The sequence below is a fragment of the Lytechinus variegatus genome, chromosome 8 (assembly GCF_018143015.1).
Source record: "Lytechinus variegatus isolate NC3 chromosome 8, Lvar_3.0, whole genome shotgun sequence".
Lineage (NCBI taxonomy): Eukaryota > Metazoa > Echinodermata > Echinoidea > Temnopleuroida > Toxopneustidae > Lytechinus > Lytechinus variegatus.
In genome coordinates this window covers 36446792-36500582 of record NC_054747.1, presented here as the reverse complement: position 1 = coordinate 36500582, position 53791 = coordinate 36446792, and the positions used below count along the sequence as shown (strand labels likewise).

At 36.3% G+C, this 53791-nt stretch overlaps 2 protein-coding genes across 3 annotated transcripts; one reads left to right on the top strand and one right to left on the bottom strand.

The window, feature by feature from the left end:
* Positions 1 to 7803: 7803 nt before the first annotated feature.
* On the top strand, positions 7804 to 32692 carry LOC121420444 (immunoglobulin superfamily member 10-like). The gene is made up of 12 exons (XM_041615080.1): positions 7804 to 7992; positions 21246 to 21587; positions 23281 to 23616; positions 24007 to 24300; positions 24725 to 25006; positions 25231 to 25536; positions 25927 to 26214; positions 27719 to 27739; positions 28172 to 28426; positions 28908 to 29039; positions 30722 to 30828; positions 31394 to 32692. The coding sequence occupies exons 1-12, from the start codon at positions 7926 to 7928 to the stop codon at positions 31877 to 31879; spliced, it is 2916 nt and encodes a 971-aa protein (XP_041471014.1). The 5' UTR covers positions 7804 to 7925; the 3' UTR covers positions 31880 to 32692.
* A 3995-nt stretch (positions 32693 to 36687) lies between these two features.
* Positions 36688 to 46936, bottom strand: LOC121420443 (UDP-glucuronosyltransferase 2C1-like). 2 transcript variants are annotated; one of them, XM_041615078.1, is made up of 6 exons: positions 46428 to 46921; positions 41178 to 41498; positions 40264 to 40515; positions 39322 to 39544; positions 38935 to 39154; positions 36688 to 38317 (listed from the first exon to the last, which is right to left on the bottom strand). In XM_041615078.1, the coding sequence occupies exons 1-6, from the start codon at positions 46749 to 46751 to the stop codon at positions 38032 to 38034; spliced, it is 1626 nt and encodes a 541-aa protein (XP_041471012.1). In that variant the 5' UTR covers positions 46752 to 46921; the 3' UTR covers positions 36688 to 38031. The 2 variants fall into 2 exon arrangements, with proteins under 2 accessions (XP_041471012.1, XP_041471013.1); XM_041615079.1 differs by lacking the exon at positions 41178 to 41498 and having other exon boundaries at positions 46428 to 46936.
* Positions 46937 to 53791: the final 6855 nt, after the last annotated feature.

Here is a 53791-nt window from a genome sequence, read left to right as displayed (position 1 = left end):
TTTTTGTTTATATATAATTTACGAGAAATAGCTGGAGCACTCATTGGATGGAAATGTAAAATTAATTGTTCATTGATCACAGACCCCTTATCAAAATTGGACATTGTCCCTTTTCCTTCAAAATAAGAAAAAAAAAACTATTTTAAAATTATAAACCTATCAAATTTGTGACTTTTAATTTTAATGATTTTTGGTCAAAATATCCAAGCTGCATCTCATATCATCATACACATTTTAGTACAACTGTTCATAACTCGCTGTTTTAATTATGTTTTTGCATAGAGATATGAATAATAAATCGATGTGGCTTTTAATTGCAGGCATCTTGCAATTAAAATTTATGGGATCATACTACTTTTTAAGTGTGCCTCTAAGAAAGAAAAATACATCCTACATTCAAATTCAATTCAAGTTCATGGTATGTTAACAAAAAACGTATGTCTTGCAGACAAAAAACAACAACAACTAAATTTGCACATATTTTCCATCATCTCAATTATAATATACATTATTGGCGGCACATTGCGAAAAGCGGTGTTTTTCATTTTCAAAATCTACTTATATCAATATCAACGTATTTATTTCATCATTGACCTCGTACTGCAAATACGGTTATAAGTAGTCCTGCTCACTGAGCAAACGATTGATGGAAATGAAAGGAGTGGGCTCACATCAAATGGTGGCGCTATTCAAACCACTGTAAAGGGCACCTTTAATTCCCTATTCTTTTCAATCCAGCATTCAAAGTATCAATTTGTAGGTGCCCCCCACCCTCAAAAAAAAAAAAAAATCATTGATAACGACTTCTAAAAGCCGAAAATAGGGTCGGTATCAATATCGCAAAATAAAAGAGCAACATTCAAGGCCTTGCCGAGAATTGAGCCCCGAAAATTCCTCGCGTAGTCCGACCGTAGACCACTCGGCAACGGCACCTACCACATAAATATCACAAAACCATGAATTCATTAAATCAAACAGATAAACTGAACTGATTTGTAAAAAGAACAGTTTGCGATGGAAAATTCATTTCCGATCGGATAATTGAAAACAAAAATCATTAACAGAATACATGTGGGACTTTCCTGACCATGCAAAAATAATCTTTAGCACCATTGTCTTGGTTCAGTTGGTAGAACGTCCATATTACAACCAGGAGGGCGGGGGTTCAAACTCCGGCCGCGTCAGACCCGAAAAATGGGAGTTGATGATACCCTATTTGGTGTTCAACGATTAACAAAGGGATAGAGCCTCGTCGATCTGGCGCTGCACAGCGGCTGCCGGGCCCACGATCTATTAGACAAAGCAAATTTTCGAAGCATTTCATTTCATGTATATTTCGAAGAATAAAATATGGATTGCCATCATTTTTTTTAAGTTTTCATCTTAATATGGTATAACAAATTATGTAGTGGATTTTTATTGAATCTTGGTTCTGTGCAGGACATGTCATACATCAATTTTGACAGAAGAGGTCGCTAGTCATACACTCTGAAAAAGGCTGGTGTCATTTCGCATTTTCTAATGCAACAATGAGACCTCTCTCTGTCTATGTAGCTTCCTGCATCCTTAAAAGTGCAAAAAGCCTCGCAGTGTGCAAACTTGAACCCAGTAAAATGAGATATCATTGTTGCATTTGAAAATAGAAATGACACCAGCCCTTTTCAGTGTGTATGTCTAGCGATCTCTTGTGTCAAAATTAATGTATGACATATCCTGCACATAATCGAGATTCAATAAATATCCGATACATAACAAACAATACCAGATGTGTATTATTTGCATGGTCAGGTGTTCCATGCCAACTGCTCCAGCGACAATTGCTCCAAAGGAAAATATGCACGTTATGTCAAACGTATAACCTATGCTCCATACATAATCATGACTATTAAACCCCAATCTTTATCTTTATACTATTCTAAATCAAAAACTCTATCACAACCCTAACTCTAACTCTATGTCTTCTGAGCAGGAGCATACGTCGTGTCACCCATTTGATTCTTTTTCATGTCAGATGACATAGTCACATGGGCAAACACGACACCACACCGAGCAAAGCCTTTAAGTTATCATGGTCGGATGGTTATTGTGCGTAAATATGTACGGTTTGTAAGAAAGGTGTCGATTTTCAATTTTTTTCACTGGAAAACATGTTCCCTGAATGGTGCAAACTTCCATGTTTTAGAATGCGAACAGGAGTTACGGGGAGCAACAGGATCAATGATTTTGCATTTTCCATAGCGTGCCCACACTCTTGAAATGTTGGCAACATACTGTCCACACAACAATTGGTTTCAAACTCTGGAAAGTTTTCAACCAATACTGTGTAGTTTTCACCCAAAGCACAAATTATTGGTTTAAAAATACCCAGGATTGGATAAAGTTTTAACCAATTGTTGTGTGGACAGTTAGTTGCCAAACATTTTAAGAGTGCAGTGTACTTTTTGTCCAATCGTGAACGTTTTTTCTCGGTGTATAGCGCCAGCTTAAGGCGAAGGATGCACGCGAATGTAAAAAAATAATGATAATTAAGAAATCAAATAATAGATGTCAACATGATTAAACTCAGACACTTGGGACAGGTATTATTAAGCAAAATTATTTCTCTTCATTCTGAATATGTGCATGTTTTATCATTATATTCTAAGACTCCTCTGACCGCTGCCCTCATAACTGCAATGTACTGATTATTGAGAAAATGTAATTGTTTCTGACTAGGTGGATTATCTTTTTTATGGGGATTGATATGGAGTACTACTCATACAAAATATGAGGGTTCTCTTCCCGAACCCGCATATTTTACCAATCCTTTTCCTTTCACTAATTGAATGTATTTGGCCCTACACAGGTAGTGATAGTTTCAAGTAGGGAAAATAGTGTATTTTGGAGATCATTATTCCTCCATCTGAACAAAATATCCTGTTGAACTGATAGTATCATAGAACATTGTCCGGTCAGACTACGCTGTTTTACCTTAAGTTGTATAAAGATGCATGGTTGTCTGTTACGCACATCCCAAAATGCTTTGTAAAAATGACTTCGTAAATCTGCATGGAAATTTACCTATTAGTCCCTTAAGACATGATTTTTTTAATACAAAGCGCAAATTTGTAAACGTATATGTCAATACTTTTCTTTTCAAGTGTGATTCATTTGGAAATATAAAATAAGTTCATTTCCTCATTTGATTTTGAATATATTCCGATATCTTTTTTTTATAAACATGATACAGAAATTGAATTTATGAAATATCATTTTGATTCACTTGAATCAGAGTAAAGATGATTTTGTTGGAGTTAGAGCGTATCATCAATGTAATGGTGTAATAATCGTGTGTCACTCAGGCCGATTCACCACATGAGTGTAATCTTCATTGTCATCTCAAACGGGCATTCCCACTACAATAATGTTCAGCGTGCGCTACACCTATGATAACACCACGACAATGGGCTCCTTCAAAAATTTGCCTAAATCCACAACATTTCTCTCCATTTATAACTGATAGTTGGTCTCGAATGACCCCAGGTGCCCTTCCAAACAAAGTCGAGTTTTCCTGCCGACTTCCCGAACTTTCAAAAAACCGCTTGTGCATTTAGTGATGTGTAATGGCTCATGTACCTCCAAAGACCATTAAAGACCTTATCATTACTACATCATGGTGCTACCGGTAATTTTTTTCTTCAATAAACTCTTTTATGCCCTATATAATTTAGAACTTTCGCGGTTAACGTAATTAGGTAACAATATTATTATAATAGGCCTATGTGTAACAAATAATATATAACAATACAATTTGGTCTCGCATTAAACCATGTTAATGTCAAAGGCCTACATTTCATCATTGTGCATATAACCATTAAAAAACGTTACACTTAAATCATCATAGCTTAACCCACTTGGTGAACCATGAATGGGGCTGTATCAGCCAACCTTTGGCCATGCAAGTATCATTTGGTTTGTAGTCCATACGGTCTAAAGGTCTGGTCACAACGCCCGAGCGTAGTTGGAGCGGTCGTGGAGCGGAGAGAAAAAAATTATCACCGCTCGCTACCGTTCACCATTTTCGATTTCGATTGTTGGTTTTTTTGTTTTCGATTTTGTTTCCGATTTTTTCCCCCAATTTTGTGAGCGAAATTCTACCTTCTTTCCCTACCGCTTCACGACCGCTCCAACAACGCTCGGGCGGTGTGACCAGGCCTTTAACTTCCAGTCATCTACTTATTTTGGCGCGTTTGGATCATTCGTCATTATCACAGAGACCTAAAAGACCGAGAGGCTAGTAGACGATATGGTTTCAGAACTAGGTTTAGGACATTCCAGGCATCTGGGATGTTTTAATCAAGCAGAAAGTAAATAAAAGTTTCAGCAGATCAAGTGGTTGTTCGAGTAACACCAGGTGCGAAATTCAACCCCCATCTGCATATTTTTCCCCCATTTCGCCGCTCATTTTCTATTTTCTCAACTACAGACATAATCATTCAATATTTTACCAGTGCATGCACATTTAAGTTTTACTGGTATGATGGCCTCGTCCGTGTAGAAAGTGCAGACGCGGGCCAATGATCAGTTTATGTACTTGACATAAACATGATAAATGCAGATAACATAACACTTTTTTTTGCATGTTTGGTGTTATGGTGGGAATGCGTCAATTTTTATGAGTCAAGACGTTATCCATCTTCTCGCATACTTTGATAGAAACTATGGCTAGTAAAGAACTTAAAACCAATTTCTTTTTTCAATATTTTTTGTCAAAATACAATTTTGGAAATCCTGGATCAGTATCCTGTTCAGTTAACGCAACCTCTAAGAAATTAAAATACAGTTACTATACTCTAAACTTACAGTTTTTGTATGTCACGTTTGCCAGTCTATCGTAGTCTTGAACTTTTCAATGGATACCTTCTTTCGATTTTTTTTTTTTAATTTGTCTTGCATATGCAAATGATTAGATAGAGTGAGGTTATATTTGGAAGTTATAGTTTAGTCATATCCTGCCACAACTATCAATTAAATTTCATTTGAATTGACGATCAATTTACAGAGTCTGTAACCCTTACGTTGCTGATATTCAGAACGATAACACTATTAGCAATCAATATGATATTTTAATGATCAATGTATACAGTGTGTGCAACTTTGGCAATAGCACAGCAAATATGTTCATGAAAGTGACGCAAAGGTGTATTTTGGCTCGGGCTTTGTAATGAATTAAAGAAGCACGCTGTGAAAAAATTATACAATGCTATTTCATTAGTTTATTAAATGGTTTCAACAGTTTCAATATTTCTTTAACAATAATGTTCAGTTTATAATATTCGATTCTCAATTAATTAAACATGGTTGTTTAAAATCTTAACAACCACTGTAAAGTACATAACAGTATTGTATCAAATTTTAAACATTGTATGCCCAGCAGTATGCCTTAATAGTTGAGTTGTTAAGCTTATGTTTTAGTATTTTGGAGAAAGTAAATGAAAGTAAATGGGAATATCAATGGCGTTATGAGCAAAACAATATTAGACCAGAAAAGGCACAAATCTGCATTTCCATTGGCTGGAATCTTCGGGAGAGGGGTTGTAAATATTGGATATCTAATATAATAATAATGCTCAATATTATAAATGTGGTCTACAAACTATAGAGTTTTGCCTTGACCTACTAGGTTTGTTTGATTTTATTTTAACTATCAAGGCATATGTGATTGAGGCTGGCCCGGGTCGATGGTGTTGGTCAGACGACAAGCCTTATTATCGGCAGTTCGTGGTTTCACACCCCAGAGGATGTCCAGGTGTCCGGCGATGGTTACCAACGATCTCTCACCCCGGTGAATATCTATTAATTGGTTAATTGATTAATTTACATGCTTATTTATTTGATTTCTAGTGAAGGTAATACAAACAAATAGAAGCCTGAAATACCACCGAGTGGCCACTATCACGGGTTGCGAAATTTGGAAAGTAAGAAGAGGCTGTTTTAGAACCATAACGTTATTTGTTTATTCAATATAAGTTAGTTGAAACACAAGCCTAAACACCAACATTTTGTTTTGTTTCGAAAACTAAACGTGCCTAAATGCTCCTAAAACCGTAACCTACACTGTAAAAACTGCGGTGTTAAAACTGGCACAATTGGCGTTAATAGAGGACCACACCCTGAGGAGTTAAAATTACACCCTAGAGATTAAACGTAACACCAAAGAGTTGAAATGTAACAACAAAAGGTGTTGTAATAACACCTATAGGTGTAAAACTAACACCACCAATTTAACACCGGTGTAAAATAACTGGTGTGGTCCTCTATGTACACCGGTTAACACCACAGTTTTTGCTGTGTACCATTACAATAAAAGAAGAATAAAGAAATCAGTATACCCCAACCTCCAATATAAAAAAACACAGGGAAAAGGAAAGCGAAAAGTTGTCAGAAAGCCAGCAAAAACACAATCGAGAAACGGAAAGGAAAGTTTGACAGTCTCGGGTAACTCTATCAAGGATACAATGGCTCCTTTCCCTTTTGGAAAACCAGTCTGTAAGTATTTATACTTGACAGGATATGTCAGGAAAAAAAATGTGGCTTAAGGGATTCGAATTTCGCATCGAGCTACCCTGGCCTTGCCAACTTCGTCAATAGGGAAGATTGTAACTATTTTTGAAGAACACGAATGATCGTCGAAAGTTTGAGGCTTTTAATAAACATTTGATGAAGGGGGGGAGGGGGGGGGGGAGAAGGAGAAAGCATTAACTGGCTCTGCGTGTGTGTGTGTATTTTGTTTCGAACAGGCATTTGATTCTCTTTGGCAATTTTACAGCTGCTCATTTGATGTTTATTTGTATGTATAATAGTATAATCTTTTCCCTTTTTTCGCTTGCCACGTGATTAAATTGTTGGCCGGATATAACCATGATCATAGTGGTAGGCCTATATGGTAGATATATCCATACCTTTGGAATGTGAAAATTGAAATAATTTTGGCAACTGACTATAGTATCGTTTCAACTTTCAAAACATGTCCTTTTCTCGTTTTATGACAAGACACTCAAACCTGGGTGGGTCTAATTTTAGCCTGTCTAATTACTCTGTCCACAATTGCTCTGCAGTACATTTGAGATGACCAACATCAACCCTGGATTGAACATATGCCCTGCCTAAACCTTAACCTAAACCCTTACACTACATCTTCGGACGGAGCCATTGTAGCAAGAGATATTGTCGTGTCAGCACTTTGGTTGCCCACCTGTACTTAATATAGTTTGCATTTATTTCATTTACTATCATAAAACTATAATACAAAACATAGTTCGTATACAAAAGAAAAGAAACTTGAAAATAATTAGCGAAAACTCCGCCTTTTTACCAAGCCTTCATTTTTTTTTAATTTCATTTGTCCCAAATGTCCCCAAACAGAACGTAATATCATCTTTGTAAGAAGATTGTTGTCTCATCTCCGAGTGGTTTCATCATTATGTCGACTATGATGTTCTGCCTTTTGGACGTAAGGTCAGGTGAGGGCGGTGTACCATGTCAACATAAATCTCACCGTCAACATAGTTCAGAGTGGAGTTGAATCCGAACAGTTGGCTACTCAGCTCGTACTCATTTACGATCCGATCTTAAAGTATCCCACGAAATCGCCTGAACAAAAACTCTAATTTTCGACTGATTCAGAACTGGAAAAGAGGAGGAAGAGGCTTTATTCATACGAAAGACTATTCATCTTAATTCTGAGGGAGGAAACCACACTTTTCATCAAATCTACTCAAGCGCGCAGACGGACAGAACTGTGGAGTTTCCGACTTCAATACCCTTAACAAAAACCAAACAAATCTCTCACTCTGCTGTTATTATCCCATACAAACTTGTATAGTAAAGGATCGAGCGGGTCGGACGGGGTCACATATTTTAGTATCTGGAGCAGCCGAACAGCAATGGAGGGGCACTGGAGTGTTATGGTGCTTGTATTTACCGCATGCCTGGGACCGCCCATGTGTTCAAGTGAGTAGAACCTTTAATCATGACTGTATAATATGAATGTCCAAGTTATTTTCCCACGGTCTTGACGTTCGAAGGAAGATGCAATTTACCAGTATATTCGACATCAATATATGAAAAGCAACATAGGGTCTATGTAATTTTCCATTGCTCTAGACTTTACAAATAATTATTATGTTTATTTAAATAATTCTCAATCATTTCAATATGTTCATTTTCAAAAGTAGGTACAAAACACAATGCAACTGCAACTTCCACATAACAGCGACATAAATTCCCTTGTTCGAGGATATAAATCAAAGGGAAAGCGCTTTATTTTTTTTTCTTAAGCTGCATCAAGTTGTTATTAATATCATCATGATTATTATTGCTATAATTAATTAATTATTTTTATTAGGTCTACTGCTATCATTATAATCATTCTCACCATGATAATACTATCATCTTCATTATAATGATAATCACCACCATCATAATTACTTTGATTATTGCTATTGTTGCCACTTGTTACACCTGTGTACTTTTGATCGACCACTTCATAATCCCTTACAAAACCTCTTTAAAAAATGCGGGGTTTAATATCCCACTAAACTGTATAACTATAGAGCTATTATAGCTCCATGGTATAACCTATGCTGGTAGAAACATCCGCTGTATATGACAGATGACTAGCCAGGAGTAAGAGTCCCCGAATCATAATATACCAGTAAGTCATGGGCGATTTCATGCTTCACATTTTTCAACCTGCTGTCCAAACGGACGAAGAACTTCAATTTGCTTTGTGGCAATATTAATTTGCTACTGGGTAGACATGCAAAAAACTGACAACCAACAAAAATATGTTGTCCATAGGTGAATTAGAGCTTAAGATGTTGCGTGTCGTAAGGGACATTTCTGCCTCCCGTACGACACACATTTTACCTCTAATTTACCCATAATCAAATTTTATGTGTTGGTTAATAGTTCTTTTTACATGGCTACCCACTATAGTTTTATCAATGACAAAAAAAAAATGATATTTTATTGCTCAAGCATTCGGCTAGGAAACGAGAAATTGTCAAAATGTCCCGTGCGATAAGTATGGAATCGCCCTCATGTATCAAAAATCTAGTTTGGCTGGTGGCTCAATGTAGTGAGAACATGGGTAAAACCAGCAGTAATTTTGTTTTTAAAGAGGGTTTCTTCACCCCTCAAAAACTATTTTCAAAATATAACCAGACTCAAAATCCTCAGTATCAGCGTGAAAAAATGATATGTTATAAATCAAGAGGCAACTGCATATTTTGGGGTATCACAAAGAGTATGAAAGATCTCATGAACTAAACATTTTTGGGGGCCCAACAAACGCGGGCCGAAATGTTTCTCTTAACCCCGATATCAGGTGAAATATTGGGCAAATGACTCGAGTCTTTGTAGGTTCATGAAATGTAGATATGATTAAGCAATTTAAGCACATGCTAATATACCAGTTTAAAATCATTATAGAATTGTGAAGAAGTATGAACGAATCGTTATACCGACGTAGCGATCGCCGGTTTCATTTATTGTATTTTATTCCAATACCTTTTTGACCTCAATGTTATTTTTCTGTTTCTAGGAAATCACCAAAGTAATAGCGAAATAGATTAATCTTATTGTTATTAAACATACGTTATCATCGTTGATTTTGAAGATAGTCGAAGAATGTTTTAATATTTGATCATGTCAGTTTGTCAATATTTACCTCACTCCATGAACATGTAGTAGCATGTATTGGATAAGGATATAGATATTTAATTCATATGAAATAATCACAATGTTATCGTCTTGTCGCAGACAACAAATAAGGCAAGACATCAATTAGGTGGCGCTGTTTTCCAGTTCCATAGATGAGTTTTTGTTTTAGGGATGGGGCAAACCCAAAGTGAATAACAAAACAGAACATAATTCAAATGCATATGCTGGAGACATTGACAAATAATTTATTTGTGTCTGATGAGGGCCCTCTCTTTTGTTGCTTCAACCGGCGTACAGATGGGGTGAGGCTTGGAGCGCCCCCCCCAAAAAAAAGAAAAAAAATCACGACCGAAAAAAGAGAACATGAAAAAAGAAAGAGAACGGTGAAAATGATATCATTTTTTGAAAATTATGTAAAGATTTTTCACAAAATTTGATGTTTGTATTAAGAATGTCGGAATTGTTGCACGCTCGCTCGCAACTTTTTTTTTTCAACTTTACGCAATGGGCCATATCTAGCCCCTCTAAATTTGTGTCTCATTACTCCACTGGTGGCACCATGTTACCCACAAGACGGAACATAATGTCCTCATTTTATATTTCTAATCGTGCTTACGGCAAAGTTTTTGTGGGCCAGTAATGAACTCGAACTTTAGACGCACCATGTCAATATTTATGTCGCAGAAACTATTGAAAACGAACCAATTTCGAACGGGGTGTAAATGATATCATACGATCTTTTGAAATTTGACTTTTAGAAAAAAATAGAAGTGGATAGTCTTTAGATATAAAGTGTATGAATTGAGTTCAGAAATGTGATTCAGTGGAGGTGTCCTTACATAGAAGATCTCCATTATATATGTTTAAAAGAAGTCAAGGGTCTTGGGAATCGTGTTAAAGTTAATGTGATTTCATGCATTACCTGCCAAGTACAAGTATTTATACTTCCCGATAGGTGTGCCTAACATCATATAGAAAAAAAGTACATTTTGAAATCATGACAAGAGACGTGGATTCAATCATTCGCATTCAGGGTGAAAACGAATTTCGGAATCCTTGAACAGACACTGAACCATATAAGCGATTTCCTCAGTAGGAAGATACGACTTACGTGTTAAAAGAACTTCCGAAACATTTATAGTTTATAGTTCCAGTTTCTCAGAGGGCATGGTGAAAATGTATTTGTACCAGACCTCCCTGATTACTAAAGGTCAAGTTCACCTCAGAAAAATGTTGATTTGAATCGATAGGGAAAAATCAGACAAGCACAATGCTGAAAATGTCATCAAAATCGGATGTACAAATAAGAAAGTTATGACATTTCAAAGTTTCGCTTATATGAACGAGCCGGTTACATGCAAATGAGAGAGTCGATGTCACTCACTGTTTTTTTTGCTTGAATTATACAATATTTCAATTTTTACGAATTTGATGATGAGGACCACCTTGCCTGAAGCACAAAATATTAAAATAATGGAATTCCACGTGTTCAGGGAGGAATGAAACTTCACTTCACATGACAATGATGAGAAAATAAAAATATTTCATGTTTCATATAATAAAATACAAAAGAAATAGTGAGTGATGTCATCAGTTCCTTCATTTGCATACCGACCTAGATGTGAATATAACTGTTTTGTGAAACGAAGCGAAACTTTGAAATGTCATAACTTTCTTATTTTACATCAGATTTTGATGAAATTTTCAGTGATATGCTTGTTGATTTTTGTCTCTCTTTATTCAAATCAAGTTTTTGTTGGGATGGACTTGTCCTTTAACAACTTATCTTGATAATATGAATTGAATTGAATTACGATTCATTAAGAATCAAGAAACAAGATGGGATGACCATCGTATAATTAGCTCCCAAAAAAAATTTTAAGGTGGCAATTATGGGGTTGTATGTCGTCCCATACATAGTTGTGGTTACCTGGTCAATATCAAGATCATTCATTAGCTAGGAATACTTGTTGCATTTCTTTATGATGTAAACAAACCAACAAACTCCAACATGGTCAGTATTGTGTTGACCAGTGCTCAGACATGGGCTGAATAGCGCGCGTTGGTACTTCAGATTTTGGCGCGGGTTGTTCATTCAGGTGGGGTTGTCTCTTGTCCACCGTTTGTTTACTTAGCCTCCGCGCAAGGACTTCTTTGTATTTTCTCCTGCGAGGTAAATATCGTACCAGGCACTCGTGTGATTCTGGTTCTTCTACGGAAGCTTGACAGTCAGCACCCCCTCCGTCCCGTGGGATATTGAAAGAGTATAAACATAATTCGCCCCTATATCCCAATTTATCATGGTTACGACGATAGCAAGTACAACAACTGTCGTATCGACAGGTTTTTGTAGCCAAATTCCACCACCATGCTAGCCCGATTTCCCCATAGGCAGACATGTGATCCCGGACCCTATAAGTTAAGAGGCATTCTCTCCTTCGTGTTCTTTATCTTGTTCTTAAATTATGATTACTGGATGTGAATTAAGCCCTTATTGAGGCTTTCCAACGATATTTGAGAACACACATGAAGGAGTCAAACAGTTGGATGCTGCTTTGTAAAAAGCCCCGTTTTCTGGTTTCAGACAAAATGATCATTCCGCATTTAGGATCATTTCTTCTTTCTTATCTAACAGCACTACCTTCGGGGTAAATTCCATCTACAAAACGCATTTGTGTGTGAACCCATGAACCACTTGTTAACGGTGAGAAAATTCACAATCATATTGTGTTCTTGTCTCCTACTAGGCAATTTTGTGGGAAGGGAGATTCTACCATGTTATACCATGGTCTTACAATTGCTTCCTTTACATAATTCGGATCATTACCGAAGATTACAATAAAAATTTGTTTATCCAAAATTGGATATATTCGTTGTAAGTCCATGATCCACCTACTGTAGCTTATAAAAGACGACAAGTGATAAATGTAGTCCTTGGGCCCGTTTCAAAAAAGTCTACAACTGTTGTAAATTTGCCATTATGGCAACTTACCATGGTAACAGGGCTCAGCAGCCAATCAGAATCAAGGTTTCCATGGTAGTTGCCATAATGGAAAAGTTACAACAGTTGCAAGTCCTTTATGAAACGGGCCCCATGCCATTCAAACACAAACAACCAGTCTTGAAATTAACAAGGATTATGTTTTGGTTTGATAAATAATTAAAACAGAAATGAAGATAAGTAAGAAAAAAAAGTAAGAGAGATAAAAAGATATATTACCTACAGATAGACCAAATATGCCACCGAGAAAAATATATTTTACTTATCATTTTATTTATTTTTAATATACATTCAAAATTTGAAACGTACCCTAATGGAAAAGGACAATTTGGGGGGGTAAGAACTGGTAAATATTAGGATGGGTTGTTATCAAATTATGATGTTGACAAAAAGATGATATTTAGGTCCACCTTTTTGGGACCTATAGCTCAAAGATTTTCTCAAGGTCACTGCAAGGTCTAAGTAAATAATGATCTGATATTCTGATTATAATAATAGATCAAAAATGTATTTAGAATAAATGAATGTATAAAATTGTTTTGAACGTGGCAATATACTGTGTGTCCACCGTATGAATGAAAGCTAGACTTTCATTTAATATTGTGATTGCTTTCTGCCTATATCAAACGCTTGCCTTAGCAGTAGCACAACTTTCCAACAATACTGAATGTTCAAAAAGCTATTTGAACCAGACATATCTCCATTTACAAAACTATTAATTTTGTCTCTAGCGAAGTGGCACAGACAACTGAATTGCCACAACTATATTATACTTTTTGCATGCTAAGTAGCATTGCTTTTTGTCTTATAGGTGTAAAGAGGCGTAATTGTTGAAATGAACTCCTCCTGATATGCCTAACCTGAAAATGTGCCCCACTGGTTACGGATATTCTCTATGGGCACATATAAAAAAAATCATGCTGTCAGTACATACTAATTTATGGACGAGATATCCAAATGCCTACTGTCGACGACAAACCTTTAAGCACGTATGCATTTAAGTAATTTTCTTCGGTTCTGGCCCATCATATGATAATTTCACGGCGCCATTGGCAAGACTATTTCGTGATGATAAGCCTGGATCGTTCGATTCACTTCCACGCCTAATACCGTGTGAGAAAATCTTCTGCGGAATGCATTTCCATTCGGTATTAGTCGGGGAGTTGGTATTGGGGTGTTACACCCTTCTTTGTAGTAAACTCTTTTACATTTTTACTGTAGACGACGCGAATTTTCACAACGTCATTTCATTCTTAGATGACAGTAACAATGACCATAGCTCCATGCAATGACACATGGTTCACATTTAACTAATTTAAACTAGAGTATAGCGCTAATCACCTAGCCCCCCCCCCCCAAAAAAAAAAAAATCTATGAAAAATAATACACAAATGAAATAAACTAAATTGAAATGAAATAAATGAATAAATATATGATAAATACCAAATAAAAAAAATCCGAACAAGTAATGAACAAAATAGAGTAATAATTTATTAGATATCTTGAACTTTTAATTGATAAGACCATTACCGGCATCAGTTAATTGTTACGATGTCTTTAAATATATACAATATATATATATATATATATATATATATATGCGCAGTTGAAAATCATACATTTTAAAGGTAAATATTTTTTGTGTAAACGTGGTATTCGCTCCAAAGACTTCACGCGCCAATGAGCTTGTCCCGTTACAATCATTGCCGTCAATGGCCCGAAATTAGTATTCAATAGTCTGAAAGAAACTTTGGTATGCGGTAACGCTAGAAGCGCCACAAAAGATTTCAAGGGGCATTTCTAGGGGTGGACCTAATCTGGAAATGGGTTGTTGAGGGGTGTGTGGTATTGTCGTTGGTTGTAGTAGCCTGTACATATTTGCATAATCCTCAAACATAAACACTAGGTTGTATCGACAGAGTCTACACTGTAGTTGGATGTATATTACGAAGAAAATGCACAATGCACGCTCCCTTGTGTTTACTGTTCTTACGCCAAGTTGCAATAATAAGAAAACAAAGAACATTTGCGAATACTTCATGATTTTTTGCTTGTTTTCTGTTGAAGGGGGGGGGGGGGGGGCAGATCACAATCTATCAAAGTCCAAAGCTGTCTGTACCAAATTTGATATTCGAGGGTGGGGCACATCAAATCAATACCCACTGCCAATGCAGAAAGTACACAATAGGCCTACACTATATCAACCAACTCCCGCGCGGCGCATACATGAATTCTAATTGGTTCTGGGTGTGACTTTGACATCGATCCACATTTTATTATCAATCTGGGTTTAAGATTTTATCAATTAATACCGAAATAGACGTCATTATTCACTTCGTTCATACGAAATATGAGCCATTGTGATGTCGTATTTTAAATTTTATTCAGGGATACTATTTACAGCATGATGTAAACAAACCACCATTTGCTGATATTGCACCAAAATTTAGGCATCATAGGAACTTGAACATAGACCGGAAGGAAATTACATAGTACAGACGGAAATAAAAGTGCTGTTAAACTGATTTGGTAAAAGTAGGCTTGCGAATCAAAACTTCCGGAATCCGAAAAATAACATCAAACAGCATAGAACAGAAGCGAATATTACTCCATCTGAGATTCTGTATGAAATAGGCAATCTATGTTACTACATGTACATATAATTCATTTATTTTATAGATCCAAAATTGCTCAAAAATGTATTGATCATGTACAAAGTCAATACAAAATCTGTTTCATCTAAAGTTCTAAAAATGATTGATTATTCTCTTATTCTTATTGACAACAGCCGTTAAATTTTAGCTATTTATGACTGAAATAATGTCCCCGATGAGTTTTGTCGAAAAACAATTTAGATACAACTACATGAAAAATGATTGAATTAATTTTGGTACCAGAATTGCTTTCCTTTACAGTTGTTAGGAATGCGATCGAGAACATTTTCACCACAAATTAGCTTTCTAGGAGCTTTATTTAATGAATTACAGAAGAAAATATATGATTTCATCAATGAATTAGCGTATTGATTCATATAAAAATATATTTTGTGCAATTTAACTGTGCAACGGCGTAGATGTCATTTCTACCTTCGTGCAAATTTTTGTCACGATCGCGCGATCGGGGGGGGGGGGGGGTTAGTTAGGGCTAAGCAAATTTTGTATTTCATCACCCTTTGATGTTAGTTTCCTTGAAAATAAGGGTCATGATTGGGGAATCACTGGAGAAACAAAAGCTTTTAAAAAAAAGGGCAACGTAAAAAAAGCAAAAAAAACAGTATGGAAATAATAAATTAACTTCCACACTTAATCGACTTTGATATTTGTATTGTTTTGGGATTGTTTATTAGTGGCTCCAGATGTGGTATACGCATGTTTATATTTCGTTGTATGGAAGATTGAAGATTCTTTATGTTACCAACCAATTATGTGGAAATCTTCTTTGCAATCAGTAAACTTCAACATTTTCACAATTGAACCAATATTATGACACCACAATCCAATAACCATACACCAAAGCACTTGAATTGGCCGCACCTCCTTGGCCAACAAACTTTGGAGGTCAAGATGGACAGGGATGAACCTAATTTTGAGGGGTTTGTTTTTGATAATCAAAGCATGGCACTATTATGGAAGGCCATAATCACCATAAACCAGATTTGAAATACATAGTTTACCAAGCCAATGTCAGAGAGAGTTCGGGTTGACATTGTGTGGTGTATATTGATATATTGAACAGTTGAAGGCGTACGTAGAGGACAGATAGCAAACACACACACCCACACACCCTCACACACACACACACATATATATATATACACACATATACATGTATATATATACATTTATATACATATATATATGTGTGTGTGATCAAATTCATGTTTATCACTAATCAGAAGTCTCTTAGCGTGTTTTGATTATATAACATCAAAAAAGAAGAAAGAATACGATCAGAAAACAGGAAAATAGAATAGAAGACACAGAGATACATTACAAGGAAGATAGAAGTGAGGGTATTTAAAAATGACAAACAATATGAAGCAACAATAAGTAATAATAATTTGTTTATAATATCATCAATACATCAAGCAGTTCCAAATGTAAATGCCTTTATTATTACCACCTTTCCAGCCAAGGTTAAATCTAGTCCACTTTTTTTGGTCGTATAAATCTATGACGACGCAGGTAGACCACCGAAGTAAATATTAGTGTGGGTGCCTTTCAAATTTTAAAATTCATGGAAACCCGTCAATACATAGGATTAAAGATGCTCCAAGTGTACGCTGTTATGTAACAAGCCAGAGTAATCATTCTTCACAACTCCTTGAGAAAGCAAACAGTTGTGGTCGGTTGTTCGAAGAGGATCGACTGATGGCGTACTAATACAATCATGAAATTAAATTATATAATGAGAATTATTGGATAAAAATATATTCCAATGACAACGGCGATGGTGATAGTGCTTTTTCATTTTTATGACAGTGATGATGATTGATGACACGATGACACGATATTCTGATTTTCATAATGATGATGATGTAATACTCTTGAGTGTAATGACGATGATGTTATTGACGATAATATATTGTGTGCTAATGGAATAAGATTCTGCATCATTTCGGTATTGGAAAGATAATTGAATAAAGAAGGCGGCCTTTTACTTAATTAAGTACCCTAAAACTCCATATTCATTTCTAGATTGTATTCTCTTTCTTCCTCTGTACGCATCAGCAGTGCTAGTAAAATCCAGCTCCACAATTGTTTTTTAAACTTCATTCGCAATCTTCACACAACCCGCCAATACCTTCTCGCCAAACTCTAACCATGGACCCTAACCCTTAGGAAGCGTCTTCAGTAATTTTTACTGCTATCAGCGATCTCCAACCACAAGAAAGAGGTAGAAAGAGAGAGAGAGAAAGAGATAGGGGGTGCACATAATTTAATTTCATACACATTTGTGTCTCACACTGATTTTCTTTTTCCCAGTGTGGGCTGCATAAGAATAAAAATTGCTGAACAATAAAACGTGGTAAAATCCTAAAACTGTATTGTGGAAAATGTTATCCCTGCACATCAAAATATACTGTTTGTCCGAGTAGCGGGGAATTATCTTTTTCTTCGGAACTTCGGGTTAATTGTTTAATGTGTAAGTCTACATCAAAAAGAAACTTTATTCGTGGGCATAGGTCCTTATGAAATATAAGCCGATCGGATGTCATAGATCTTATGAACACGTCCGAAAAGGAAGCATTAATAGTTTATAAACTGTCTGAACAATTGCTTCAAACAGGGTATTCTTCATGTTCCCAATCTGAGGGAATCCCAAACGATTCATAACGTGGACCCTGTAGGCGTATGCCCAAAATAGTCCCATTTTCAATTTTTACCTATGCACGTGGTTTTTTATTGTTTATAGTCGTGAAATCTGCACTGAAAGTTGCTTTCACTTATGTCGGGGAATTCCTGAAAACCGAATACTTATTGCTACTTGACCTCGGTAAACTTTTACAGCAGTACGGTCCAATCTATGTGCACCCCCGTCCCCCAAGAAAAATTAAATAAAGAAGCTTGGGATATTTTAAAGGCATACAAACCAGTAGCCTTGATAGCCGAACCTCATGTCCTCAATATATTGCCACACAGCAAAAACTGTGGTGTTAACCGGTGTACATAAAGGACCACACCAGTTATTTTACACCGGTGTTAAATTGGTGGTGTTAGTTTTACACCTATAGGTGTTATTACAACACCTATGGTTGTTACATTTACACTCTTTGGTGTTATGTTCAATCTCTAGGGTGTTATTTTAACACCTCAGGGTGTGATCTTCTATTAACAAAAATTGATGTCAGTTTTAACACCACAGTTTACAGTGCAGGTTCATTACCCAAAATGCATCATTCTGATCAGTGTAGTCTTATGATATAGACCCGCTTGAAGGGTAACACAGCAATTCACTACTAAATACATTTTAAATATCACAATTGTGTTACCACTACCAAAACGGGTTTCTTCCCTCTCAAGCTTCTCTACACAAACAAATTTGGGATAATTTTCATATATATCAAAATAATAGTTTTCTCAAAGAATTGTTTTATAATACACAGACAAGGAGAGACAACATACGTTATTTTTCTTTTGTTTTATTGAATCATAATCATAAATCCTTATCAAGGTAAAACCACAATATTTACAAATTATCATGACAGATCAGAGTTATTATGTCATAAACAAAATTAAAATCAATTACCACTTGGTATACACTTGGATTTTGTACCCACGTAGTCTAATCCACACATGTCGAAATTCCCATTTCGTTTTTTAAATTATTTTTCATTGTATGTGTAATAAAATTGGATTTACAGAAAATTCATAATGATCTTATGACCATTATAGACTAAGTCGTGCTAAAAAAATGATACTAGACTAAATGGTTTGAGACGAATTGGGATTAGATCATTCGGGATGAAAATGAGATCAACCGAAATATATACGAAAATGTTTAGACCAGGTGGTAATTGACCGATTTAACCACTCCTTAGCCCATTTAATATTGTCTCCCGTTTCCTCGGGACTTTCAAAAAGATCTTTACTGGAAAGCGCTATTTAGGAAATCAAAACATCCGATCCCTCTGTCATTTGCAAACTTAAAAGTGTGTGAAGATTTTTCTGATCTGTTTGACAAGTTTGTCAAGGAGGACAGGGTTCATATAACTACAAACAAGACCAACAGGAACGCATCAGTCGGAGTATACTATATATCAGCGAAATTTCAAGAAATCATGCAATACGTTTCAATTCACCTTATTTTACTTGCCTTTCTTTTCGTCATGTTTTCTCACGAGTATACTCCGCGCCGCTTTAGGTATGTGTCTGTCTGTTTATCTTTTTCTCTCTATCTCTCTTTCTTTCTTTCTTTCTCTCTTTATGAGTGTATGTGCGTGTGTGTGTGGGCGAGCGCGCGTGCGCGGGAAAGGGCTGTCACACTCGTCCCTGTCTTACAGTAAAGCATAAAGCGATTGGAAGTCTTTGAAAGTGTATTTTCGCGACAGGGTGACAATGTGAGCATGATCACGCTGAAAAAAATTGCTTGTTTGAGTTTTCTTACTAAAATAGTGTTTACCCTTTTTCCTGTGTGTCTCTTTATTTTTTAGTGTATGTGTGTGTTTTGGTATGTGAGCGTGCGCGCTTAATTGATATTGAAGTCAGACCAATCACTTTCCTCGATGGAGAACAAAAACGAACTATTCTGATAATTGGCAAATATTTAGCCGAAAATGTTTATGTTTTGAATCTGCAGCACAAGTCAATTCACTAAAAAGAAACAGTAAAAAATATCACGAGTTACGATAAAATTAGTAAACAACGAATTTCCCTTGAATTTTAAGGGCAGTTTGGAAGAACGTCAATACAGAAATGTGATAATGTACGGAAGTCATGCGCTATATGTATAATTGTATTGTATCCTATGTCATTGAAAAATGCAACTAAAATATTTGTTGATGTACTTTTCACTCCCAACTCCGACCTATGTATATTAATGACAAAACAAAAATAACTACTATGTGATCATGTGCTTGGCATTAGTTACATATATTTGAAACAGGATTCTAGGAATGGACTAAACTATTTCACTTTAGTAAAGACAGTATGTGTACAATATAATATGAACGATGCCGAGTAAATAATGGATTTCATTTTTTTTTCTGTAAAACTGAAGGTGTACAAAATGCGTACCGACTTGTTTCTCATATTAAAAGCAAAAATATATATATAACCTTAAACATAAATATTGCATTCATAATCATAACTAAGAAATACGGAATAGTAGGCCTAACATGGCTATAACTTCCAGTGAATCTGTGACGAAGAAAATGGAATGGCCAGCCAAATTATATGTCGCCTATATTCTACATCCCTTCACCTTAGAATACTGTATAATGATTGGCCAGTTATAAGAAACATACATGTCTACAATTATATCCAACAGACTTTATATAAGCCACTGCCGAAAAGCGTGACGTCATATACTGGACGAACTTTGGCGAAAGACTTCTCATAATCTTTGAACATACGTGTATATATACACACATATACATATATATAAATGTATATTGTTCAGAACTTTGTTTGTATCAAGCATAAATCAGAAAACTGTGGGTATAGTGATAAGTGTAAAGGACAGTTGATATGAAACCTATTTTTATACATGTATGAAAGTTCTATGTCCGACATTTATAAGATAAGCGCGTGAGAGATTATTAAATCTGCACTTGGTTTTGGTGACTTTTTTAACCAAAGAGTACTTATATCATTTTAAGACTCGATACTTAGAAGTTCGGGTCTATGCGTGTATATTTTGCATAAACGGAAATACCCTTGGTTCTAAACTAGATTGGCTTTTCCGTTTGTGCCCACAATCGATAATTATGCATATGTATGTGTCATTTTTGTTTATTCCATCTCACGATAATGTTTAATATACCACGTTAATGTTTAACTTTGCATTTTATTACCACTTTCCCTTTTGAAATATCTAGATGCAGTTACTGTGACAACGATAGAGCGAAAGTCAACCGTAGAGGGCGCCCCCGTGCAGCTTTCTTGCACTTATCTTCCTCACACTACCCCCGAAGACTTCGGATACCTTGCATGGTCGAAGGATGGCACAACATTTCTAACCTACGCATGTGAACAGTCGTGTGGGCTGCAGGAATCGACATCGACCCCAATGGACAAGTACGACCTTAACGTTGACACGAGTTCGAGTGGGAATCTGACGATTTTTGACGTTGATCTGGATGACGAGGCCACGTACATGTGTTCAGTGCTTACCAGTGACCTGGTCGTGTATTCAAGCACAACTCAACTAACCGTTGATGGTAAGTGACCAATGAAGAACGATATAGCCAGTAGGTCACCAAGGTTATTAATTGCAGATACTCCGCAATCTTTGTTTCTGTTATGGTAACTCCCGCAGGAACTCGGCAGGAGGGCATTTTCCTGGTACTCGCAAATATGGTATATTTACAATTACAACTAAAACATTTCAGGAACTGTTAATGTTATTATTTCAGTTACATACCCACCAACTTTCTGAGCAAACACTATATTTGAATACATTTGGTATCAAACAGGCTTTTAAAAATAACACACAATTTCGTATGACTTCTGGTGGGGCAATAACTAGGCTAGACCGGTTTGAAATGTTTATCCTTAACCACATTCCCACACTTCTAGATATTTAACTCGGAAGCGGTGTACAGAATTTCAACAAAATCCTTATCTCGCCTCCCTAAAGTCAATATTTTTTGTTGGGCTCTTATATTTTCCCTTAGCGGTCTGACCTCGAAGATACAAATAATTTGCCAGAGGATAAGAATTTCAAACACGGTTGTGATTTGGTGTGTATTAAAGGGCGCATGAAGAAAAGAAACCGACAGGAATGGGATTTTTATCTGTATATAATTGTTCTCAAAGATGAAAACTTTATTCTCCTACATTTAAAAAGTTCAAATCAAACAACTTTCGACTAGTATTTGAAAGAAGAACACGCCTCATAATCCAATTTAAACTTGTAGATATTGAACATTTCAGCCAGTAAATGGAAAGTAATGGTGTCATTTGTTGAAAAAGGAACAATCATACTAAAACAAAGTCTTTCGGCTGTATATATCAATGAATGGGTGCACTTTTGAGGCGGGGCAGATATTTTGAGTTGTCGTGAATGACATTTATACACTTAACAGCCATTTAATCAGTCAGTGGTATTAAAATCTACATTCCCATTAATCTTAACCCTGAAAATATGAAATCTTTTGGAGAGTTACTAATTCAACGGGATATTCTAAAAAAAAACAAATTTAAGTGGGTCATTTCTTTTCGAACTTAATATTCGACTTGATGATAAGCTGTATGGACAGAGAACAATGTTGAATCAATCAAATATCATGACTAATGATATTAGGAAACCAAAGGTCATGTGTATCTCCGTTGCTGGGCTATCATATTATCTATGTTTATCCATGTTTATGCCGGTTACACCGTTTGCCTCTTCATCGACAGTATTTTTTTGTGTGTTTTCAAGTTCAGATTAAAATATTATCACGAACAATAATAAAGAATGTGAATTTCATTCCTTTACTGATATGAAAGACCTTTTTTAAGAGACACCACAAAGTAAAGAGAAGCAATAGCACAAGCAACCGTAAATATCATACTTTGAAAAAAACAACAACACATGATTTAAACGACCCTCCCCCCAAAAAAACAAACACAAAAAAGTGTTTAGTAAAAACATGACTACGAGGTGCACGCTCTAAAATATAATCATATTAGGGTCTTGATTTTTGCAGCATATCCTGAGATAGAAATTGTAATATAAGATATATGTGTATAAAGTGTACTTCCAAACCCCAATAGTCATTTAACTGCATAGTTTGATGAGATTCTGTTCCAATGTATGACGAAAACACGATTTGCGACAATGCGATCTTGCGGTTGATTGTATTTCTGTCGTGTTAGTTTGCCACCCCTAAAGTATACATCTGCTATCTCTTTTTGACTTTCCCATAGTTCTTATTCAGGACATTGTAGTGTCAGACTACAGGACCGCGTACACCAACAATTCGGTCGTGCAAATCCAAGTTGAACAATCCTATCAGTTTCGCTGCTCCCTCGTTCTACCAACAAAACCTCGCGTTGAGATTGTCTGGGAGGGACAGCAAATAGATTTCACAATGGATGATCAGGTCGATGAACCGAGCAGAGACGACAGCGGCCTGGTGATGTCACATCGTGTTGTCCATGTGACGGCAGGCATGCAGGATTCTGGGAAGGCTTTAAGTTGCGTAGCAACGCATCCAACGACGGGTCAGACTGTGGTTTCTAGGGTTGTCTTGGATGTCCAAGGTAAGAAAAATCTCGAGAAAATATTAGATTAGTAGTGAGCTTAGTGAAATTGATGTACTGATTTCTTATAATCTAGTAATACACATTAATATCTCCTACTCAGGAATAGCCTATTTCACCTCTCATCTCGTTATCGTTACTAGATCCTAGTTAAACTACTTAGTTACTGTATATATACTTACATATTTAAAAAGTGTGTCTCATTTTTTTTTATTAGAAGTCGCAATCTAAATCTGGACTTAAAATATGGTGACACTGAAAATGAGAAATATAATGAACTTCGCAGCATAATCTCCTCGTGTGTCAAATTATCGCGATAAATATCATTATTTAAATCCTTTTAAAATGGAAAGAGAATATTTACTCAGATATTTTTTCTTGATACCACAGCATGCCCGTCGTCTGTCATGGTCCACGAATGCCCGACATCAGTAATTTCCGGAGACTCAGCAACTCTTCGATGCCGTTCGGCAGCAACTTCGCCTCCACCTGTGCTCTACTGGCTCTACGATGGCGTCCGTGTTCAAAATTCCACATCGACCATTGCCGAAGATGGTGCGAACGTTTTATCGCATACCAAATTATTCGACAGAGTAGACTTCAACAGGGAGTTCAAATGTTGTATCGAGTCCACTGCAATGTGCAACCAGCTATGTTCCGAATCATGCAGACCAGATATTCTATGTAAGAATGGAGAGCAATTTAATAACATCCAGTTGCGTAAAAATGTTCTTGCTTAAAATAGAATAGGAATACACTGGTAATGATATAAACAGTTGTAATGATATTTACAAAGGTTAATGATTTCTAATGAGAACATTTTCATTTAATGTGGTATGGGTTCCAGGGAAAATAATGGATCTACTTGAACATTGTGCTCGGGTTTCGCCTTAAGGTGTCTTCTCTTTCCTATTTGGGTTGTTCTGTGCTTACCTGTGCGTTTTATTTACCCTGACTTTGTGATATCGGTTATAATATTAATGATTCTGATGATGATGTCATCTGATAAATCGCCAAAATTTGCCCAAGCATGACGCAACTGAAGAGCAGTCGGGTACAGTTCATGCATTTTAATAGCAAAGAGCCAATATTTTACCTCGATATGCAGATCCTGTTTCCAATGTGGCGGTTCACTCCAGCGTACCCATTGACAGCGTCATAGAAGGAACCCGGGATCTTGAAGTCAATTGCACTGCGAGCGGTAATCCAATGGGGTCGTCCTTCATCGGCTGGACGCGTATAGACGAAGATGGTAACGTCGCTGGACCGCAGCGGGAGTCACCGATGAAGTTTACCGCAGTCAGTCGGTCGGATGCCGGGAGGTACCGCTGCACTGTCGACAACGGTGTGGGTTCAAGCCGCTTTGAAACCGTGAAGATCATAGTCTACCGTAAGTCTTTGGTAGTGGGTTAAAAAATAGAGTCTAATTTCATTTTTACATACAATTGTTACTTTTGCAACTGTACTCACCCATGTAGATGTTACATCGAATTTCCATCGTACGAATAAATAACATCGTTTCAGAACGTGTTTAAATGCTACTCAATTGATATAGAATGCCATACGACATAGGTCTTTCAACTGTTGATCGTATACCTCCTTGTCATTCTATAGATCCTCCAAACATCACTAACGAAGGATACCGCGCCCATCGCAATGAAGGCGAAGCGGTATCACTGACCTGCAACGCAACGGCGAACCCTAGACCAAAGATCACATGGTACACACCCGATAACAGAACGATCAGTGGCCCGCCCTCTGCGGTGGAAACTACAACAGAACAAAGTGACTACTCTATCAACATCAGCAGTAGGCTGGATATAGTCAATATAGTTCCGGCCGTCCATTACGGGATATATCGGTGCGTAGCGGAAAATGACTACGGAAGGGCTGAGATAAGTGTCACTCTCGGTGGAAAGTGTAAGTATAAGAATCACTAAAGGGACTCCATTTATCCAGGAGAGGTTTTCATTTGATTATCAAAAAATCCTAATTAAAAAATGAGGCACTCATTAGAGGGTCCTTATAATTGATATATCAAATATTTTAACCCATCCTATCTACTTACCAGTGCATATTTGAGAAAAATGTGACATGGTAAATACTCTACTGCTGGCTCTGAATATAAGAACGAAATATCACTTCTTGGAGGCATACATTCTCTAAATCTAAATCTAAATCTTAATCTAATCTAGTACTGTTGTATGTCCACTACAAAAGAAACCCACGAGAATTTATATGACTACATAAAACCCGTCTGAAATTAGAATTAATTGCCCTTCTGATAAATTGTTTTCCTCTAACTTACAGCCAAACCCGCCCCACCAACGGCAGTAAGTTTCATCCAAAAGACAACCACCCAGACATCTCTGGACATCATCTGGCGGCCGGGGCACGATGGGGGCGCTGATCAGACATATACCGTGACGTCATGTCTAGTGGGAGCCAATGAGAAGTGTACTGTTCATCGCGGTATAACAGATACGCATTTCAACATCACCGCGTTGCAGGCGTACTCGCTATATGACGTCACCGTAACCGGAGTCAATGTTTTCGGGGAGAGCGAAGCGTCGAAACCTGCTCGAAATTCCACTGCTCGTAAGTTTCCCTATTTTTTGACTCACAAATATAGAGACTGATCGCGGCCTTTGCGTAACTTTCCCAAAAGATGAAAAACTGGGTAAAAGCGCCGTGGTGTATTGGTTCTGACTTTCGCTTAGTAGTCAGAGGGTAGTGAGTTCGAATCCAACCTAGTGTCCTTTGACAAGGCATGAATCCACACTTTGTAACTCTCACCCAGATGCTAATTTGTAACAGATATGAAACAACTGTCATTGTGGTTGGTTTAGCAAGTGTGCGCCTAACATGCTGCTAAAAAGTTATGAATCGAGTGATAATAGTTTTTTAAGCGCATTGAGCAGTCGCAGATTGATAAAGCGCTATATAAAGACAATTATTATTTGAAGAGTTTAGTTGTAAAAGGATTTAGGTCCACTTTGGACCATTCCGAGAAAAACCGTGTTTTATTTATTCTCACGTACTGCAATATTCTTATGAGAAACTAAACTGTCATGATGTACTACCCTATCATGTGAACATAACATTGGCTATGAAAGAAATATACTGTCTCCAATTTTGTTCTATGTATTCTGTTTAAAATTATCATTGTGGACCAAACCCCTTTTGCAAGCAACTTAAATGAATCCAATCTATTTTTATTAACAAAAAAGCGATTTTTCGTTGCCACTTTTATTCACGTTATCATTTGAATTTCGAATTGTCTCTGTTTTCATCAGAGCGACTAAAAAATTAGAGGTTTTGAGACAGAAAACAATAAAATTTATGAACAATGGACCTAACCCCTTTTGACAAATGAGCTCTTCAGAAGAGTTTATTTGCAAAAGGGGTTAGGTCCACTCCAAAAAAGGTTTTTTTTTTCGTATTCTCCTGCATATTGCATATTGCAATATTCTTATGCGAAACTAAATTTTCATGATACCCTACCCTGGGAACATACAATTGGGTATTAAAGAAATCTACTTTTCTACTTTTTTTTTTTTAAATATTCTTTTCCAAAAAACTCTGTGTTGACCTAACCCCTTTTGCAACTAAACCGAAATGGACCTAACCCCCTTTTGAAAGCAAAGTGATTTTTCTTTGCCATTTTAAATCAATTTTTAATGGGAGTTCAACTTTTCTTTGGTATCATCTTATTGAGCTACTAAGAATCTATACATTGGGACAAACAACAATCAAATATGATGAAAAATGGACCTAACACTTTTTGCAAGTGAGCTCTTCATTTAAAAAAAATATTGTCAGGAGTATCACCATTTATTTTGAAACCTTTATTGTTTATGTTTTTTTCACAAAATGCATCTGAATATATCAAAGCAAAATACATAGTTGCATTTAATGTGAACTAGACTCTTATAGCTGTGAAACACTCAATCATATTCTATCATGTATTGAAGTGCTGTATTTACATCTAAGAAATAATGACAATTGTTGACTATTTACAAGATCGATTAATATTCATACGTACTCAACGTTTTAGATAACTAATTATTGTATTTTTTGCCCTATTTTCATTTCCGGTTAGCTTTGTCACCTGATCAACTTGGTAAGTTTACACAAATGATTCTCCTCAATTTCAGGATATCACTTTATATTCATTTGTATCAGTGCTATGCCTTTTTATCAAATGAAGTGAAACAACTGCGGTTTGACAAATTGTTAATTTTAAAGCCGTTATAATATTTTTCGAAAGGGTTAGAAAACGGATACAAAGACATTAATAAAACACTGGTTCAACAGGGCGACAAAACGGTAATCGACGTGTTGATTCCTTCATGGCTGTTATTGACTATGTTTGTGTTTTATTTTTCTTTAATAACTTTCTACTGCATTGTCGTAGAGTTAATGATGACGGTTGATATTTGTTGAGATGGATTCAACGATTATAGTATATGTGTATTGTATTTCGATATCTCATGGACATTACCTTTATCATACCATAGTAAATAATTTCAATCCTCTTTGTATCCAAACCCAGGTGTAGTCGCTACGTTTGACATCACATCTGGCTATATTACTGTTAAGCGCAAATCAAACAACACAAGGCCGATACCTAAAGACCTCTGCTTTGACTTGGAGGTTAAGGTGATTGTTGCTCGACGCGAAGAGGCGTGTCTGAAGCTCAACAATCCAGTCAAAGTGGAGACTGTAGTCTCACAGTCACAGATCTGGTTGCTTAGCTGTGGGCGGGGCGTGTGCAGCGAGGGGGATCACGTGATGTTCCCAGCTCCGCGTAAGTTGTTTTATTTTATATGCAACGGAAATACGAGGATATTAAAACGTTTCAGATTGTTAAGAAAATTAAGCAGCTAACACAAGAAAATAAAAATATATTTATTTACTTAAAAAAATAGCATTTCACTTTTTGCCGTATGTTGATAATCTACAACTACCTGATTATTCCATGGACCTGGGAAACGGGGTGCTTCTCCAATTTGTCATGACCCAAAACCATCGTTATTTCGTTGCGAAAAGATCACGTTTATATTATTTCTGTTTGCTTGTGTGTTTTTTGTTTGTCTAATTTTATCTCCCCCAAATTATCTTTATGATTGGAGAGATAGCCCTTTTTCGCGCTTGTTTTACTTGTCGATTTTTTGTCCAATCAACCACCCCCTCTTTAAAAATTGCACTAAGAACCCTGGGTCATTCCATTTTGGGGGAGCAGAGTGAATTTGATATATTTATTGCATCCATTTCTGTTTTCTCAACAGCCTTGGAAAGTAAATCGCCAGAAACTAATGACCTCGACATCACCAGCCTTGTCGCTATCGTAGCGGGCGCTGTCGTGTGTCTAGTCGTCATCCTCATCGTATTCGCTGCATGGAAATGGAACAAAAAGAGAGGTAAGGCTATTGTTGGTTTACAATCTTCAAATATTACAACAAATGCTGCTATCAGTGCCTTTTACATATTTGGCGATGTTGCTTATGTCTCGATTTTTTTTGGTCGTGACATTTTAGGCTGCTCTTGACGCATCGGACGATATTTGTAGGTCCGATGTACAGTGGCCTGCTAGCATTGCATGTAGACCATGCTGCTTTTCCATTTCAGATTTCATGCATGCTATTTTTTGTATACATATATTTAAAAAAGAATGATATCACCAACTTCACATTAAAATTCATCCACATTTTTTGCTGAACAGGGCTTTCTTTGTTATTATCTCGTAATCTGTACCCCATATCCAGTGATGACAGAGAATCAACTATTCAAGATTCATTTTAGCCTAACTTTTATTTTACAAAGTGTTAAAGGGGAATCCAACCCAAATAAATTCTTGCTTTTAGAGGTAAACAAAAAATGAGACAAGTTGAAAGGTGAAAGTTTGAACAATATCGGATAAAAAGTAAGACAGTAATGATTTTTAAAAGTAGTAAATATTGGTAATCAATATTCCCATGAAGATTTTAAATTTGCCGCATATGTGCCCTCCAAAATATAAATGACTAAAATAATTTTTTTTTCAAAAGTTTTACTGTAAGTTATATTTTTCTTTCATAATGACATAAAACAATATACCATCTTGATTATCATGCCCGAGGGGAATTGGTACTTGGGAGAAAACCACAAATACCTGATAATTAAATACATGTCCTATAGGCAAATGATAGGAGAGCTGTCCTCGTCCCTCGTCTTAATTTACTTACCAATTTTAAAAACTATAGTCTTAGGGATCTCAATTTTAAAGCAGTCATAACTTCATTATTGCTTTTCGAACTATCTATCAGACTGTTCTTTCTGTTTCATTTATTTTCTCCTTTCCAATACAATATTTTATTGCCAAGACTGGATTTCCCTTTAATATACTGTTGACGAGTTTGCTATTTGAAAGAATTGGTCTATATTGTAGATTTTTTTTATTAAAGGGGATACACTGAAGATAAGTATATGTAAACGACTAGAGTAAAATTCTCCAAGCAAAATTCTGAAAATCTCATCAAAATATGATAACAAATAAGTAGTTATTGAATTTTAAAGAGGAATATTTTGTCATATCAGTTTTACGCACGTTGTCATGAATATTCATTAGATGGGCTGATGATGTCACATTTTCACTTTCATTTTTTTGTTTTGATACGTTATTACACGAAATAATCTGTTTTTTTCACGATAAGAAATATGTGTGTATATTTTGTCTTTCTTATAACAGAATTAGTTGCAGCATTGGATATTTGATGCATTTAATCCCTTTTTTTTTCTTGGAGGGAAAAAGTTGAATAAATATAATTTCATTAAGTTAACATAATGCAATAGAACGTGCGAGGATATGGCATCATTTAGTTTGCTGATTGAATATTCATAATGACATGCACAGATCTGCCTCGCCTAAATAATGCTGATCTTTAAAATGTCACCTTGTTATTCATTATCCGACTTTGATGAAACCTTCAGTGTTTGGTTTGTCTTATTTTTCGCTATTTGATGAAATCAGCCTGGAGTACTCCTTTGAATAGCATGAAATGTATACTAATCCGCTTAATAATGCAATTGACATGAAAATGACTCCCTTGACCTTGTATCACAGGTCCTATGCTGCACAAGCAGATGAGCTCTCGCAAACTTCCAACTTTACCGCGTGGCAATAGTTGTGGCCCGCCCTCACCGTCTTGTCAAGAGGCAATGGAGTCTCAGGTACATTTACAAAACTAACATTAAAAATGAAGAAATATCTTACAGCTCATCGATGCTATTCATGCACCCCATTACAGATAACACCAGCATTTGCTTGAAATCTTGGACGTCATATAAAACATTGATTTTATGTTAATCTAATCATTTTCGAAAATGTTACTAAATGTATGCATGAGTATGGTCAATAAAAAACTCAATTTAATTTGATAAAAGCCCGTATAAAGATTTGGTGAAGTGTCAATGAATGAATTGTCCATTTGAGCACCTACCTTTCAGACTGAATAATTGGATAGAAAGTAGCTACAAAGCTTATTTCCTTAAAGAATAACCCATTCCATGATTTAAATACACCCAATATCGATGGTCAATTACTCTATTTTTTGTAAAACACATCTTGTTTTTGTCCAATCCTTCACATCATAACAGTTTAAGAGCATACCTATTTTATAATCTAGTTCTGCGGTGGACTATTGAAATAGACTTTGGAGACTTTACAGGAATGTTTGCATATTTTATAAAACACACTTTATAAACATATAAGCATGTTTTTTCATATTCGTTCCAGGTATACGACGGTCTAGAGCTGGGATCGGTGAACCAATACATGCATCCTTATGCTCAGTCGACTATCCCTGCCAACAAACACTGCAAAGCTCCTTCTAAATGCCCTCCAGACTCCGATCTCCAATATGGCGACCTGAAAACCGATGATATACCGCCACCAAGTGGCGATAAGGTGAAACAAAATCACATCGAAGGTACCTACACGACTACACTCAGTTACTTGCCAATGGGTTCCCCTAGTGTTTTAAAGAAAACCGAGCGTAAGCCGAGCAGCCCCGTTGATAGGGTGACGAGCGAGCCAGCTTTCACTTCCGTGGGTAAAAACAATGGCGAGCCGGAAAATGACGATGTTCAAACAGCGCTGCTCGTCGACATCGGAGATGAACGAAGGTCGCCGAGCGGCAGTGATGATGGGTACTACTCGGTTCCGAAGAATAGCCGAGTGGCGTCGATTGATGAGACAACCCCGGCGCTCGGGGTCTATTGAAACTGCGCATGCGCTCTTTCCTGTGAGGAATGAACTAAAGAATAGTCTACCAGGAGTGAAAAGGCTTGTCTTGTCAGCTTCATGGTTGCTGGAGTTGATGGGAAACATTCCATCGTTGAGAAACGCAAGGGCATTAGAAATGCACAAAGTTGAAAGACCTGCAAGGTTGTTTTAATGAGTACTAGCGGAAAAGGAAGCTGTTCGACCTACATGATTGTATGATCAATTCATCTAAAATGACAGCATGCTTATACCGCCGAGTGATTTCAAGATACATGTATTTGTTTGGTATTTTTGGTTCGTTCGTATCGGAAAAAATGAGCTAAAGTCGGCATAAACATTTTAGGGGAATTATCGTAGCACTCTGAATTTCCAGAGTCTTATGTTGCAATCGTTATTAATCAATGACTACCAACACTTGCACAATCAGAATTGTAATTAATTTTCAGCATTAAAAACATTCATTGATCAAATATGGAATATTAAGATTCGGTTATTATCACCTATATATTATTCTCGAGCAACCGATATTGCCTGTTTTATGTTCGCCAGTTTACACTAAAACGGAGAGATCGTAAGTTTGTCATTTTGCATTTAAAATGAACAGGTCGAAAGTTGTTTTTTTCTTTCAGGGTTATCAATTAATGTTATCATCTGAGTTGCTATATAAAGCTGCTAGTATTTTGCCTATTATAACGCTCCGTTCATGCACTTTACGCCTTATACAATGTAAGATATGAAAATGTGTTATTTGTTAAAGAATGCTTTTCCAAATATCTAACGTTGTGCATTAGCTTATTCCATCCTTTGTACGGTTAAAGGGGAAGTTCACCCTGAAGAAAACTTTGTTGTAAAAATAGCAAAAAAAATATTGAAAAATATTGGTGAAGGTTTGAGGAAAATCCGTTAAAGAGTAAGAAAGTTATTAGAGTTCAAAGTTTTGGATTTGTGACGTCATAAACGAGCAGCTGCCCCATGTGTTATGTAATATAAAATGCATGAATTTCAAATTCTGTATGGTTCCTGATGACTTAATTTTGTTTTCTATTCATGATCGGGTGTGAAATAATTTGTCTATTGATATACAAAAGGTACAGTGAAAACCATTTTCAATTTTCTGAGAAAATGACATTTCATTGATTTTTTTACCATTCGCTATGTAGGAATGCTGCTCGCATATGACGTCACAAATCAAATAATTGAAATTCTAATTACTTTTTAATTATTTGATGAATTTTTCTCAAACCTTCGGCAATATTTTTTATTATTTTTTCTGCTATTTTTACAATAAACTTTTTGTCAGGGTGAACTTCCCCTTTAACATTCCAGCTTAAATCAATTTGTACTTTACTTTAGATATTACAAGTTATGCGATTTTTTTGGAGGGGCTTTTTAAAGTTGTAAATTTTGTAAAATGATTCGATTAAAACCATTTCGTGCTGATTATCGTAAATTATTTCATATTTTTAAATCGATCCCGTCATGTCATGGCTCATAATCAACGTTAGTGCTGCAGATACTATCACAGGCCGGGGGAGTGTCTAGTCGTGATCAATAAAGACACATGTGGTACATACTGTGTGAGTAAAAAAAAATCACTTCACCTCACAAATCCCCCAATTTAAGAAAGAACTGTGTCATGAACGCATAATTAATATAAATGTCAGGAAAGGCATCTCCCAAATAATATACCACATTTTATAGGGTATGTGTTAATGAAAATTTGATTTTTTTTTTAATTTCCATTTTCATGGTCAACTAAAGGCATATATATATGTATATATGCCACTATGTTGTTGTTTCTATGCTAATATATTTGATCTGCCGCTGGCATATGATGGGAAGTGAAGCGTAGTTTCATTATAGATGTAAATGTAACCATACTTTTGTGAATGCAGCAGGCAAAGATTAATGGATAAGAGACATAAATATACACAAAATAAAACCAAAGAAAATGATGAATACGTGTTATCATCGATTAATATAATTGTCTAACTTAGATGTTTCTACATAAAGGCCTCAAGTTAACAAAATGTTGTAAATATTGATATTATATCAAATTATACTATACATGTACATGCTTTCTTTTAAACTGTCCAATTGATTATAAATATTCAACCATTCCTTTTGCACTTATAATTTATCTTCATTAGAAATTATAAAACTAGGTTAAATATGATAACATAAGTTCAAAGCAAGCTACGAAAGATGTTGACTGTCATATAATCTAACAATATATATTTTGGCCATAATTGTTTAATTGGAAAATTTGTATATAGTGTAGATAATACCATTCCAGGACAAATATTCGTCATTTAAAATGACCCATTATATATTTGTATGTAAACTGTACATAAAGTAGAATTGGTATGTTATGTAATAATAACGTCAGCATTGTAATAAATGCGATTGAAATATGCCAAAATCTGTTTTGCCTATATTCCACTTGTGTTAGTGGGTGTGTTAGTGCGATACTCCACCCCCCCCCCTCGTCCAATCCCTTATAGAGTTTTTTCCTACGTATAAACTTAAATGGGGCATGCTCTTGCCTGTTGGTGAGTCTTGATATTTGATGAGTTGTGTTTGTGAGTCATCTTATTAGGGGGAGGGGGACAGCTCGGGCGGGGGGGGGGGGTTGATTGTATGTGTTTTTAAGGGTGCGTGGGTAGAGGTGTAGGAGAGGATAACAGAGAGGAAATGTTTAACTCTAAACTACGTCATTTTAAGGGACAGTGTCGCCCCCTTCCTCCAGGGGCATCGATCCATTTTTCGGATTGGGGGGGGGGGGGGGCAAAATCATTAACGTTCAAAAGGCGGTCGATCGTACAAAACACCCACACACATACACACATATATATATGTGTATATATATATATATATATATTGATTGATTGATTTTATTCGTCAAGAATATCACAAGAGATTACAATGAAATTGAAGAATACCTTGACAGGATAGCCCACGAAAGCCGAAAGATATATATATATATATATATATATATATATATATATATATATGACTCATGGACACAGACACGTATCTCACCAACAAATTAATGTGAGCGCGAAGCGCGAGCTGATTTTTTTTTATACTGACAGGAAAAGCGTGCGTGTTCAGGAATGTTTGTAGTAACTCATGAGAAGGATATATATCTCACTACACAGATAATATGAGTGCCGAGAGTGCATGAGCTGAAATTTCTTTATATTGTGACCGAGAGAGAGTTGATATTCTAAGCATTTTGGTACCAATGATTAAGATTGGTATCTAAAAGAAGAATAGATGCAAAGCGCGGGCTGAAAATTTTGATATTCAGATCTGAAACAATGACAGTTTAATGAACGTTTTTGATAAAGAACAAGATATATATATATATATATATATATATATATATATATAAAGATGATTGCAAATCGAAGCAGGAGTTCTTTAGTGAGGCTTAGAACTGAAAACGGGACATTTACATTCACCTATTTAATCATGAAAAGTATGGGTTTTTGCTAGAAAAATGATGCGAACGCGAAGCGCGAGCTGAAAATTTTTATATTCCAATCTGAAAAGCGAACATTTTGAGCACGATTTTAAATAAAGAACGAGTTGTATATCTTAATCTCGCTTGCTGAACATTACAATCTTGTTTTTGGGGGGCATATCCGGAATTATTGGGGGGGGGGCAAAATGATGTTTGCCCCCCAACATTTTCATTGGTGGGGCGATCGCCCCCCCCCCCCTGCCCCCCCCCCCCAGGATCGACGCCTCTGCCTCCCTCTCTCTCCCTTCTCTCTCTCGCAGTACATCTTTTTCACATGTACACTAACACATTCACCAACCCATGCACGTTTTAGGAATGCACCCCCACCCATCTATTATCTACTTTCCCCTTTTCGTCCCAAACCTCTCTTTATCCCTCTTTCCGTTACTTGTTGTCTTCTTGTGTCTTCGCCTTCTTTCCCCCTCTTTCCGGACTACCATTCGTCCTGGAGTCCTTTGCCTCTTCTTCACCTACTTATAATTCATATAATTCTCTTCCGCCCCCTCTCTCTTTCTCTATATCTTGAATTTCTTTTGTCATCTTTGGGATTTCAATATACATTTTCATAGTCTCTGTCTGAGACACAATCATACACAACAAAAATGATTAAATGAATGCCAATACAAGAGTAATATGCACTGTAGTTAGTACTGTAATAAGTTAAAATTGAATGATTACAATGATTTTGGAATAAAAAGAAGCAAATTCTGTTTGCAACGGAGCGTATAGTTATTATGTACATATGCTTGAAAGTTCATGAAATGATAAAACAAAATAAGATTTGGGATCTCTAAAAGAGGGAGTTTCTAAAACCGCATACATTCGTAATTCTGGAGGTTCTTTATTCCAAAGGTTCGTTTGTCCGAAAACGAAGTGAGGTCCGTATTTCCGAAGGTTCGTTAATCCGAAAACGAAATGAGGTTCGTAATAAAGGTTCGTTAGTCCGAAAACGAAATGATTAACGAACCTTATTTCGTTTTCGGATTAAAGAACCTTCGGAACATCGAACCTTATTTCGTTTTTAGATTATCGAACCTTCGGAATAACGCCACAAATGTTCGCTTTAACGAACCCTTTAACGTTTTCGGATTAACGAACATCGACGTATATGCAATTTACGTGTTTCGGAATTACGAACCTTCGGCATTACGAAGTGTAACCTTTAAAAGACAATTCAGTGTTTTTTTATGATGATATACAAAGCTCATTTGAATTCGGGAGACAGAGTTTAATCACAAATTCCATAATGGCTCCGGACTGCCCCCCGTTTTTTGGGGGGGGGGGCAAACAACATTGATACTGAAAAGGGATTATGGGGGCTTAGACGACAAGTCCACCCCAACATAAAGCCTGAATAAATGAGGAAAAATCAAACAAGCACAACACTGACAATAATATTTCCTGGCTTTATCGATAGTTGGCTCGCCCGAGTTCAATCTATACTTTTGTAATTGGTACAACTTAGATATTTTTTAATTATTATTTATACCCCAAGGTACATCATTAGCACGGAACTTTGCACTCTATCGTCACGTATACATTTAGTGTTACTAATGATCCAAAGATCTAATAAAGTTTCCAATGTGTTCAGCAAAGCATACAGAGATTATATGTTAAAGTTGTCGATGTTTAATTAAGAACAAATAATTGAATGATGGTTGTTTTCACTTTCTTTTACAAGAGAGAGAGAAAAACAAACTGACGCGACCCACATTTCAAAAAAAGGTCATGCATGCCACTTAATAAAGTTTAGACGAGGCTGATAAATTAAACCGTCATTTTATTGCTGCAAAAGCGCAGGATATAAAAACTTTCCGAGATTGTTTTCGCCATGTTGTATAACTATCAAAGCTGAGCTATGCTACTTTTATTTATGAACAAGGAGCACCGTTTATTATCATTATTTTTTTTAGGCAAAGAAGCGAATAGCACTTACATTTATGCATGTCACTAGATAAAGCGCCGCATTGTGCATTTGCTACGATTTCCAAACAGTTTGGTTTCCTAAAAAAATCAGATGAGACTTTAATGTTTGATCATAAATAATATATTGAGATTATATAGGAAGAATATTAATCGGCAATTAACCTAAACTTGAATCTTATTCGACTATCAAAATGGTTTCAGGCACCACGGAATATACAAAGCCATACAATGTCTAACACGTTCTAAACATGTTAAAGTCTTCCTTTCTCATGTTTCTGTAGGGTTGCAAATTAAATTCGGAAAGCAAACACTTGCTAAATATGAGTAATTCTTATTTATCAGTACATGATCATTATCCGAATAACTATATCATGAAAACCAGTTCCAGGCACTTCCTTTTAAAACGTGTCTCGTCCCAAATAAAGGAATTTTAAGATACTTTTTATTCTTACAGAATTCCTAAACCTTTCAAAATCAAGTAGTAGTAGTGTGCTTGTCAAGGCCAATGGAGATTCACACGCCAGCTGTGTTCATTCTACCAATCCACTCCTGTCACAACGATACATGCCTAGCTCAATCACCATGTCACACATAATTATAATTCTCATAGAATCACCAATATATATATACATGTCTTTGGAAATTGTCAATGTGAAGAATGAGAATAAAAAAATATTAAATTCATTTATTCTGTTCAATCATGTTTTTGTTTAGAAGAAGAGATACATTTCTGTTTACAGAAACTTAGAGTGCACCGGATGCTATAGAAAGAAACCACTAGTATTACTGAGACCAAGGCTAGGAAAAATGCCAAAACATCTAGCATATTACGCTGTATAAAGTTGAGTCCAATCAGTGGGCTTCTCATGTAGCCGCCTCCATGCTTCATCACGTGATTTACCCAGAATGCAGCGCGATCACCCGGATGCATCGACCTACTTTGCAGACGAGCGGACAGTAGCTTTGCCACCTCCGAGTAACTGCGAATACGAAATGTGAACATTCATAATTAGCACCGTGAATACAGGGAAATTATAAGTTCAAATCTTTCTGAAGGGACAGACCAAAAAATCATGTTGTTTCCAAAAACGTATTATCGGTTGCTTTGAAATCACTTCCACGACAGCATGAGTGAAACGTATCTAAATGAAAATTTTTTTTTAACCAAGGATTTATTAGATGGTTAGCAGAAATCGTGTAATCGAATACATTCTTTTTGATGATGTGAAGTAGTATTGATAGGGAGGAACAATTAACATCACTCTTTAGCAGAATGTGAAATGAACGTTGAATAAGATAATGGATGAAATTATATCGCTGTATCCATGGGCGTCAATCAAGGTGGATTGAACAAGGAGAAATGTGAAATGATAATAAATTGACAGGATTGTGTTTCATATAATTGTTTTGTTTTCTTCAAAATACATTGAATACAGTGAAATGTTCTTGAAATGTCATTTTTTAGCATAAAATTGTGCGTACCGGATCTGAATTTAACTGTACAGTCTATAAAGCCCAATTTCAACCATACTCCTTAAGGTGCTGAAATAGAAATCTAATCCCGTGCAATAACCATGAACAATAGTAGATTAAATACCTATTGTTGTTGAAGATCGTTTTTATTGCATCGTCTAGTACATCAACCGTCACATTGGTCTTGTCAAGGACTATGCCGAAACCCTGATGCGTCAGTCGAGACCCCTGATCTATGGCATCCCCTGTGAGTGGTATCAGAATAGCTGGGACACCATGGTACATGGTCTCGTAGAACCCGTTGTTGCCGCCATGGAAAATGAATAGACGTGTCTTCGGGTGACCTGAAAGTCCACACAATTTGCAAAGTTTAAATGCGTTAAGATTACCAACGACGTTTGTGAAGATTGCAAACTTCTTTTGCGAGGGCTAGTTGATGGAGATTATCTTCAGCATAATCTTCAAAGACAAACATAACTCTCAGTAACCCTAACCTCAACCATATCCTTACCTAAAATATCATTCTGTGGCAGCCATGGCATCATCTTTACATTTGGCGGTATCTTGAACTTAGGTTCACCGACGAACTGCCACAGAACCTTCTGCTGCGGATACCGACCAAAGACCTCTGCAAATGGTTCAAGGAATTCTTGTCTGATGTGGGTAACATAAGTACCGAGTGTGAATAAGATGACGCCACCATCGCCAGATGACTGCATGAGTGTCTCTAAGTCCTGGAAAATACAGGAACAAATACGTCAATTAAAAAAAATGTACAAGATTTCAAAATGTGCGGTGATGATTAACGGTTTTCTCCCTTTGATGGAGGAATAGATTTCTTTCACAAATACATCAAGGGTCCAAAACGAAATCACAGTAGGTAAACACTAAAATTGATTTATTCACCCAATGACAGATTACAAACTTGGAGCAAGTTCAATTATTACCAAAAATAATTGAGGTCAATAGAACCTTGGAGAGGAAAAGGCAGATCCAGTATTAAATCATTCGAACGTCGGTGGGAATCACATTGACTTTAATAGATAAACTATTGATGAATTCTATGAAGGAGGATTTTCGGGATAAAATTAATGAAATTCTTTCATGAAACAAAAAAAAAAGAAACAAAATATCACCGATAGAGGGTGCTAGATATCCAAGACCTAAATATTTGAAATTTTCACAGAGAAGTGGCGGTTGGAAGATCTAAACTGTCTTCACAATTCTGTAAGATATAATTCACATTACTGACCATTTATCAAAACTGAAGACAGGCTTTAAAATCACGTTGTGCTTGATTGTGAGAGTTATTTTTTTTCTGTCAGTCCCGTAATACAAAAAGTCAGCGATTAATCGTACTCTTGATTTTACAATTTTATTCAATGCAATCAAACATAAAAAAAAAGGTTACAGGATGATCGTTGAGCGTTGTGTTACGAGGTTCAGAGCTTACATCTGGTAATGGTGCTGCCGGTCTTGCAGTGATTCCTCCTATGGTGATGATATTCGGGATGAGCGGCAGCGGGTACTCCACCGCAAAATCCATATTGACCAGGAATAAATCGGTGTAGGTCCCGATGAGGTCCGAGATAGATCCTTGCAAATCTTGCCTGATCTGATGGCGTTCCCTGACTGTGTTGAAAGGCCCATGCATGTACTCTAATATCTGGAATAATACCTGATTGGCCACTACGTTGTTTACACGCTGTAGATAAAAAATATATATATTTTTTTAAAAGTGTTTCGTTCGGAATTCATCGTCACGCGATAAGGGATGAAGACGTTTGGTCAGTTGGTTCGCATAACTGTAAGTATAAAGCAGGTTGTAGTCAACAGTGATGTATGTGCATGACAAGCAAAATTAGGAGAAATGAAAATGGGAGTGAATATTTTAAGGAAATCTAAGTTTGAAAATTTGTGCAAGTTATACTTATGACCTTATTTCTTATAAAGGCATCAATTTAGGCCGTTGATGGCAATAATGAAGTTGCGATCCAGGATATACAAATCGATAATTATCACGTGTATAATATTGTAATATAAAGGAATATAAGTAAAATAGGGTTAGTATTGTTGGCTTGTCATGCAGTAGATCTTGTAAAGAATTTCTCTGCTACGTATCTAAAACTAGCGTTATATGCACATATATATACACACACACAATGTTCTTCCACATTTCAATATTATTTACTAATGCCCAAAATGTTTACTTCACATTTACATGGAGATGCTTCATCATATGGTGCACAATTGCATTTATTCTAACTTGTTGCATAATTTGATATTGAAGGATGCGACTTCCGGAAATATATACATTCTTCAATGAACTAAAACATTTTGGGAAAAATATTGATCAACCATGCTTACTTGTAGAAAGGACATTTTATTTGTATAGCCATTCATACAATCTGGAGTGTAGGCCAAATTGACTGGATTTCGTGCGTACATGGATAGCATCGTCGGCACAGCCATTGGGGAAGACAACACTGCGGTTGTGTTCAGTTTCATGGCCACCATCAGACTGCACAACCAGATCATGTCATAGACTACCACATCGAACTTGCCGTCTTCGAGTTGGTGCATGACGTCGGGGTTTCCCAGGAGGTCTTCGCAATCGTCCGCTGCACCTTGGCGATGGGTTTGCATGAGGTTGATGATGTATGTCGCGGTACTTGGTTCAAGGGCATTCTATGAATAGGTTGATGGTGAAACGACAATAGAGCTTGATTCCAACAGGAACTAAACCCACTTTTGACCAAAATTGGGAATTTTCTGTTACAAATATATGTATCTTAGACGTGGGAATCAAATGCTACATATCGCAATTGAAAAGAAAATGAAAAAAATTGGCAAAATTGTTCCAAAAGTAGCTGAATCCAAAACAGTAGTGTTCCAAAAGTAGCGTAATCCACTATGCGGTTATTTAAAATTTGTCATTTTATCTGCATTCAATTTTGAAGGTACATGTTGTGGATACAAGTACACACCATCAGTGCAAATTTTGCTGAAAAAATACATTTTCATGAATATTTTTGGATTTAATGAAATGTACTACAATAGCCATATTTATGTGTTTCGTGTTCAATTTCCGATATCAAGGATAAAGTGACATTGTACTAGGCTTTTGTTCCAAAAGGAGCTAAATCCATGAAAAATGAAATTCAAAAAAATCTTTAAAAATTGATAATGAATGCTAGATTTTTGAAATGATGATTTTATCAATCTAAGATGGTAGTACTATCATCTACACCAAAATAAAACAGCAGTGGCTTAAGTGGTGAATTAAAAAACAAATCTTGATTTACAGAAAAAAAAATCAAAAATTGATTTAGCTCCTTTTGGAACAAAACTCTTATTGCTCCTCCGACATTTGCTCCGGATTCGATATATCACAGGGCACTATTATAGTTAGACTTAGATTGTAACATAAATTTTGGTTCAGAATAATTTACAGATAACGATCAGTTTTATGAACATGTAGTTATGGAGGTTGGAATTTATGTTTGGTTTAATTTGCAGATTTTCCATCGGAGCAATTGTCGTCGGAGCAAACGTCATGGAACCAAATAAGTGAAATTTAAATACTCTTTATATGTATATACAGTGCTTTCCAGAAAAAAAAACGAAACCAGGATTAAGCTATGATTTATCATAACTTAATCACAAATACAATAGACAAATGAACTGCCATTGTAAAGCTTAGAATCTCCTCTTTCATCTGATATTACTCAGATTATTCCTCATTCACGCATGAGTGAGAAAAAACAATTTGAAGAGGGGAAACCCAAAATTTATTTGGCGGGCTGTATCTGGGTTTCAAAAGGAAAATCACATTTTTAAAAAGTTCAATATTTGCTCTTTAATTCGATACCCCAATTACAGATAATGGTCAAGAAATAACAAAGTTCTGGTTAGTTGAAAAAAGTCTTGAATTTCAATAATTTCATAAAATGAAGAGGTTTTACAGGCTAGCGTCCAAACTCACTCGACACTCCGTTTTGTTGACGATCAGCCATGCATTACATGTAAGTCTTTTCTTAAAGTTGAATTAAGAAGGGGATGAGTTTCCATAAATATGGGTTCCACAAACAATATATAGTATATATCAGTTGTTCAAACAGATAGCATGTCCCAAAAATTTCTACCTTCTCGATATTTTGCTTTGAAAGTAAGAAATTAGCCACCTGTCAGAGCCCAAGAGACGAGTGTACAGAAAAATCACTCTGAGTGTGACGTCACCAGGGGGAATTTAGGATAAGAGGTGCCGGGGTGTAATACAGAAATGCTATGCAGAGAGAAAGATGATTTAATTTTTTTTTCAAAGCAACTCAAATCAAACAAAGAGGAATCATATGTACAAATCTTTACTTTCCCTGTATAAAAACAGTATAAATAATTATCATGAACTCTTAAATCATGATGTAAGTTTGCAAAACAGTGAGTTATTGAATGATATTTTCACTATTTCTCATCTATTTTATCACGATGTTCGATCAAGTTAGTAGCTGGAAAGTAATTCCGGCGGCTAGCTCAGCTCTGTGCGTGCTGCACACCTATACAATACACACAACACGGCCAGGCATTGAGTGCACTGTAGTAGTGGGGTCTGTAGTAGTGGTACGGTCTGGTATGTACCGTCGACCCGCAGTTCATGACCATGCAGTGATTCCCTGGCGTCTTTTTTCTTTCCTTTTGTCTTTGACTCCATTTTTGTCTCACCTGCGAAGCAGAGTGAGACTATAGACGCCGCTTTTCCGACGGCGGCGGCGGCGGCGACGGCGGCGGCGTCAGCATCAAATCTTAACCTGAGGTTAAGTTTTTGAAATGACGTCATAACTTAGAAAGTATATGGACCTAGTTCATGAAACTTGGACATAAGGTTAATCAAGTATCACTGAACATCCTGCATGAGTTTCACGTCACATGACCAAGGTCAAAGGTCATTTAGGGTCAATGAACTTTGGCCGAATTGGGGATATCTGTTGAATTCCCATCATAACTTTGAAAGTTTATGGATCTGATTCATGAAACTTGGACATAATAGTAATCAAGCATCACTGAACATTTTGTGCAAGTTTCAGGTCTCATGATTAAGGTCAAAGGTCATTTAGGGTCAATGAACTTTGGCCGAATCGGGGGTATCTGTTGAATTACCATCATAACTTTGAAAGTTTATGGATCTGATTCATGAAACCTGTACATAAGAGTAATCAAGTATCACTGAACATCCTGTGCGAGTTTCAGGTCACATGATCAAGGTCAAAGGTCATGTAAGGTCAATGAACTTTGGCCATGTTGGGTTTTTTGTTGAATAACCATCATATCTCTGTAAGTTTATTGGTCTAGTTCATAAAAAGTGGACATAAGAGTAACCATGTATCACTGATCATCTTGTGCGAGTTAGAGTAGTATTCAAAGTCAGCACTGCTGCTATATTGAACCGCGTGGTGCAGGTGAGACGGCCAGAGGCATTCCATTTGTTATATACTCTGGATCATTTCCACTCATAGCTCATTCCACAGAACAATCTGAAATCAAACGTAGGTACTATTCTTCTCGGCCTTCCGAGTTGTTTTCTATATTTAATCACCGTAACCGTCACACATACAAACGCAATTCGCAAGTGAGTTGAAGACAGCAAGAAAGGTATACGGTACCGGTAGCTCGACAGCTAGCTGCACCGGAGCGGGCGGCCGGTCGGCACAAATCAATTCCGCAACCAACTGTGTTTTTTTGCAAGAGCCGCGTCACACGCGGATAAATATGTCATGATAACACGTCTGCTACGTTATCGACTGGTGAGAAGGTCTCGATGAAATTTCAAATTATTCGCCTTGAAATTATTCTTTTAAGGTCTATGGTACCATTCTGAGGAAATTTATATATTTGGAATAATAGTACGGCCATAAGTATACTTTTAATCATTTCCTCTTTGCAAGTTCTCCGGCTCGCAGATACAACTTCAACTGCAGTTTATTCCATTATGACTTGTTTGACCACGGACACAGTCCCGAACGAAAACAAGGCATTAAAACTGTCTAAAAATCGCTACAAAGAAGAACAGTTTTAAAAATGTAGGGGCATATTATTGACTATATGTCTTTGAATAAATATTACTTCCTTTCAATATCATTCACATACAAAATCAATAGCGATAAAAGTTTTGACACAAAGGTAAATATGAAGACATACGTGCATAGTACACAAAACGAGCTGCCTTGTTTACTATACCCCCCATGCAGTGACGTCACAGTCAAAGAACGCCCGTCTCGGTAGGCATTGCAGGAGCGAACTCATGGAAAATGAGTAGGGATAGATCGTTCAAATTCACTATTTCGAAAAAAAGAAAATGGGGGGTCGAATCAACTCTTAGTGTTTGGGGGTTGTAAGGTTGCTATTAATGTAAATATCTCAATATTTGGAATCGTCTTCTTAATTCAACTTTAACCGTGCGATAGCTACTGTGAGAAACCGGTGAAGACACGTTTATTTAATGAAATTATGGAAATACAAGCATTGTTTCGAGGGAACATAACTTTTTTATTTCTTGGCCATTTTCTGTGATTAAGGTATCAAATAAAAGAGCAGATTAGGCATGCGATTTTCCTTTTGAAATTCAGACACCCCCGCCAAATGAGTTTTTGGTATTATTTCTTCAAATTGTTTTTGCTCACTCATGCGTGAATGTGAAACAATCTAAGTAATATCGGATGAAAGAAAAGATTCTAAGCTTTACATTGGTAGGTCATTTGTCTATTGTATTTATGATTAAGTTATGATAAATTATCGCTAAATCTCGGTTTCGTTCATTCTGGGATGCACTGTATCTACGGAAATGGAACACATGCACATGTTGCCCCGTTTGACATAATATGAAATCAAGTTTCATTTTTTTTTCATTATGCCGTCAATATATTCTGAGGTGGTAACCTTCCTCCATTCATATTTCAATACGTTAACGAGGTGCTGAATGACACTCCAGCTGTCAATTTGGAATGACAGCTTACGATAAAAGTTTACAATCTAAGTTAATTTTTTTATGACGTTTTGTACCTTAAGGGATTCATTTAAATTGAGTTTATCTTATTTATACGATTGTTTATAAATTTACATATTAGCAATGAGATAATTAAACAATGACATGAAAGCAGATGATTTGATTGTTGATAGAATCTAATCATATTTTGATAAAATTTGAACAATTTTCGGTGGCGGGCTTGTATTATAATCCTATTTGAATTATACATTTTTGTTCTACTATGACATTTGTATCCTTGGGACATTATTTAAATTTAGTTTACTTTATTTACAAGATTTTTTAAAAATAAATTTGCATATTACCAATGACATAATTAAACAATTAAGTAAAGACAGATGATTAAATTGTTGATAAAATCTTATCATATTTTGAAAAAAATGAACAATTTTCGGTCGAGCTCAGGCTATATTCACTAAATCGCGAGCAATGAAAATATTAAGAAATTATTAACTAATTGATCAGTACTCCATCTATCAACAAACATGAGCACCTGAGATGAAAACATGAGGGATGCAAACTAAAGGACGATACTACATACATCACATAAGGGCGACAGAAAGCGGGACATCAGTCTTTACCTTTGAGAAGGCCAAATGTCTTTCTTTTACAGACTTAATCTGCTCGGTCGATTGATGGAATACAATGAAATTTAACTCCGAGTCTTCAGGATTGTCTGCCCGGTGAGCATATGCTTCGCTGACGAGAACCGTCACATTATGACCGTGTCTCACAAGGTATTTTCCAATCGTCTTCCCGACGAAATAATGCGATCCTTCCCCAAGGCTTGTCGTTATAAGGACGTTGCCCGCCAGCAGGCTTGGAGGTAGGGTAAGAAGCACCACACAGAAGCGCATGAATGGGACTGCATTACATCTTCGCAGAAGAAAAGACGGATTCGTCATTGTCTCGCTTTCTCCCTGAGCGGACGGTCTACGTGCTCGAGATAGATGTCTCAAACATCAAATAAGGAGTGTAATCATGATGTTTGTATGAACCAACACAGTGCTATCATAAAGAGATAAAAATCCGGGCATAATTATTAATCTGAGTGAAGTCCGTTGCTTGAAAGCGGCTAATGCTTTCCTTCCGCTCGCTCAAGCTCCCTGGTAAAAAAGTCCCTGGTAAAAAAGTCCCTGGTAAAAAAGTACATGTTTGTACTAACCAGCAGTGGTGTAGTCATTGAATTGACGTGAATTGTCCCTCAATTGTGGAAGGTCAGTGCTTTATAAGTAAATAGGCCGTTGAAGTGATCATTTGAGCTTAGTCTGCCTGCACAGACCCTTATGGGTATTTCTTTAGTGGTGTTCGCAATTTCAGATCACGGCACACATATGGTCGTGTACTCTACATTTCAACATCTAAGTTTGAAATATTAGGTTTAAAGTAGAATGAAACCATTGGAACAAGATAGCTTGTGTGAAAACAGAAAAATCAAAGAAACAGATCAACGAAAGTTTGAGAAAAATCGGAAATTATGAGAAAGTTATGAGCATTTGAATATTGCGATCACTAATGCTATGGAGATAGCAATGTGACAAAGATGTGTGATGTCACTTGTGAACAACTCTCCCCATTACTTTAGTATATATTTCACTAGAATTGCCTCTTTTATCACATCTATCCATAAATCATGTGTTCTGTCTACATGAGGGCATGTAATACATATTTTTTTAAGAATACATCATGGATAAAGAGTTTGTATCATCATAAGAAAAAGCAAAAAGAGACATTTTGAAGGTATTTTATAGTCCACCAAAGGGAAACTTGTTCATCAGTGACATCACATATCCTTGTTGCATTGCCAATGTGAGGATCTCCATAGCATTAGTGATTGCAATATTCAAATGCTAATAACTTTCTCACTATTTGTCCAATTTGTCTCAAACTTTCTTTATTCTTATTCATTGATTTTTCTGTTTCTACACAAGCCTATTTGTTCCAAAGGTTTCATTCCCCTTTAAACACGGAACTTATCGCGTATTCCTATTTGCATCCACAGTCGAAAATGAATATACTTTCAATTTTTGTGCTTGTCATTGTCCCAAACTATGATCCCGTCTCGTTTTTTTCTCAAACTATAAAGATGAATGAAAACAAACAGATGCAGTTACTCTTTCAATTTCGTAAAATTGACAGTAATTTGATTTGATTGACGCCTGCTGGAGATTGCATATATCAGAAATGATATATATATATATATAGAAAAGAAAAGGAGTAAGCTCTTCTCGGAGAATTTTGAAAACGATATTTAATGCATATGTTCAAAGAATTTCATTTAAATGTTTATTAGTCAAATTTCCTCGAACGAGTAAGCCTTAATTAATAAAAGTATCAATCTAAATATAAAATATGTTCTTATTTCCCTTTTTATCTGACGGCTTTGATCGTGGAACACAACCCGTCAGAACATGTGTGGTTTATTGTTTTTTTTTTCTTAGTTTTTTATAATATATTCATGTCATGAACTCTTCAGGGCACATGAGAGTAATTCAACCGCGCGCAAAGCATACCGGACAGGCGTAAGTAAAGATCACATGACTTTATTGATTAAAATTTATCTATTTTTAATGAATTAAAAATGGATTAAACGATAGAGAAAATGCTACGTTCATACTCTTTCATAATTAAGGCGTTTGGGAGGGTAGACTGCATTTTTGTATTTCATTTTAATTATTATTACCCACAATACAGTTCTGGTTTTTGTGGCAATGAACTGGCCGAAATTATGGTTAGTCTTATTTCAGGCCATTTAACTTTTGATTGAGCTGGGCAAGTACCTGATTAACATATCAAGTCTTAATGTACTGTTGCTTGTGACTAATGTCAGTGAATTAAAGCAAAATCTATCGAGGGATTGATATTTAATGATTTTTTTTTATGAGCTAGGCCCTATGATATAACACGTGAGTGAATGGGGGTCTGTAATACTCATGTGTGCCCGATACAGTCGTTTCTTCCAGCGTACACTTTTTTTTTCACCGAATGGGGGCGATATAAATCCAAATAGAGCTTTCAGATTGAGTACATGTAAGATGTTTCTGGTTGAATACTCTTTAAGATTAGGGGGAGAGTAAAAAGAAATAATGCGTATGATTGGTTTCGATTCCTGTGAATTCTTTGTCGGGAATTCTTAGACTCTCGATCAAATGAATTAAATCGACAACATTCTAACGGGAGTAATCTGCGTTTCCGAGTAGCTAGTATTTCTTTCATTTCCATGACATACGGTTACTATAGATGGTTAGGATGTATCATGTGCCAATTAAATCCTGAAATAACTTTGTCGATAATACCCACTTCCCAGTGGCGTAACTACGGGGGGGGGGCATGGGGGGCACGTGCCCCCCCCCCATCGGCTGGCCAAAAAAACGGGAGAAAAGGAAGAAAAAGAGGGAGAAGAAAGAAACGTAGTGGGAAAGAAGAATTTATTGTACATTATAATGTTATATTATATGTTGTGTTATATTACATAAGAATTATTTTTTTTCATAACTTTATGAAACATAAAGTGCTCAGGGCCTATTTGTTCATTATTCCTGGTACTAGCATTGTCTGTTTAACGAGATATACATGTACAATCAAGTTGTACCAAAACATCCTGTTTTCAAGTCAATATGCACCAAATATATATCATCGCACTTCGAGTTATTATTGTTGTATGTAGTGACATATGCTTTTCATGACTACTTAAAGTGATAGCCCCATTTTAAGGTCTGCATATAAAAAAAATCGTGTTCGTGCTTACGTTCGAATTAGTGGATTGATGAGATAATGTCTGCTCTTCATGAATTCATGAAATCGGTCCTTAAAATGTCTCTTTTCCTAATGTAAATATCAAAGATTTTCAGCTCGCGCTTCGCGCTCGCATCATTTGTTTACTGAAATACGTATGTTCATAGTCGATTCCTACAAACAAGCCTTAGAATGCCCCTCTTCAGATCTGAATTTCCTTTTTTTTCAGCTCCCACTTTGCGCTACTGAGATGCGTGTGATAATCATGATTACTATGACTATAAAAAGCTCTTCATGTGTTTGAATGTGATTCTAACAAAATCAGCAATCGCTTGGCACTCGCATTGGATGACTATGGTGAGATATGTATACTCTTAATGGATAAAAAAAAAGAAATAGTCCTTAAAATGTCCCTGTTTGGGGTCAATGTATACAAAATTTTCAGCTCGCGCTTCGTGCTCGCATCATTTTGTACATGAAATAGGTATGGTCAGTGGCGTAACTACGGGGGGGGGGGGCATGGGGGGCACGTGCCCCCCCCATCTGCTGGCAAAAAAAAAACGGGGAAGAGGATAAAAAGAGGGAAAAAGGAAGAGAAACGTAGTGGGGAAAGAAGATATTATTGTTCATTATAATGCTATATTATGTTATGTTATATGTTATGTTAAATAAGAAGCATTTTTCATAGCTTTATAAAACATTATTTGCTCCATTGTGTCTTCATTGTTCATGTTGTTCCTGGTGTTCGCATATACTGTTTAACTATATATGTAATCCCGTTGTACTAAAACCTCCCGTTTTCAAATCAATATACAACAATATATTTCCTCGCAATTCGAGTTATTATTGTTTTATATAGTGACATATTCTTCGTTTTCATGATTACTTAAAGTGATTGCCCTATTTTAAGGTCTTGATATAAAACATTTCCTGTCAGTGCTAACGTTCGCATAAGTAGATTGGTGAGATTTCTGCTCTTCATTAACTTAAATCAGTCCTTAAAACGTCAATTTTTCTGATCTGAATATCACAAATGTTCAGCTCGCGCTCGCATCACTTGGTTAGTGAAATACGTAGGGTCTTTAGTGAATTTCTACAAACAAGCCTTAGAATGCCCCTCTTCAGGTCTGAATTTCCTACATAATTTTCAGCTCGCGCTTCGCGCTCGCAGTATTTGATTAGTAAGATGCATGTGATAATCATGATTACAATTACTTCAAAAAGTACTTTATGTGTTCAGATGTAATTCTAACAAAATCAGCAAGCGCTTGGCACTTGCATTAGATGACTATGGTGAGATAATTATGTATACCCTTAATGAATTCCTCAAAAAACATAGTCCTTAAAATATCTATGTTTGGGGTCAATAGATACAAAAAATTTAGCTCGCGCTTCGCGCTCGCATCATTTGGTTAGTGAAAATGCACGGTCTTAGGGAATTCCCACAAACACGCCTTAGAATACCTCTTGTCATGTCTGAATTTCCTATATTTTCAGCTAGCACTTCGCGCTTGCAGTATTTGATTAGTAAGATGCGTTGATAACCACGATTACAATGACTACCAAAGGTGCTTCATGACTGTGTTTAGATGTAATTCTGACAAAATCAACAAAGGATGGCACTAGCATTAGATGACTATGGTGAGATATTCATACTCCTAATGGATTCTGAAATATAGTCCTTAAAATTTCCCTGTTTAGGGTCAATATATACAAAATTTTTAGCTCGCGCTTTGCGCTCGCATTGATTGTTTAGCGAGACAGTTACGTATCATGATTAAAAGTAAATTGCTTATAATGTCCATTTTTAGCTCTGAATATCAAAAATTTTCAGCTCGCGCTTCGCGCTCGCATTATTCAATCAGTGAGATACATATCCGTTTAATGGCACTGCATGTCCATAAAATATCTCTATCAGGTCAGTATACCTAACAACTGAGCGCGCTTCGCGCGCTCACTAAGTGACTCAAAATTTTTGCTGGTGTCCCCCAATGCCGTGACCCACGGTACGCAACTGCCACTTCCTAAAGTCCTCCAGATGAATTCACTTTAACAGTGTACAAAATCGGAAAAGGCAGACTACACCATTACAAAGAGAGACACAAGAAACTATTTACCAAAGGTGGCGCTACGATAATTTGGTGAAGGTGGGGCTGCGAAATTGAGGTGATGTTTTTTCTATGAATAGAATCATAGGGTTATCATAGCATGGTCCAGATTGATCTCTCATTTGTATAAACTAGGCTTTTTACCTTTCTCCCTCTGTGTTAACTATGTCACGTGCCCCGTCCCATACATGTAACGCTGCCAACGATGGTCTCTTCAAAATAATAGCAAGCGATCTTTTTTTTAACATATCCGCCAAAAATGGTTATTTTGCACCTTTTCGGTAAGTTCATGCTAAACATCAAGAAGATGATGCATTTTCTGACTTTGTGAAACTTTCTTTGACAAAAACAAGAATTCAATGAAAAAATATCCCAAGCTTTGCAGCTACTTCGAAACATTGAGCCCCATCTGTATTTGAAATCGGGGAAGTCCCCAGTTTTTCCAGATTTATGATAATACTAAAAAAAGTCTCTCTTTTCTGTGAATCCATTTCCCTTATCATGTAAGATTATAGTCTTATTCGTGTATTAGGTATATGTTGTTTTAATAAACTGACAATGTACCCTTATTTATTTATTTCAGTGAGACCCTTATGATTTGATAACTATATTAATTTTTTCCTATGATTCTTAGCCGGACTTCATTAGTGCATATTCAGGCTTGTAACAATAAAAGTGTCATCGGTCGTTAGTAAGTTTGACAACCATTAAAATTCACACGGACAACGAGACACACACACACATACCCATGCATAATACTTGCAAAAACACACCTAATTATAGCCTCCAACGCCAATGAACACGCTCTCACACCCACATCCACGACCAATGCACACTAACACACACCACTAGCGTACCTACGGGGGGGGGGGCTGTCTGCCCCCTATGAAGAGCCAAAATCCATGCAAAGGATGTGTCCCTGCCTCCCCTGACGAGCTTAAAGACCATTTTTTTTTTGGCTTCCCAAATTTTTGGGCGGACGGTTTTGCCCCCTCCCCCCTGTGGAAAATCCTAGGTACGCAACTGACACACACGCATACATTAAAAATCCCCTCTCCCTCTGTCTTATTTCATTATTCAATTTTTCTAGTCAGTTTTAATATGCGTTGACATAGTTGGTTCATGTGCATTCGATTATGCTTATATTTCTCTATCATCCTTGATACTGGATACGCTAGTGATCACTATAATGCGAAATGTATTATCTTTGAAACACAAAAATAAACGGAATAAAATCAAACAAATTATATATAATTGACCTAACAATAAAACAGGCCACCTTCTCTCAGTAGGATCCTCCATTTATTTTGCAACGATTAGTGTTAGGCCTACATTACATTCCTGGCATATTCACGGGAACCTTTTAAGTGACTTTGGGTAATTGTTGGGAAAGGGTTAAAAACATCAAATTTAAAATCTGTACAAACTTCAAAACCCTGAAGGCCATGAAGAGTTTTCTTATGAAACCATCAATCAATTACTTTCAAGCACCATCTATTTCCAGAAAGCGAATCACATCTCACCCCTTCAAGAAGAGTTGTAAGGAGGTCAACCAAGCATTTCCTGAAGTGAAGTTTATAATTATGTTTAAGGCGAGAATTATCGCGATTGCATATTTTCTGTAAGCTAACATGTCATAATTTGTTTCCTGAAAATTAATGTTCAACTCAAAGTTCGAGTATCACTTCCACCCCCTACTTTTCGGGGAAGGGGGAGGGAGGGGGAAGGGGGGGGGGGTTATTAGAATGCATGTTAAGTGACATTAATTTTTTTCACTAATTTGAGTGCTATGCATTCTAATATAACGTGAGAACAATCAGATTCATTAGTTCAAATCAAGTTTGTGAAGTATTTTTAAGAGTGGTTTGCCATAGTTTCTTGGAAATATGAAAAAAGTATTACTCAAGTAAATATAAGCTGAAATTATTGAACCCCTAAATAGAAATGAAAAAAAACAAGAAAAAAATCCAAATAACAACAACATCAACAACAACCAACACAAAAGCAGAATACAAATAATACTCCATACACAGAAATACGATTGATTACATTTTGATTGCTTCATAAGACTGCGATGTAATTGGTCATAATTAAGCATAATA

Bases quoted from the DNA above. Each gene is read 5' to 3' on its own strand.
- LOC121420444 (XM_041615080.1), top strand. From the start codon at position 7,926: ATGGAGGGGCACTGGAGTGTTATGGTGCTTGTATTTACCGCATGCCTG. The intron at 21,588-23,280 runs GTAAGTGACCAA...ACTTTCCCATAG, and splicing joins AACTCAACTAACCGTTGATG to TTCTTATTCAGGACATTGTA. The intron at 28,427-28,907 runs GTAAGTTGTTTT...TTTTCTCAACAG, and splicing joins CGTGATGTTCCCAGCTCCGC to CCTTGGAAAGTAAATCGCCA.
- LOC121420443 (XM_041615078.1), bottom strand. From the start codon at position 46,751: ATGACGAATCCGTCTTTTCTTCTGCGAAGATGTAATGCAGTCCCATTC. The intron at 39,155-39,321 runs GTAAGGATATGG...GTGGACTTTCAG, and splicing joins GCCACAGAATGATATTTTAG to GTCACCCGAAGACACGTCTA. The intron at 38,318-38,934 runs GTATTTAATCTA...TCGTATTCGCAG, and splicing joins ACGATCTTCAACAACAATAG to TTACTCGGAGGTGGCAAAGC.